Consider the following 72,089-nt stretch of genomic DNA (forward strand, 5'->3'; position numbering starts at 1 on the left):
AACCTTTTCTGTTTTTGGCTATGTATTTTCTTTTGATTTTCTTACTTTGAGTCTTACCTATTTCTTGTTTTCTTTTTCAAAACTTTTTCCTTTCTTTATTAATCTTTATCTTTTATTTGAATCTTTTGTTCTTGTTCTTGTTAAGGTTTCGAATTTCTTGTTTCTTTTTCCAAAATTTTTTCAAAAATAATGTCTTTTGTTTGAGTCTTGTGTCAATATTTAAGTTTGGTATCTTCTTAAACCTTTTCTTTTAAAATTTTCGAAAATTATGTCTTTAGTTTTCAAAATTTTTAAGTTTTGTGTCCTTTACATGTTCTTGTTTTCGTTGAATCCTTTGAGTTTTCTTCTTGGTGTTCTTCTTGATCTTCAAAGTGTTCTTGTTTTTGTTCTTGTTTTGGTCTTAAAAGTTTTAAGTTTGGTGTCCTTTGCATGTTCTTGTTTTCTTTGAATTATTTGAGTTTTGTTCTTGGTGTTCTTCTTGATCTTCAAAGTGTTCTTGTTTTTCTTCTTATATTGATCTTAAAATTTTTAAGTTTGGTGTCTCTTCGTATTTTTCTTTGCAATTTTTGAATTCTAGGTGTCTTAGATCTAAAAATTTTAAATTTGGTGTCTTTTTGTTATTTCTCTCTTTCTTCATTAAATTCAAAAATCAAAAAATAAAATATCTTTTCTTATCTTTAATTGCAAATTTCGAAAATTACAACCATTTTTTCAAATTTTAATTTCAAAATCATTATCTTATCTTAGTTTTAAATTTCAAAATTCAAATCTTTTCAAAATCAAAATCTTTTCAAAAATAATATCTTTTTCAAATTACTATCTTATCTTTTTATCTTTCTTTATCAAAAATCTTATCTTATCTTATTTCAAATTCAAATTTTAAAATTCAATTTCAAAATTCAAAATTTAAAATTTCAAAATTCAAATTTCAAAATCAAATTTCAAATCTTATCTTTTTCAAATCTTTTCAAATTCTTATCTTATCTCTTCTAATTTCAAATTTTAAAATCAAATATTTATCTTATCTTGTTTCAAATTTAAAATTCAAAATTTAAATTTCAAATTTCAAATTTTAAATTCAAATATTTTCTAATCTTCTATCTTATCTTGTTTTCAAATCTTTCTTAATTAGTTACTTGTTTTCTCTCTCTTCTTTTTCAAAACTTCTTAACTAATTCTTCTCTCTCCTATTTTTGAAAATTCTCTTCTATTTTTCTCTTCTATTTTCAAAAATTCATCAATTAATTTTCAAATCTTTTTAATTAATTAGCTTCCATTGTCGAATTTCATTAATAAATAAAATAAAACAAAAATATTTTAATTCTTGTTTCTCTTTTCACTTCTTAATTTTCGAATTCTCTACTCCTCATAGCCAAATTCTTCTTCTCTCCTCTCTATCTTCATTCTTCTTTCCTTTCTTCTTCATATCTCACAGGGAGTTCTCTATACTCTGACATAGAGACTCCTATTTTTCTTTATCTCTTATTTATGCATGCAGGAACACCAAGGTCACTATGAGTCTGAAGTGGAATGCACAGACCAGGAGACTTCTGGACCCCAACACAGATTTTACTCCTGATTTCTGTGGAGGAAGTATCAATGCACCCCTATTAGGACAGAAGTTCTAGACATGGAGGCTGTAACCACACCCCCTACTGAGATTTATAATGCTCCTAGTGATATGAGTGGTAACTACCCTCAAGGAGACACTCTCACCCATGACCAGTAGACACCTGAGCAGGTTAATATTCCTCTTACTGAGTTATTTAAGGAGGTGCATCCCTATAGGGCCCGCACAAAAAGCCTGATGCTCTCTGGAAAGGAGACTTTAAAAGAAGGTGGGACAGTAGTCTTCACCAAGGAGGCCGAACCTCAGGAGCATGCTACTGGGGGACTTAAGGCAATAAAGGACTAGGAGGATCCTAAGAATGCCAGTGAGCACCCCCTATAGAGGTTAAAGAATCTCAAGAGCTACCTTTCCTAGGCATACAGAAAGAACTGGCAAACGAGCAGTTGGCTCATTTTCCAGCAGCCCTTAAGGAGCTGCAAGTCAATATCTGGTGGACAAAATTGTGATCAACAATAATGGCTCTTTGGCATGTGCATAAAAATTAACTCAGCACTTTCTTTCCACAACTCTGTTCAACTTAACCAGCAAGTGTACTGGGTCATCCAAGTAATACCTTACGTGAGTAAGGGTCGATCCCACAGAGATTGTTGGTATGAAGCAAGCTATGGTCACCTTGTAAATCTCAGTTAGGCAGATTAAATGGTTATGGGTTTCGAAAATTAATAATAAATAGAAAATAAAAAGGGATAGAAATACTTATGTAAATCAATAGTGGGAATTTCAGATAGGCATGTGAAGATGCTAGAATCCTTTCGAATCTCTACTTTCTTATTGCTTTTATCCAATCCTTCTTACTCCTTTCCATGGCAAGCTGTATGTAGGGCATCACCATCATCAATGGCTACTTTTAATCCTCTTGGGAAAATGGTCCTATGCGCTGTCACTGCACGGCTAATCGTCTGGAGGCATCACCCTTGACAATGGCTACATCCCATCCTCTCAGTGAAAATGGTCCAAATGCTCTGTCACAGCACGGCTAATCAGCTGTTGGTTCTCGATCATGTTGGAATAGGATCCATTGATCCTTTTGCGTTTGTCATCACGCCCAGCAATCGCGAGTTTGAAGCCCGTCACAGTCATTCAATACCGGAATCCTACTCGGAATACCACAGACAAGGTTAGACTTTCCGGATTCCCGGGATCCTACTCGGAATACCACAGACAAGGTTAGACTTTCCGGATCCCCATGAATGCCGCCATCTATCTAGCTTATACTATGAAGATTCTGTTGGGGAATCTAAGAGATATGCGCCCGGCCTAAGGTAGAACAGAAGTAGTTGTCAGTCACGCGCGTTCATAGGTGAGAATGATGATGAGTGTCACGGATCATCACATTCATCAAAGTGTTGTGCAACGTATATCTTGGAATAAGAATAAAAGAGAATTGAATAGAAAGTAATAATAATTGTATTGAAACTTGAGGTACAGCAGAGCTCCACACCCTTAATCTATGGTGTGCAGAAACTCCACCATTGAAAATACATAAGTGAAAGGTTCAGGCATGGCCGAATGGCCAGCCCCCTGAATGATCAAAGGACCGAGTGATCAAAGACTAAACAGTCACAAGATTAAACTGTCAAAAGATGTCTAATACAATAGTAAATTATCCTATTTATACTAGACTAGCTACTAGGGTTTACATGAGTAAGTAATTGATGCATAAATCCACTTCCGGGGCCCACTTGGTGTATGCTTGGGCTGAGCTTGATCTATCCACGAGCTGAGGCTTCTCTTGGAGTTGAACTCCAAGTTATAACGTGTTTTGGGCGTTCAACTCCGGCTCATGACGTGTTTCTGGCGTTTAACTCCAGATAGCAGCATGTACTTGGCGTTCAACGCCAATTTACGTCATCAATTTCCGAATAAAGTATGGACTATTATATATTGCTGGAAAGCTCTGGATGTCTACTTTTCAACGCCATTGAGAGCGCGCCATTTGAAGTTCTGTAGCTCCAGAAAATCCATTTCGAGTGCAGGGAGGTCAGATTCCAACAGCATTAGCAGTCCTTTTGTCAGCCTTTTTCAGAGTTTTGCTCAAGTCCCTCAATTTCAGCCAGAAATTACCTGAAATTATAGAAAAACACACAAACTCATAGTAAAGTCCAGAAATGTGAATTTAACATAAAAACTAATGAAAACATCCCTAAAAGTAGCTTGAACTTACTAAAAACTACCTAAAAACAATGCCAAAAAGCGTATAAATTATCCGCTCATCAATATCTCTATTGCAAAGGTATTGAGAAAAAAGACCCCCTATACGGCCTGTCCAAAAGAAATTCTTTTTGAAAAGAAATACCTAAGGGAAGATGAAATAGAGGTACGTACTTACTGAGAAGTACAGTATCCTAATTTAGAATGAGCTGCCAAGGAAGATGCCAGATCCATGGAGCGTTCAGATCCTATGGACTACTGGAAAGATCACTTTTGACAAAGCCCTATATGATCTTGACTTAAGTTTAAATCTGATACCCTCATCTGTGATAAAGAAGCTGGGAATCCAAGAGGCATAAAAAATAAGGATTACCTTGCATGAGGACTGGAGGGTGTTCAAGGTTCTTGACCCTCCATTACCCCTTGACAAAGGAGGCACTTGCATAAAGGATTTAGCATTCAAGCCTCCTCTCTTGGATGGAACCAATTCAATCCCTCTTAAGACAAAACGTAAATTTGGTGTTGGATGTACACTATTTACCAAGGAGGAAGGCCCCAAAAGGAATATACCTAGGGGCTGAAAAAATAAAAATATCACTACTGAAGGCTTTTTACCATGAAAAATGGTAATGTTCACTTATCTCATCATGGTATTCATCATGGAAGAGGAAAGTGGCAAAAAGGGACACCAGCATATTGCTGCAAGCCCAACCCTACCTCATGCAGTGAACAAGATCCTATCTCTTGAGCATCTTATGCTAATCCATGAGAGCACAGGAAGGACACTCCCAGTAAGGAGTAAGGATTTATTCCTCTATGACTATCTTCCTTCTTGAAAGGAGCTGTCTGTCAAGCTAATGACATTAAAGAAGCGCTTGTTGGGAGGCAACCCAACCATGAGTAGAGTATTTCTGTTTTAATTTCTTTTATTTATTTTCATTTAAGTTTATTTTAGTTTATTTTTATAGTCTTCCCTTGCTTTTCAATGTTTGTGATCATGTGCAGTAGTTAGAACAGAAATAGAAACAGTCAGAGGTAGAAATAGAACATCCTAGAGCAGAAACCTTGCTGGCATTGAATGCCAGACAAGGAGCCAGAGTGGGCGTTCAACGCCCTCTGGGGAGCAACAAGCTGGCGTTGAACACCAGCCAAGGAGCTAGGTTGGGCGTTCAACGCCCAAAAAGGCAGAAGACCTGGTGTTGAACGCCAGGAAGGAGGATCCTCCTGGGCATTCAACACTACAAATAGGAAGCAAGCTGGCGTTGAACGCCAGCTATGGTGCACAAGCTGGGTGTTCAACGCCCATACGGAGGGTAGGGAATTTGAATTCCCTAACCTATCAGGACCAGTAGGACCTACATAATCTCCACCTACCCCACCTTCTTCTACCCTATTCTTCCCCATTGTTTATATTTGCTCGAGGATGAGCAAAACTCTTAAGTCTAGTGTTGCAAAAGCTTTGCTTTTTGACTTCTACCAATCCTAAGTATGGTACCAAAGACTAATGAAATGTCAAGGAAGAGGAAGGGAAAGGGACTTGCCCCCACATCCCTCACCTCATTTGTCACCTATGCAATTCAGCTGGAATTGTCAAAGAAGAGGACAAGCCCATCACTAAAAGAAGGATGGAGCATATTAGAGAGCCAGCACATGGACCACAGCAAAAGCATGTGGAGCCGCCTTAATAGAAATCCCTGAGATGCCTCAAGGGATGTATTTTTCTCCGCAAAAAAAAAATTGGGATCAACTAAATACCTCTCTCAGAGAGTGGAGCTCAAACGTGGAGCAACTGAGGTTGCAACATCAATAGCATTCCACCATCCTCCATGAAATAGAGTAGATCAAAGGGCTATGAGGGAAGAACAACAAAGATAAGGGCGTGACATTGAAAAGATCAAGCACTATATTGGATCCTCAAGGAGGAGTAGCAGCCACCATCACTAAGGTGGATTCGTTCTCTTAATCCCCTTCTCTTATGTTATTTTTCTGTTTTCTGTCATGTTTTATTGTCTGTTCTCTTGTTCTTGTTGCATGATCATTTCTATCTATGTCTTAAAATTATAAAATATTCCATATATCTCTCACCTTAAATAAAAGAAAATTTTATTTAAAAAGAATTGAGAGATACATAAATTTCGAATTTATAATAAGAATAGTCAATTATTTTAATGTGGTGGCATTGTTTATTATTTTCTGAATGTATGAATGAACAGTGCATATTTGAAGTTGGAATTTATGAATGTTGATTCTTGAAAGAATGATGAAAAAGGAGAAGTATTATTGGTAATCTAAAAAATCTCAAAAATTGATTCTTAAAGCAAGAAAAAACAGCAAAAAAATAAAAATAAAAAACATGTTGCAAAAGAAAAAAAGAGAAAAAAAATATATATATGCATGCGAAAAAAACCAAAAGAAATAAAAAGCAAAAAAAGCCAATAGCTCTTTAAACCAAAAGGCAAGAGCAAAAAGCCAATAACCCTTTAAACCAAAAGAAAAGGGTAAAAGGATCCAAGGCTTTGAGTATCAATGGTTAGGAGGGTCTACAAGAAACAAAATCTTGGCCTAAGCACTTCAATTAAAAAGCGTCCCTAACTATATGCTTGTGGTGTGAAGGTGTCAAGTGACAAACTTGAAACTGAGCAGTTAAAGTCGTGATCCAAAGCAAAAAGAGTGTGCCTAAGAACTCTGGATACCTCTATCCAAGGATTCTAGCAAAGCTGAATCACAATCCGAAAGGGTTCCCCCAGTTAAGTGTTTGTGGCATTTATGTATCCAGTGGTAATACTGGAAAACAAAGTGCTTAGGGTCACGGCCAAGACTCTAAAAAGATGTGTTCAAGAAAAAAAGAACTAAACTAGGAGAGACAATAATATTATCTGGATTCTAAGTTCCTAAAGATGCAAACACTTCTAAGTTTCAATAGATAGTGAGATGCCAAAACTATTCAGAAGCAAAAAGCTACTAAGTCCTGCTCATCTAATTGAAACTGAGCTTCATTGAAAACTCCGAGATTTATTGTATCTTACTCTTCTTTCTATCCTTCTTTGTTTTTGGTTGGTTGGGAACAAGCAACAGTTTAAGTTTGGTATTTTGATAAGCGGATATTTTATACGCTTTTTACCATTATTTTCATATAGCTTTTAGTATGTTTTAAGTTTCCATAGGTTTTAGTGCAAAATTCACATTTTTGGATTCTACTTTGAGTTTGTATGTTTTTATGCAATTTCAGGTATATCCTAGCTGAAATTGAGGAGCTGGAGCAAAAGTCTGATTCAGAGACAGAGAAAATACTGCAGATGCTGTCCGGATCTGACCTCCTTGCACTCGAAAGCACTTTTTTGGAGCTACAGAAATCCAAATGGATATTTCTCAACGGATATAGAAAGCTAACTTTCATAGCTTTCTAGAAATATATAATAATCTATACTTTGCTTTAGAATTGAAGGCCCAAAACTGGTGTCCAACGCCAGCCTCCTTCCCTATTCTGGCGTCCAGCGACCAAAGGAGAAGAGACCAATGTCCAAACGCCCATAAAGGACCCCTAGCCAGCGTTCAACACCTTAGAGGCCTCCTAGCATGTGAATCTCATCAAATCTCAGCCCAAACACTCACCAAGTGGGCCCCGAAGTGGACTTTAGCACTAAAAGACTGTTTTACCCTTTTTATGTAATCCTTAGTCACTAGTTTAGTATTAAAAGGAGAAGATCACACTTGTTTAGGATCTCTTCCAGCATATTTTGAAATTTACATTGTATTTTCTATCAATATGAGTTTCTAAACCTCCTAGGTTGAGGGGAGGAGCTCTGCTGAGTTTTATGGATCAATAAAAGTATTACTGTTTCTCTTCAATCCGTGTTTGATTCTCGATTCTAAGATGTATCTTCGTTCTTTATCATTATGAATGCGTTGAACTGGAAAAAGGTTATTTCATTCTACATGGATTCAGAGTGCGTCTTTCATCGGACAATGATGAACCACTAGCTTGATTATACATCTCTTAGACGGCCAATCCACGACTTCGTTGGGGACTTCTCGAAACATCAGTTCAGCCGAGGTATGGGGAGATTATGGTCTTTGTGGTAGAGGCTAGAACCCAAAGGCGTAGCATTCTCTGATCCAGAAGAACGACCTTGTTTGTGGCGTTTTGAGTAGGATCATTAAGGAGAATGGACTGCAGGAGCTTCACCCTCAATCAGAATGGATCCACACTAACCCTGGGGTTTAGATCTGGAGAAGCATTGGCAACCTCTCAACCAGCGTTGATCACATACAGCCTGCCATAGAAGTAATCATTCACAGTTGAAGAAGACAGTAAAACTAGAGTTATCCAAAAGTACAAAGCATCTCCAAGCCTTAACCATCTTCTTATCACAGTTTACACAACTTCTGAGTAACGTTTTATTTATTTCCTTTTATGTGCTTTAAACAACATATCTACCTCTTCTACCAGCCTGACTAAGATCTACAGGATAACCATAGCTTGCTTCAAACCACAATCCTCGTGGGATCGACCCTGACTCACTCAGGTATTACTTGGACGACCCAGTACACTTGCTGGTTCAGTTGTACGAAGTATGGGAATTCGTGCCACCACAATGGCTGGAATTTGATAATGGCTTTATCTTGGGTATAGTGCACTTAGCTTCTGCGCGAATTTCTAAGTTGATAGCATCTCGGGTACAGAGTACCCAATTTGCGTATTTAAAGGTTTTGAGGGCTCTGTACCAAAATGTGATACGAATATGTAAATGCAAAAATACTCTCTAGATTACATGTTTCCGTAAATATTATATTTAAATAATTTAAATAAAAATTTTAAAACTACTAGCCTCTACAAATTTCTCTTGTTTTTATATAATTAAAAAAATATTGTTCACACACAAAACCCTTCAAAAAAATTAAACCCATAGCAATATAAAACTCAGTTATACCAAAATGTCAATGCATATCACGCTATTGTCTACAATATAGAAAAAAATTCAGCCGGATTAATGCCTTCCTTAGCATATTTTTTTTAATTTAAGTTATGTATTTATAAAAATAAATAACATACAGCGTAATTACGTAAATGAACAATGTGTCACATCTCGGTTATTGAGGGGATTTAATGAACGGGGTACTCAAACCCCTGATCTTTATCACAAGAGCTAAATGGGTATTAAGTACTCGAGATACGTACAAAATTCGTAAAGGGTCTCAGTATTCGAGATATGCACCAAGTTTTAATTGGAGTTTCAGTCACCGAAATGTGTGTATAATGGATTGATACTATGTTTGTTTGATTTTTATTTTTCTATTTCATCCAATTTGATTCAATTAATTTTAAATTTTAAAATTATAAAAATATTTAATTTAAAATTTAGATGATTAAAATTTAAATTAATAATTTAATTTAATTCAATAAAAATAAATATACTGTATTAAACTAGTTATTTATGAGTACTGCAAAATTAATTTAAAAAAATGACATTATTAAATTAACTCATACACCTATAAAAATAAATTGACTACACTATAGGGGCATACTTAATCTAATGACGCCATTTTCTATGTTAATATGGTAAGATAGTATCTATACAATTGTTAGCAAGAGTAGTAACATGCTGCACGCAAAGGGAGCAACGCACACAAAGCATGATGAGGATTGTAACAAGAATGACCAACAAATGCAACTAATAGAATTGGTGCCTATTAAGCGGACGTTTCTGAATCTTTCTCTGAATTCTCTTCCTGTGATTCCTTTTATGTTGCTCATTCTTTCTTCTGCTCTGTGGCTTTCTGCAGGTTGAGCCAAGCTACCATTACAAATTTTCAATCCTCTCAACCCCAATATTGTACTCCCATATGTACTCTCATTGACTCCATTTGTGATTTTTCTATACTTGCATATTCATACCAGTGGTTTTGCTTAATTTGAGTAAGCAGACATATCATTTTGGTGCTTTCATTGAACTGCCATGGTAGACAACATGCGACTACAAACGATGCAATTGGCCATTACTAGGCTCATTGAGCAAGGGGAGAGTCATCATGAACAAATATCTACTATCAATAGCGCGCTAGCTAACATTCAGGTTCAATTGGCCCAATTTCTTGAACAAAAGCAGCGGCCCACCGACATGACCCCTGGGGGGTCGGGCTTTGCTCGATCACACCAAATGAAAGTTGATTTTTTTCTTTTTATGGGTGGTGATGACGTTATGCAATGGATTTGTCGTGCGGATCGTTTTTTCAAGATTTACGATATGCCTGAACATACCAGAAGATTGACTTGGTGGCGGTGAACTTAGAGGGTAAGGCACTAGCATGGTTCCAGCTCCTGGAGAAGACGAGCCAGGTGATAGATTGATTTTCACTTTCTAGTTTCTACAGTTATTCAGCTTCAATTCGGTCCCTCACAGTTCGATAATCCTTGGGAGGATTTACTGAAGCTCAAACAGGTTAACTTTCTTTCTAATTACTTTGATGCTTTCAATAATTTGGCCGTTCGAACTTATGGCATGGATGATGCCTTACTCCTAGACTGCTTTGTGGGTGGCTTGCAACTGGAGCTCCGCCGAGATGTGAAATCTCGCTCCCCACCTTCGCTGTTACAGGCAGTCACTTAGCAAAATTGTTTGATGCCTATTTCCTCCCGGTGCCACCTCACCATTGGCTACCACAACCACCTTTCATTCCGTTGGCTCAACGGCCATTGATACTGGTGCACGAAATTGCAATAACACTTTTGCAATCCCGCACAACTAACCAGCAAGTGCACTGGGTCGTCCAAGTAATACCTTGCGTGAGCAAGGGTCGATCCCACGGAGATTGTCGGCTTGAAGCAAGCTATGGTTATCTTGTAAATCTTAGTCAGGATATCAGAAATTATCAGGATTGATTGTAAAAAGCAAAAGAACATGTAATGGTTACTTGTATTGCAGTAATGGAGAATGGGTTGAGGTTTGGAGATGCTCCATCTTCCGAATCTCTGCTTTCCTACTGTCTTCTTCATCAAACACGCATGTCTCCTTCCATGGCAAGCTTGTGTAGGGTCTCACTGTTGTCAGCAGCTACCTCCCATCCGCGCAGTGAAAGCTAATGCACACACTCTGTCACAGTGCTGCCAATCACCGGTTTGGTTCCCTCCCCTACCGGAATAGAATCACTCTTTTGCGTCTGTCACTAACGCCAGTAGGTTACAGGTTTGAAGCACGTCACAGTCATTCAATCATTGAATCCTACTCAGAATACCACAGACAAGGTTTAGACCTTCCGGATTCTCTTGAATGCTGCCATCAGGTCCTGCCTATACCACGAAGATTCCGATTAAAGAACCCAAGAGATAACTACTCAATCTAAGATAGAACAGAGGTGGTTGTCAGGCACGTGTTCATGGTTGAGAATGATGATGATTGTCACGGATCATCACATTCATCCGGATTAAGAACAAGTGTTATCTTAGAATGGATGCAAGCATGATTGAATAAGAAACAGTAGTAATTGCATTAATCCATCAAGACACAGCAGAGCTCCTCACCCCCAACCATGGGGTTTAGAAACTCATGCTGTGGAAGAAAATGTGTACAATGTCATAAGGTCACATCCGGTACTGATTACAATGTAAAAAGGTCCTATAAGTAGTAAACTAGTATCCTAAGGTTTACAGAAATGAGTAAATGACAGAAAAATCCACTTCCTGGCCCACTTGGTGTGTGCTTGGGCTGAGCAATGAAGGAAATTCGTGTAGAGACCTTTTCTGGAGTTAAACGCCAGTTCTCATGCCAGTTTGGGCGTTTAACTCCAACTTTATTCCAGTTCCGGCGTTTAACGCTGGAATTTCTGAGGCCGGATTGCTACGCGGGTTTGGGCCATCAATCTTGGACAAAGTATGGACTATTATATATTGCTGGAAAGCCCAGGATGTCTACTTTCCAATGCCGTTGAGAGCGCGCCAATTGGGCTGTAGCTCCAGAAAATCCACTTCGAGTGCAGGGAGGTCAGAATCCAACAGCATCTGCAATCCTTTCAGTCTCTGGATCAGATTTTTGCTCAGGACCCTCAATTTCAGTCAGAAAATACCTGAAATTACAGAAAAACACACAAACTCATAGTAAAGTCCAGAAAAGTGAATTTTAATTAAAAACTAATAGAAATATACTAAAAACTAACTAAAAGATACTAAAAACATACTAAAAACAATGCCAAAAGCATACAAATTATCCGCTCATCACAACACCAAACTTAAATTGTGTGCTTGTCCCCAAGCAACTGAAAATCAAATAGGATAAAAAGAAGAGAATATACTATAGACTCCAAAATATCAAAGAAACACAGCTCCAATTAGATGAGCGGGACTAGTAGCTTTTTGCCTCCGAACAGTTTTGGCATCTCACTATCCTTTGAAGTTCAGAATGATTGGCATCTATAAGAACTCAGAACTCAGATATGTTATTGATTCTCCTAGTTAAGTACATTGATTCTTGAACATAGCCAGTGTATGAGTCTTGGCTGTGGCCCAAAGCACTCTGTCTTCCAGTATTACCACGGATACATACATGCCACAGACACATAATTGGGTGAACCTTCTTAGATTGTGACTCAGCTTCGCTAAAGTCCCCAATTAGAGGTATCCAGGGTTCTTAAGCACTCTTGTTGCTTGGATCACAACTTTATTCCTTCTCTTTTTTTTCGAATTTTTTTTCACTGCTTTTCTTGCTTCAAGAATCAATTTGATGATTTTTCAGATCCTCAATAACAGTTCTCTTTCTCCTCATTCTTTCAAGAGCCAACAATTTTAACATTCTTAAAACAACAAATTCAAAGACATATGCACTGTTCAAGCATTCATTCAGAAAACAAAAAGTATTGTCACCACATCAAACTAATTCAACTAGTTTCAGAGATAAATTTCGAAATCCTGTACTTCTTGTTCTTTTGTGATTAAAGCATTTTTCTTTTAAGAGAGGTGATGGATTCATAGGACATTCATAGCTTTAAGGCATAACTTAAATTTTATTAATGAACTAAGAACAAGACTCAAATATAGATATAAAATGAGACTAAAAATAATAAATAAAAAAAACGAAAAATAATAGGCTCCTAATGATAGAGGTTTTCACAGAGTTAGAACTTAACAACCTTGATTTTGAGAAGTGGATGCTCCCTCAGCTTGAGAGGAGAGCTTTTGGCGTTTCATCTCTTGGATTTCACGCCCCTGCTTCTCTTGCTCCTTCCATTGTCTTCTTGGTGATTGGATGTTCAATGGGTATGAATTCATCTTCTTCTATCTTCACCCCAGCCTCTTTACAGAGCAAGGAGATCAAGCTTGGGTAAGCCAATTTGGTTACAGTGGAATTCCTATTTGCAATTGTGTAGATCTCACGGCAATCAGATGATGAACCTCCACCTCTTTTCCAAGCATATGCAATGAATCATCACTGCTCTCTTGATGGTGACCTCAGAACGGTTGCTAGTGGGCAGTATGGAACGCCCAATAAAGTCTAGCCAACCTCTTGCAATTGGCTTGAGGTCTCCCCTCTTGAGTTGGTTTGGGACACCCTTAGAGTTGGTTATCCACTTAGTTCCAGGGAGGCATATGTCCTCTAGAACTTGATCCAACCCTTTATCTACTCTCACCATCCTCCTATTGAAGGAATCAGGATCATCTTGTAGTTGAGGTAGTTTGAATATTTCTTATTTTGTCCAGATGGAAGTATAACTTTCCCTCTAACCATGGTTCTATGGGTATGGTAAGCAGTTCCAGTCATTCTCTGCTTATCTGTTAGCCACATTTGAATAGAATTCCTGAACCATGTTCCTTCCAACCTTTGTCTCAGGATTGGTCAGAACTTCCCAACCTCTGTTTCGAATTTGCTCTTGGATCTCCGGATATTCATCTTCTTTCAGATCAAATTTAACTTCCGGGATCACTGACCTCAGACCCATTATTTTGTGATAATGGTCTTCATGTTCTTTGGTTAAGAACTTCTCTTCATTCCAAAGATTCTTTGGATTAGTCTCTTTCTTTCCTCTTGAGTTGGTTTGTTTTCCCTTGGGAGCCATGATATGATGAATCTTGGCTTAGTGATCACGGAAAAGCACACCAAACTTAGAGGTTTTGCTTGTCCTCAAGCAAAAAGAAAGAAGAATAAGAGAGAGAGGGGGAGAAATTCGAATGGTGTGAGGAAGGAGGGGTGAGAACGTTCATTTATAGAGTGGGGGAGTAGAATTTCGAAAACAAAAGAGAGATTTGAAAGGAAATTTGAAAAGATATGAAAATATTTGAGAAAGGGTGAGTTTTTGAAGAAGATTTGATTATTTTGAAATAGATTTGAAGAATGGTTTTGATTTTTGAAGATTTGAAAGTGAATGATGAATGATTGAAGTGTGATTTTGTAGAAAAGTATGGGTGAGAAAAGGAAAGTTTGAAAAATCTGATTTGAAAACAAAATTGTGGTCCCCCCACCAAGCTGGCGTTTAACGCCCAGGGCACCCATTCTGGCGTTTAACGCCCATCTGTTGCCCCACTTGGGCGTTTAACGCCCAGCCAGGTACCCTGGCTGGCGTTAAACGCCAGAAATTCTTCCTCACTGGGCGTTTTTCTAAAACGCCCAGGATGCTGCACACCTGGCGTTAAACGCCCAGAATGGTGCCCATTGCCTGGCGAATGGTGCCCATTCTGGCGTTTAACGCCCAAAATGGCACCATTCCTGGCGTTAAACGCCCAGAATGGTACCCATTCTGGCGTTTAACGCCCAAAATGCCCTTACTGGCGTTTTTCGCTAGTAAGCTCATTTTCTCTGCTTTTTGAGCTGAATCCTTCTGTAACTCTGTGAATTCCTTCATTTTTGAGACTTGCCTCTGTAAGAACTAATCATACAACTTCCTAATGACTGGGTTGCCTCCCAGCAAGCGCTTCTTTACTGTCTTTAGCTGGACTTTCACTGAGAATCACTCAAGTCTCAGTTTTGAGCATTCCTGCTCAAAATTTCCTTCAAGATAGTGTTTGATCCTCTGTCCATTAACAATGAACTTCTTGTCAGAATCAATATCCTGAAGCTCAACATATCCATATGGTGATACTCCTGTAATCACATACGGACCCCTCCACCGGGACTTGAGTTTTCCTGGAAACAGTTTGAGCCTGGAGTTGAAGAGCAGAACTTTCTGTCCTGGCTCAAAGACTCTGGTTGACAATCTCTTGTCATGCCACTTCTTTGCCTTTTCCTTATAAATTTTTGCATTTTCAAAGGCATTGAGTCTGAACTCCTCTAGCTCATTTAGCTGGAGCAGTCTTTTCTCACAGCTAACTGTGCATCCATGTTTAGGAATCTGGTTGCCCAGTAGGCTTTATGTTCCAGTTCCACAGGCAAATGACAGGCCTTCCATACACCAATTGGTATGGAGAGGTTCCTATAGGAGTCTTGAATGCTGTTCTGTATGCCCACAGAGCATCATCCAAGCTCTTTGCCCAATCCTTTCTTCGGGCCATTACAGTCCGTTCCAGGATTCTTTTTAGCTCTCTGTTAGAGACTTCAGCTTGCCCATTTGTCTGTGGATGATACGGAGTTGCCACTTTATGGCTGATTCCATATCTAACCATAGCAGAGTATAGCTGTTTATTGCAGAAATGAGTGCCCCCATCACTGATTAGCACTCTGGGGACGCCAAACCTGCTGAAAATGTTTTTCTGGAGGAATTTCAGCACAGTCTTGGTATCATTAGTGGGTGTAGCAATTGCTTCTACCCATTTAGATACATAATCCACTGCCACCAGAATGTAAGTGTTTGAGTATGATGGTGGGAATGGCCCCATGAAATCAATTCCCCATACATCAAACAATTCTATCTCTAGTATTCCTTGTTGAGGCATGGCATATCCGTGAGGCAGGTTACCAGCTCTTGGCAACTGTCACAGTTACGCACAAACTCTCGGGAGTCTTTATAGAGAGTAGGCCAGTAGAAGCCGCACTGGAGAACTTTAGTGGCTGTTCGCTCACTTCCAAAATGTCCTCCATACTGTGATCCATGGCAGTGCCATAGGATCCTTCGTGCTTCCTCTCTGGGTACACACCTGCGGATCACTCTGTCAGCACATCTCTTAAAGAGATATGGTTCATCCCAAAGGTAGTACTTGGCATCTGAAATTAGTTTCTTTCTCTGCACATAACTGTACTCTTTGGGTATGAACCTCACAGCTTTATAGTTTGCAATATCTGCAAACCATGGAGCTTCCTGAATGGCAAAGAGTTGCTCATCTGGGAAGGTCTCAGAGATCTCAGTAGAAGGGAGGGACGCCCAGCTACTGGTTCTATTCTGGACAGATGATCAGCTACTTGATTCTCTGTCCCTTTTCTGTCTCTTATTTCTATATCAAACTCTTGCAGAAGCAACACCCATCTGATAAGCCTGGGTTTGGAATCCTGCTTTGTGAGTAAGTATTTAAGAGCAGCATGGTCAGTGTACACAATCACCTTTGATCCCACTAAGTAGGATCTAAACTTGTCAATGGCATAGACCACTGCAAGTAATTCTTTTTCTGTGGTTGTGTAATTCTTCTGTGCATCATTTAGAACACGGCTAGCATAATAAATGACATGCAGAAGTTTGTTATGCCTCTGTCCCAACACTGCACCAATGGCATGATCACTGGCATCACACATCAATTCAAATGGTAATGCCCAATCTGGTGCAGAGATGACTGGTGCTGTGACCAGTTTAGCTTTCAGGGTCTCAAATGCCTGCAAACACTGTGTGTCAAACACAAATGGTGTGTCAGCAGCTAACAGGTTACTCAGAGGTTTAGCAATTTTCGAAAAATCCTTGATAAACCTTCTGTAGAATCCTGCATGCCCAGAAAGCTTCTGATTGCCTTAACATTGGCAGGTGTGTGGTAATTTTTCAATTACCTCTACCTTTGCCTTATCCACCTCTATTCCCCTGCTTGAAATTTTGTGCCCAAGGACATTCCTTCAGTCACCATAAAGTGACATTTCTCCCAGTTTAAAACCAGGTTAGTCTCTTGGCATCTTTTCAGGACAAGTGATAGGTGGTTAAGACAGGAGCTGAATGAGTCTCCATATACTGAAAAGTCATCCATGAAGACTTCCAGAAATTTCTCTACCATATCTGAGAAGATAGAGAGCATGCACCTCTGAAAGGTTGCAGGTGCATTGCACAGACCAAAAGGCATTCTCCTGTAGGCAAACACGCCAGAAGGGCAGGTGAATGCTGTTTTTTCTTGGTCCTGGGGATCTACTGCAATTTGGTTATAGCCTGAATAGCCATCCAAAAAGCAGTAGTAATCATGGCCAGCTAGTCTTTCTAGCATTTGGTCTATGAATGGTAAAGGAAAATGATCCTTTCTGGTGGCTGTATTGAGTCTTCTGTAGTCAATACACATGCGCCACCCTGTGACTGTTCTTGTAGGGACCAGTTCATTTTTTTCATTATGAACCACTGTCATGCCTCCCTTTTTGGGAACAACTTGGACAGGGCTCACCCAGGGGCTATCAGAAATAGGATAAATAATCCCAGCCTCCAGTAATTTAGTGACCTCTTTCTGCACCACCTCCTTCATGGCAGGATTTAGCCTCCTCTGTGGTTGGACCACTGGTTTGGTATTATCCTTCAACAGGATCTTGTGCATGCATCTAGCTGGGCTAATACCCTTGAGATCACTTATGGACCACCCAAGAGCTATCTTGTGTGTCCTTAGCACTTTAATCAGTGCTTCCTCTTCCTGTGGATTTAAAGCAGAGCTTATAATCACTGGAAAAGTGTCACCCTCTCCCAGAAATGCATATTTCAGGGATGATGGTAGTGGTTTGAGTTCAGGCTTAGGAGGCTTATCCTCCTCCTGAGGAATTTTCGAAAATTCCTTTGCCTCCTCTGGCTCTTCCTGATCAGTTTGAGCATCTTTGAAGATGTCCTCAAGCTCTGATTCTAGGCTTTCAGCCATATTGATCTCTTCTACCAGAGAGTCAATAATGTCAGCGTCCATGCAGTCCTCTGGTGTGTCTGGATGCTGCATAGCTTTTACAGCATTCAACTTGAACTCATCCTCATTGACTCTCAAGGTTACTTCCCCCATTTGTACATCAATGAGAGTTCGTCCAATTGCTAGGAAAGGTCTTCCTAGAATGAGAGTTGCATTTTTATGCTCCTCCATTTCCAGCACCACAAAGTCAGTTGGAAAGGCAAACGGCCCAACCTTGACAATCATGTCCTCTATTATGCCTGATGGGTGTTTAATGGAGCCATCAGCAAGTTGGAGGCATATCCTGGTTGGTTTGACTTCTCCAATCAACCCAAGCTTTCTGATAGTGGATGCAGGTATTAAATTAATACTTGCTCCAAGATCACATAAGGCTACCTTGGTGTAAGTGCCTTCCAATGTGCATGGTATCAGAAAGCTTCCAGGATCTTGAAGCTTTTCTGGTAAGCTTTTTAGAATGACTGCACTGCATTCTTCAGTGAGAAACACTTTTTCAGTTTCTCTCCAATCCTTCTTATGACTTAAGATCTCTTTCATGAACTTAGCATAAGAAGGTATTTGCTCAAGTGCCTCTGCAAAAGGAATCTTTATTTCAAGAGTCCTTAAATAGTCTGCAAAGCGGGCAAATTGTTTATCCTGTTCCGCTTTGCGGAGTTTCTGAGGATAAGGCATCTTGGCTTGATATTCTTCAACCTTAGATGCTGCAGGTTTATTCCTTACAGAAGTGGTTGAAGAAGCCTTGTTAGAGGGATTACTGTCAGCACTCTCAGGTGTCTGATCCTCCCTTGGCGTTTGAACGCCAGGAATGGGTGAAGTTTGGGCGTTAAACGCCAACTTCCCTTCCTTTTCTGGCGTTTGAACGCCAGAACTGGGCAAGGAATGGGCGTTTAACGCCAGCTTTCCTTCCCTTTCTGGCGTTTGAACGCCAGAACTGGGCAAGGAATGCGCGTTTAACGCCAACTTTCCTTCCCTTTCTGGCGTTTGAACGCCAATATTCCTCTCTGGGCTCTTACTGTCCTCAGAGGGATTTTGAACAGTGGTTTGGTTGTCCTCTGTCATTTGTTCCTTATTTGGCTTTTTGCTCTTTTGAACAGTGTTATTCAAGGTCTTTCCACTCCTCAATTGAACTGCTTGACACTCTTCTATTATCTGTTTAGATATTTGCTGTTTTGCTTGACTCAACTGTAGTTCTATGCTTTTATTAGCAACTTTAGTTTCATTGAGCATCTCTTTAAATTCTGCTAACTGTTCTGTCATCAGGAGTAGTTGTTGATTAAGCTCCATTACCTGTTCTTGAGGATTAGAGTCAGTGACTACTGTCATGACTTCCTCTTCTGGAGAGAACTCATTGCTAGAGTATAGATATTGGTTCCTAGCAACAGTGTCTATAAGCTCTTGAGCTTCTTCAATTGTCTTCCTCATGTGTATAGATCCACCAGCTGAGTGGTCTAAAGATATCTGAGCTTTTTCTGTAAGCCCATAGTAGAAAATGTCTAACTGTACCCACTCTGAAAACATTTCAGAGGGACATTTTCTTAGCATACCTCTATACCTCTCCCAGGCATTATAAAGGGATTCATGATCCTCTTGTTTAAAGCCTTGGATGTCCAGCCTTAGCTGTGTCATCCTCTTTGGAGGGTAAAAATGATTCAGGAATTTGTCTGATAACTGTTTCCATGTCTTTATGCTTGCTGTAAGTTGGTTATTTAACCACCTTTTAGCTTGATCTTTTACAGCAAATGGAAACAGTAATAGTCTGTAGACATCCTGATCTACATCTTTATCATGTACTGTGTCAGCAATTTGTAAGAACTGTGCCAGAAACTCAGTAGGTTCTTCCTGTGGAAGACCGGAATACTGGCAATTTTGCTGCACTATGATAATGAGTTGAGGGTTTAGCTCAAAGCTGCTTGCTTTGATGGGAGGTATACAGATGCTACTCCCATATGCAGCTGTAATGGGGTTAGCATAAGACCCCAGAGTCCTCTTGGACTGATTAATTCCACTTAAGTCCATAATGGACAAAAGGGAAATGAGAATAATTGCAAAGAGATAAATTTTGTTATTTTTATTATTATTATTTTTTTTTTTTGAAATAACCGAAAAAATAAAATAAAAAGAAATTTAAATAAATAAAAAAAATTCGAAAATCAAAAGGGAAAATGAGATCAAAGCAAATTGAGAACTGAATCAATTAGTAAAAAAAAGATTTTGAAAACAGCAATTAAGAAGATATGATTGAAAAAATTTTTATGAAAGAGATTTGATTTTTAAAAAGAGGAAAGAGAAAAACACAAAAGACACCAAACTTAAAATTTTTAGAAAATCAAACACTAAATTTTTCGAAAATTTTAAGAGAAAAACACAAAGAGGACACCAAACTTAGAATTTTTATGAATCAAAAAGGGACTAAGAACATGCAAAAACGAAAATTTAAAAGAAAAACAAAAGCATGCAATTGACACCAAACTTAGAATATGAAACTAGACTCAACTAAAAGACTCTAAACCAACAAAAATAAAACAGTCCTAATCTAAGCAACAAAATAAACCGTCAGTTGTCCAAACTCGAACAATCCCCGGCAACGGCGCCAAAAACTTGGTGCACGAAATTGCAATAACACTTTTGCAATCCCGCACAACTAACCAGCAAGTGCACTGGGTCGTCCAAGTAATACCTTGCGTGAGCAAGGGTCGATCCCACGGAGATTGTCGGCTTGAAGCAAGCTATGGTTATCTTGTAAATCTTAGTCAGGATATCAGAAATTATCAGGATTGATTGTAAAAAGCAAAAGAACATGTAATGGTTACTTGTATTGCAGTAATGGAGAATGGGTTGAGGTTTGGAGATGCTCCATCTTCCGAATCTCTGCTTTCCTACTGTCTTCTTCATCAAACACGCATGTCTCCTTCCATGGCAAGCTCGTGTAGGGTCTCACTGTTGTCAGCAGCTACCTCCCATCCGCGCAGTGAAAGCTAATGCACACACTCTGTCACAGTGCTGCCAATCACCGGTTTGGTTCCCTCCCCTACCGGAATAGAATCACTCTTTTGCGTCTGTCACTAACGCCCAGTAGGTTATAGGTTTGAAGCACGTCACAGTCATTCAATCATTGAATCCTACTCAGAATACCACAGACAAGGTTTAGACCTTCCGGATTCTCTTGAATGCTGCCATCAGGTCCTGCCTATACCACGAAGATTCCGATTAAAGAACCCAAGAGATAACTACTCAATCTAAGATAGAACAGAGGTGGTTGTCAGGCACGTGTTCATGGTTGAGAATGATGATGATTGTCACGGATCATCACATTCATCCGGATTAAGAACAAGTGTTATCTTAGAATGGATGCAAGCATGATTGAATAAGAAACAGTAGTAATTGCATTAATCCATCAAGACACAGCAGAGCTCCTCATCCCCAACCATGGGGTTTAGAAACTCATGCTGTGGAAGAAAATGTGTACAATGTCATAAGGTCACATCCGGTACTGATTACAATGTAAAAAGGTCCTATAAGTAGTAAACTAGTATCCTAAGGTTTACAGAAATGAGTAAATGACAGAAAAATCCACTTCCTGGCCCACTTGGTGTGTGCTTGGGCTGAGCAATGAAGGAAATTCGTGTAGAGACCTTTTCTGGAGTTAAACGCCAGTTCTCATGCCAGTTTGGGCGTTTAACTCCAACTTTTATTCCAGTTCCGGCGTTTAACGCTGGAATTTCTGAGGCCGGATTGCTACGCGGGTTTGGGCCATCAAATCTTGGACAAAGTATGGACTATTATATATTGCTGGAAAGCCCAGGATGTCTACTTTCCAATGCCGTTGAGAGCGCGCCAATTGGGCTTCTGTAGCTCCAGAAAATCCACTTCGAGTGCAGGGAGGTCAGAATCCAACAGCATCTGCAGTCCTTTTCAGTCTCTGGATCAGATTTTTGCTCAGGACCCTCAATTTCAGTCAGAAAATACCTGAAATTACAGAAAAACACACAAACTCATAGTAAAGTCCAGAAAAGTGAATTTTAATTAAAAACTAATAGAAATATACTAAAAACTAACTAAAAGATACTAAAAACATACTAAAAACAATGCCAAAAAGCATACAAATTATCCGCTCATCAGATACCTACGCAGTCCCCTAAACCATTGGCGACCCTTCCACCGCCAACCTTTGCATCCACCCTATTATTACCCACCCTTGCTAAGCATCCTCATCTTCGAAAACTTTCGCTTACATAAACCCAATTTTGTCGAGTGAATGGGTTGTGTTTTACTTGTGATGAGAAATTTTTATTTTCTCACCGTTGTGCCTCCAAACAATATTTTATAATTCAAACATTGGAGGACATTCCAGTTGAGCCAGATAATGGTGGTGAGCCTATTTCAGTGCCTGATAAGGACCAAGAATCAGGGATAGAAGCCCTTGAGACACCACATTTGTCATATAATGTATTGTCAAGGGTTTCCTCAAGGCATTCCATTCATTTCTCGGGATTTATTAAGAATAACCCTATTCGTATTTTGATGGACAGAGGGAGTTCAGATAATTTTATCCATCTGCATTTGGCGGCAATACTGAAACTTGTGATTCACCAAGCCCCTCCGTTTGCGGTAGAGGTGGAAAATAGTAAGTTGCTGCATTGTGAAGGAGAAATTAAAGAGGTTTCGATTGTTGTCCAAGATCACTGCCTGTGCATTTTGGTCTATCTTTTACCTATTACCTTGGAGGAGTTGGTGCTTGGCGATAGTTGGTTAGACTCCTTGGATACTCACTTGGTCAATTATAGGAAGAAGTTTATCACATTCTTCGCTGGTGATCACTTGGTTATCTTAAAAGGGGAACGAAAGCAAATTCTGCATCCAACTTCATTACATCAGTTTAAACGGCTTCAAGCAGTAGATGGTATAGCTGCTTTGTTTACATTACAGGTTAAGAAACTTCCAGTGGAGGAAGATTCTTCCCCATTCCCCTTTCCTCCTGAGTTAGCACCTAATCTCGCAGAATTACTGCATGGTTTTCCTGAGGTTTTTTGCCCTTCCAAAGGGCTTCCACCGAAGCGAGCACATGATCATCATATTCCTCTAAATTTTGGTATTATTCCTGTGAAGGTTTGACCCTGTAGGTATGCTCATAGCCAGAAGACAGAAATAGAGAAGCTAATGACGAAAATGTTAAATAAAGGAATCATTCGCCCGAGTGCTAGTCCTTTCTCATCACCGGTGATTTTGGTAAAAAAGAACGACGGATTTTGGTGCTTTTCCACTGACTATAGGGCATTGAATTCGGAAACGATCAAAGACTCTTTCCTTATGCCAACAGGGGACGAATTATTGGATAAATTGTTTGGCGCTCAATTTTTTTCTAAACTAGATCTCAGAACAGGGTATCATCAAATTTGGGTCGCCCCTGAGGATTGCTAAAAGACTGAATTTAGGACTCACCACGGTCTTTATGAACGGCTAGTAATGCCATTTGGGCTGACAAATACACCGGCCACATTTCAATCCCTTATGAACTCGGTGTTTGCTGATATGTGACGCATATTCATGCTGGTTTTTTTCGACGATATCTTGGTTTATAATCCTGATTTGCCTTCACATCTAGCACACTTATGCAGGGTCCTAAGGTTCTAAGAGATAATTGTTTGGTTGCAAAGTTGTCTAAGTGCTCTTTCGGCCAGTGTAATATCGATTATCTTGGTCATATAGTCTCTGGCGAAGGGGTCCGAGTGGATGATGCTAAGGTCTCAGCTATTAAGGATTGGCCTATTCCTACATCAGTGCGCCAACTACGGGGTTTTCTAGGCCTTGCAAGCTATTATCGTAAATTTATCAAGAATTTTTCTATGATGGCATCTCCCCTCACTGACTTGTTGTGGAAGAAAAGCTTTTGCTAGTCTAATTCAGTAGAGGAGGCTTTTAATACGTTAAAGAATGCTCTGATGAATGCTCCTATTTTAGCTTTACCAGATTTCTCTAAACCATTTGTCCTAGAAACAGACGCGTCAGGTTTCGGTTTTGGAGCTATTTTGAGTCAGGATAACTATCCGATTGTATACTTCTCGAAGAAACTTTCATTAACTATGTAGAAACAATCCACATATGCTAGAGAAATGTAGGTGATACTCAGAGCAGTTTCAAAATTTTGACATTATTTACTTGGTCATCGTTTTGTCATTTGAATGGATCATTGAAGCCTGAGAGAAATGTAGGACCAAGTGATCTAAACCCCGGAGCAGCAAGCTTGGCTTCCGAAGTTGCTTGGGTATGACTTTACCATTGAATACAAAAAGCACAAAGACAATCAAGGGGCAGATGGGTTGTCTTGTGCCTTTTGACATTGTCCACCATGGAATCCTCTTTTGTATTACAGCTTAAGGCTTCTCTCTGATCATTTACACCAGCTTCTAAGTTCTCGGCGGCTGAGTTGGAGTTTGACAGATTGCAGAAATAAGATGGACTGTGGTATTGGGATGGCAGGCTGGTGGTGCCAAGGGATCCATCCCTCATCCCAACTATTTTAATTGAATTCCATGATTCTAAGGTGGCGGTCATGTGAGATTTCAGAAGACTCTAGCGAGGGTCTCAGCTCAATTTTTTTGGAGGCATATGCATGCGGCTGTTAAAGAGTATATGGCTAGGTGCCAAGTGTGTCAACAGGCCAAGTACCTAACACAGGCTCTAATGGGGTTACTGGTTCCGCTGCCAATTCCCTCTGCATTTTGGCAAGATATCGCTATGGATTTTGTCACGGGGCTTCCTAAAGTACAAGGATATTCGGTGATAATGTTGGTGGTGGACCGTTTATCTAAATTTGCTCATTTCGTACTTCTGCTGACAAATTACATTGCAGAAAAAGTGGTTAATATTTTTGTTGATCGGATTGTGAGTTTACATGGTCCTCCAAGCTCAATTGTATCTGACCATGATAAAGTCTTTACTGGTAGATTTTGGGAGCATTTTTGTGTTAGACAAGAAATCACACTAACTCGTAGTACAGTCTTCCAGCCAGAGACTGATGGCCAATTTGAGGTGTTAAATCGTTGCTTGGAATGTATCTCCGGTGCTTTACCCAACATAACCCCATAAGACTGGCTTTCTCTGCTTCCTTGGGCTGCATTTAGTTATAATACGTCTTGGCACTCCTCAATCGACATGTCCCCTTATAAGGCTCTTTTTGGTCATGATCCCCTTGCTATTCTCCGATACACTCCCAATTCTAATGACCCTCAAACCCTGCAGGATCAGCTGCAGTAAAGAGATAATGTTCTGGCAGAGCTCAAATTGAACCTGGAGCGGGCCCGAAATAGAATGAAAGCTAAAGCGGATCTGAAACAAAGGGACCTCGAGTTTTAAATTGGAGAATTCATATTTGTTAAATTACAACCCTATCAATAGCAGTCCCTTGCTCTACGGGCAAATTAAAAATTGTCTATGAAGTATTTTGGACCTTCAAGGTGCTAGCATGTTGGGGAAGGTGGCTTATAAGTTAGATCTCCCGGCCCATGGCCAGATTCATCCAATATTTCACATCTTCCTTCTCAAGAAGTGTGTGGGACATCCTGTTGCTGCTACTTTTCCTTCTCCTTGGCTTGCAGATGGCAATCTTGTGATACTAGAGCCTCAGCAAGTGTTAGGTCATCGCATGATCAAAAAAAGACAACAGATGGCCGGAGGAGATTTTAATTCAATGGCACTCATTGACAGCAGAAGAAGCCACTTGGGAACTATATGAACAGATGAAGCAGCAATTTACTTTCTTTGACCTTGAGGGCAAGGTCCTTTTTAAAGGTGGGGTGATGACAGTAAGGGTAGTAACATGCTGCACGCAAATGGAGAAACACACGCAGAACACAATGAGGATCGTAATAAGAATGACCAACAAATACAACTAACAGAATTGGTGCCTATTAAGCGGGCATGACATTGGCAAGAGGGACGAGTGTGAATTGTGATTCCTTTTCTGTTTCTCATTCTTTCTTCTACTTTGTGACTTTGGGCAAGTTGAGCCAGGCTACTATTACACATTCCTATTTCTCTCAGCCCTAATATTGTACTCCTAACTCCCATATGTACTCCCATGAATTTTATTTATGATTTTTCTATACTTACATATTCATATCAGTGGTTTTGTTCAATTTGAGTAAGCAGTCGTATCAATAATATAAAATTAATCTAATAATATCACACAATAATATTTAGGAGACAATAATTTTATTAAATATAGTACTTTTTTAATTATTAAATATTCATTCAATGTTTATAATTATATTTAAAAATATTTTGATAATTAATTTTTCAGTACTCATAAATAATTAGTATAATAATACGAGTATATTTAATTAATAATTTAATTTAATTCAATAAAAGCAAATATTCCTATTTGTTATTTATCAAAAAAATTTATTTTTCTATAAAAAAATTAATTTTTAATTTATTTATTATTTATTATTAAAATAAAAATTTAAAATTTTTATTTATAAATATATAAATACCTTCAAAACTTAAATACCCACAAATTTCCTTTTTCTTCTCTGCTTTTTAATTTTGCCCGGCTCAAATTTTGCTCTAAAAATGTTCAATTTCAATGGATATAATTTCTCAACTACAAGAATAAGTTAAACAAATAATGCCATTTTTTAAAAATTAATTTTATAATATTCATAAATAATTAATTAGTACAAATTTAAAATGATTTAAATTAAATTGAATGAAATAAAAAAATAAAAATCAAACAAACATAACATCAATTCAATTACACACATCTCGGTGATTGAAATCCAATTAGTACTTTGTGCCTATTTTCGCTACTGAGATCCTTTATGAATGTTGCACGTATTTCGATACTCATACCCATTTAACTCTTATGACATAGATCGGGGTTTTAATATTTAAAATTTGTTCATTTTTTGAAATCCTTCGATAATCGAAATGTGATACATTGTGTATTTATATAATTACGCTGTATTTTATGTATTTTTGTAAATTTTGTATTTATTTAATTTAAATTAAAAAAATTGAGTTAATACTCAAAGTGATTCCTAAATATGCAGTTGAACTTCAATGTTGTTTCTAAACTTAAAATTGTTCTAAATTTATCCCTCAACTTAACAACGGTGGTCTTTGAGATACTTTTCAGTGACGAAACGATGATGTAATTGGACAAAAATCACGTTGAAAGTCACGCTGAACTGGTAAAACGTCGCAGTTTTATTTTTTATGCCCAAATAAAACATATACGAACATCTTTTAAGATATTTTAAGGAGTTTTATTAGGATATTTTAAAGAGTTTTATTTGGACGCCAAAAATAAAACAACGATATTTTATCAGTCCACTATGACTTCTAACGTGGCCTCCATCCAACTATTATCATTTCGTCACCAAAAATTATTTCAGAATAAATCATTGTTAAATTAAAAGACAAATTTAAAATAATTTTAAATTCAGAGACTGCAAACTTAGGACCAATTTAAATATTTACTCAAAAAAAAAAATCCCTTCCTTAGCCGAGTCAAAAAATCATAATATATCGGAATTTGGAACGCAAACTTTTCGTGTTGACTTGGCATTGACGAGTGAGGATCCTTGGGTCAGTCTCTCTGATACTTTACTCTCTTGTCTCTTCTCTTTCTTTGTGCCTGATCATGATCATGCTCTTCAATCGTATCCTCATGCTCATTTTCACTATAACTTCTGCATTGCTTTACTCTTCTTCCAACATTGATTGGTTTTGTTGTTACTCTTTGGTCGTTGGACTTTGATGCATTGTAGAATATAACTGTAAGGAAGAGTCTTTTTATTTTTTCGGTCCATAACTCGTGGTGTTCCAATTTCTTTAAGCAGGAAATGCTCAATTTTTTGCCTCAAATTCACGCAAGTTCATCACTATTTGGTTAGAGGTTCGGTTTTCTGTTATTTTGTTCCATATTTATGACCAAGTTATCCTTTTTTTTTACTAAGGAAAGCTCGAAGTCGTTACGAGTTAACCAAAATGATTTTGCAGCATTTTTGGGGTTCCTTAGTTTGAATTCCTTGACAGTTAGTTTTTATTATTTTATTTTATTTTTAATCTTATGTTGGGCAGAAAAAACTTTTAACACTTTTTTTTTTAAATCAAATTCCTTGGTGCAAATTGCTGTTTATTCATATCGTAAACGAAAACAAAGGCTCTAGATTCTAGTAATGTGCTTATTTTGAGAAATCAGGTCGCACAATGGATGCAAATGCTTCTGATTTTGGGAAAAAATAATTGATTTTAGTATTTTACAACTTACTTTTTTAATACAGTTGAGAATAGCTGAGGACAAATTTTATTTAGAAGGTTTTCTGCTTAACTTTTTGAACAAACGCTAAATATTTTTATACCATTTTGATTGTTTCATAAAATCTATACAAAAATGTGGAAAGTAATTTTTTCAGTAAACAAGATGATTTTTTGTCTAAAAACCAAAAGCATGCATCCTAATTTCATAGATATCTCGAAGCCATTTAAGCCATGTTCATGTCTGTTTCTTCAATAATTTTAATCAAGACTATTATTTATTATGTTATTTGCATTTATTCATGAGCCAGTGAGTTTTTTACAACTTTTTCTATATAAAAAAGGTTGTTCTTGAGCTTCAGCTGTATTTTCTTTTTATTTTATTTATTCACCCTTCAATTTTGATATTTATTCATTTGCACTTATTGACTGCCCATTGGATCTTAAGAGAGTCATGATTTTGTATTCTGCACTTGAATATTTTCTGAAATTTTAGGATCTGGCTTACTTGTTACATTCAAAGGTAGACATTATTTTTATTTTCTTCTTCTCTTTTCAGTTGCATTTGTTTCAGTTGCACATGTTACATATTTTGACAACAGTATACTATATTTTGGTAAATATCCTCTATCCCGCTTACATAACCACTTGGTGGAATATCCATCTCGAGTGCTGAGCAATTTAAAGAGCTTATGTTTTTCTTGTGTTGGCTGAACATAATCCATGTTTGAAACTTTTGACATTTTGTTAACATGATCTTAACTCCATTAACAATTCAACCCATTTAGAATAAGTTTGGATAGTATCACTAGTTCCAGAAATCATTGACATTTTCTGCAGGTGTACTCATTGAAATTGTTGAAACTTTTTGATAGATTGTGCTGTGCAAACTAGATACTTATCCATATTCTTAACAGCTGATAATGAATTAGTTAGGAAAGTCGTTTTATATTATTATATTCATTGATGTAACTTCTGATTTGTTAAAAAAGTATTGCCTTGTTAATAAATGTTACATTACAATACTTATATTTTAAATTTTAACTTTACAGTCTTAAGAGATGTATGTATTTTCAGAAGATGTCAATGATATCTATTGTTACTGTGACACCTGAGAAAGGTTATGTAATATGAATATACTTGGAATGTTTTGGTTTGGCTATGCAGAAAGTTTCTGAACCTTTAATGTTCCCTCTTTTTTTTAACTATATTTACATTGTGGACTGCAATGAGAGCTGAATCTGTGAAATGCATTTTGAATCTCATCCATTAGGTTAAACCTAAGCTTGCAGCCTGAACTGATGTTCGGTTATTCAGATAAATTTCATCATTAAAAGTGTGGAAGTTCTTGCAAACATGGCTGTCTTATAACTAATTTGTGTATATGGTCAGTTAGTTTATGTTAAGAAGGGTTTGTTTTACATGTAAAACACCCATTTGTCAAAAGCAGCGAAAGTTTTCCCTTGAAAACAAATTGGCTTGGAAGGTGCATTCTAGTGTCTGGATCAATTGTCATCTATCCATGTTTACCAGAACAATGTGAATAAACATTCAATGCATTTGATACCGTAATATTTTGGACGACAAATTTAAATTAACTGTTTAAATAGAAGATCTAGCATCATCTTAGTGTTGCCTTTCGTTACTGCTTTTTAATTGTTTTACTTGTTTATTTTGTTCTCCTCCTATTCAGGAAAGGCAAAAGAGTGGTTATGAAGGATGGGTAAAACAATTGAGTTGTATGGATTCCCATATTATGTTACTGTGGACGTTGTAAAGACATATGTAGAACAAATTACCGGTGAAGGAACTGTATTAGCTGTTAAGATAAGGCAAGGCAAAGGTAAGGTTCCAAGGGCATTTGCGATTATTCAATTTACCTCTGCAAGCAATGCTTCACACATACTGTCTAAAGCTACAAAAAAGTTGTGGTTTGGCAACTCCTATCTGAAGGCTCGGGAAATGATAAAAGATATTGTGCCAAAGCCAAGATCTTCTCAGCATTGTTTGAATAATGTGAAACTTTATTTCGGCTGTCAGCTCTCCAAGGAAAGATTCTCTGTGTTATGGAGAAATATGGATGTCCGTTTATGTTTCGGGTATGGAATGAGAAAGTTTCATTTCTTTCTTTCCCATAACAATTTAGAATATAAACTTGAGCTTTATTATGAGAATATTTGGAAGATTGAGCGGCATCAACCCAGAGGTGAAACTGCTAATTATCTCCTGATTCAGGTTCTTAAATCTAAACCTTATCATTATTGGTTTTAATCTATTCTTCAGATTTAAGTAACACTTTTATTATAGTGGAAAATGAATTCCAACAGAAAAGTTTAACTTCCAACAGGAGTTACCTGCTGTAGTCACTCTCCTACCCATGGACCATAATAAATACATTGCTTGAGTTTGAATTGGGGTATTTCCTTTTGTTGAACCTTGGTTCTAGACTTGAGCAAGTTTCCTTAGCACTGGATTTTCTTTAACTGAAGGAAAATAGTTCTATCAAAGTGACAAGAGACCTGACAACAATGCTGTGATGTTTCTGTAGAAGTTAATAGGTTGGATACCTTGTTCACTGAAAATTCAAATGAAGTGAACCTGAACTGATAAATCAAACTATATTTAAAAAAAAAAAGGTATAAACCAGCTTTCTTGCAAGAAAGCAACTAAATATAATGATACAGGGAGTAGCCTTTAGTAATCCTTTTGACAATGCTCATTAACTATTTTCCTTATCATTTCATCTATTACTAGGTGTAAACCCTCGACCATCCACAACAATGTGCATATGGTTTAAATTTGATCTCAAGCTTGTTATTACTTATTGGAACTTTTTTCTTTTTTAATGTATTTCAGAATTTACCATGTCGATATGACTTGGAAAGCCAAAATAATTGTCTTGATTTTCAGTCTTTTATCGTTTCGTGGGATGTTTTTACCTTGTAATTGCTGTTGCTATGGATGCTCTATACATGACTTATGACGAACATCTTTAATTTTTCTTCAAATGCCAGTTACTTGGTGCTCCCCGTATTTTTGAGAAAGAAGAATCTACTTCAGGAGATATATATGATCATCCGTTATTCAACTTTTATAAAGATGTTCCTGATGACCAATGGATTCGAGCAACAGATTTCACACCTTGCAGCAGTATTGGGCAGTCATCTGCCTTAGTTATAGAGCTTCCATATGACCAACAGTTTCCAGATTTCAGGGAAAACTTTGGTTATTATGAGGAAAGTGAGAGGCAATTCACTTTAGTGGCAGGGGTTCCTTTTTCTAGCAATCTGGACCTTGTTCCCATTGTTACTCCTCCACAAGGCATTCAAATACCATATGAAATCTTGTTCAAAGTTAATTCACTGGTCCAGCATGGGAGTCTCGCTGGTCCATCACTTGATGATGGCTTTTACCGTTTAGTTGATCCATACAGAATGAAGCTTGAATTTATAGAACATGCTTTAGAAAAAATGTTCTATTCAAAGGAGTTCTGTTATGAACCCATAAAGTGGCTGAGTGATCAGTACAGAAGGTACATTTCTGGCAATGCATTAGGGAACCCTCCTCGATCGCCTGCGATATCCTTGGATACTGGTTTGGTCTATGTAAAGAGGGTTCAGATTACACCTTGCAAAGTGTATTTTTGTGGGCCAGAGATTAATGTCTCAAATCGTGTTCTCCGCCATTTCCATCAGGATCTTGACAACTTCCTACGTGTTTCATTTGTTGATGAAGAGCTAGAAAAACTGTATTCTACTGATTTGTCGCCACGTACTTCTGTGAACAGGAAGACTGAAATATACACAAGAATTCTTTCCATCCTTAGAGATGGCATAACTATTGGTGACAAGAAGTTTGAATTTCTAGCTTTCTCATCAAGTCAGTTGCGGGAAAATTCTCTTTGGATGTTTGCTCCTACAGCAACTGGATGTACTGCTGCATATATCAGGGAATGGATGGGAGATTTTCGTAATATTAGAAATGTGGCCAAATATGCTGCTAGGCTGGGGCAATCTTTTGGTTCATCTACTGAAACACTAACTGTTAAGAAGCATGAAATTGAAGTTATTCCTGATGTAGAGTTTAATGGCTATGTCTTTTCTGATGGAATTGGGAAGATATCTCTTGAATTTGCCAAGAAGGTTGCTAAAAAATGTGGTTACAGTTCCACTCCATCTGCCTTTCAGATCCGATATGGCGGTTACAAAGGAGTTGTGGCTGTTGACCCAACATCGACAACAAAGCTATCACTGAGGAAGAGTATGCGGAAGTATGATTCAGATAACTCAAAGTTGGATGTTTTGGCATGTAGTAAATTTCAGCCTTGTTATCTAAATCGTCAGTTGATTTCTCTCTTATCCACTCTTGGCGTCAAGGATGAAGCTTTCGAGAAAAAACAGAAAGAGGCTGTTGATCAACTGAACACTATACTAACAGATTCATTAAAGGCGCATGAGGCTCTGGACATGATGTACACTGGGGAAATCAGTAATGTTCTGAAGGAGATGCTCAGCTGTGGCTACAAGCCGAATGTAGAACCGTTTCTATCAATGATGCTGCAAACATTCAGGGCATCAAAGCTTTTGGAATTGCGACTCAAGACGAGGATTCTGATTCCAAAAGGACGAGCAATGATGGGTTGTCTGGATGAAACTGGAAGCCTAGAATACGGTCAGGTGTTTGTTCATTTCTCTGACAATAGGCATGGGAGTCTTTCTGGTAGTTCTTCATATGATCCTGCAAAATCTTACATAGTCAATGGTAAGGTAGTAGTGGCAAAAAATCCCTGTTTGCACCCGGGAGATGTGCGTGTTTTAAAGGCTGTGAATGTGCCAGCCTTGCATCACATGTTAGATTGTGTTGTTTTCCCACGAAAGGGACGCAGGTACTTATATTTCTTAATATCTCAATTATTATTTATGGTAAACACTATCTCAGAAGATACTGTCTCATGTATATGTTAAGCGCAGTCCACATCTTAGTCACTAAAATTTACATAAAACAAGTTTGGGGAAATAATTAATACCTACTTGGCCTTTACCATTATGTATAGGCAGCTGCACTATGAACTGCTAGTTTTACGTGTTGAAAATTGTCCTTGCTTCTGTTACTTTTAAGATGTATAGCTGTAACTTTTTTTTTTTTACTTTTTTATGGTTGTTTTTTAGTTTTTCTTTCAAAAAAACATCAACTATGAACTCCATTCAGTCAAATAGACGTTGCAGTTTTACAGTCAATGGTGGTTTCTTCCACTGCTTTCTAATTATTTTTGATACTCCATTTTTCTCTCCATTAATACTTTAGTTTTCACTTATATACAATATTTAGGTTATATAATATAAATTTCTTAAAAGATTATTTCTAATGATGACATCATTTAAAATAAAAAATAGAGAGAAAGAATGAAGGAGAAAAAGACCTGCGTGCAATGCAATTTCGGGGTTAAAAGAAAAAAAAAAGTAAATCAGAGTGAGAATGAAAGAGAGAAAAACCTGGAATGCAGTTGCAGCTAATAATATTCTTTTAGGCATCAATATTGTTCTTTATTTCTCTTAGATATGTTCGTCAAATGCTTATGAGTTTTGAATCATACATTATACATGATCTGAATGGTACATCAAAGTTGATCTTCTTTAAATATGCTTGAGAAGTTAATTCCATTCATAAATGATTTTTTAAACTTTTGCATGTGGCCATCCTCTCAAACTGTCTCTGGGCCTCAATAACTGATTTTTGTTATAAGGCCTCATCCAAATGAGTGTTCTGGAAGTGATTTGGATGGTGATATCTACTTTGTTTCTTGGGACCCTGAATTGATTCCGCCAAGAGTAATTGAACCAATGGACTACACTGCTGGTCCAAGTACGGAACTGGATCATAATGTCATGATTGAGGTATCATTTTTAGATATTGTTATCTTTGATATATTTGTTATTATTTTTGTTTTTTGATCTTATGTTGCTATTATGTATAATCTTTAATCATGTTTCAACATTTCTGCTGTTGTTATGGATTATGTTGTCACATCCAACCAAGGTTTCACTTCAATACTGATTATGTTATAACAACTTGAGCCAAGCTATACTTTCTGTCAGAGTATCTCCCTTAAAATAATTTCCCATTTTTCTTTATCTTTTCAAAGTGTAAACACAACTTCACTTAGTCACTTAAATACAATCCACGTCAATTCTATTATCTAAATCCAATACTCATTCTAAATTAAAATATATGTCGTTTATTTATTTATTTTTTTCTAGTTTCATTTCATAAGTCAGAAGTGTTAAACAATCTCATAAATATTAGTTATGTTCAAAAATACCAAAATCTAGCCTCAGAACACCCAAAATGTCTCTCCTGTTTTAGTCATTCTCTTCTATCGCAAATCACATCTGAAACAGTGAAACATTTCTCTTTTTCATCCACGAAGCTTGAACTCTATAACTTAGATATCTCTATTTTCTTTTGCATTTGTTATGAATTTATGATAGACCAAAATACTCAAACGATTTAACTTTTCATATGGTCTTTGAGTTCATCTTAGTCTCTTCTGTACCAATTCACTTTTTATTTCAATTTTCTTTTAATTATTTGGTGCAGGAGATTGAGGAGTATTTTGTAAACTACATAGTTAATGACAGTCTAGGAATAATTGCCAATGCACACACTGTATTTGCTGATCGAGAGCCCTTAAAAGCAATGGCTGAACCATGCCTCAAGCTAGCAAAGTTATTTTCAATAGCGGTCGACTTTCCAAAAACTGGTGTTCCAGCTGTTCTTCCTCGTGAACTTTATGTCACAGATTATCCAGATTTCATGGAGAAGCCTGATAAAAATCCCTATGAGTCGCAGAATATTATAGGAAAGCTTTTCAGGGAAGTGCGAGGAATTGCAACCAGTGCCAGCTCGATCACATCCTTTACCCGGGAAGTGGCTATACGGTCATATGACCCCGACATGGAAGTTGATGGTTTTGAGGATTATGCTGATGATGCTTTCTTTCACAAAACCAACTATGACTACAAATTGGGAAATCTGATGGATTACTACGGGATCAAAACAGAAGCGGAAATCTTGAGCGGGAATATCATGAAAATGTCAAAATCTTTCAGCAAAAGGAGGGATTCAGATGCAATTAATGCAGCTGTGAGGTCTCTAAGGAAAGAGGCTCGAACGTGGTTCAACGATGGCAACGGTGATGATGCCTATGCAAAGGCTTCTGCATGGTATTATGTTACTTATCATCCTGATTACTATGGTCTGTATAATGAAGGCATGAATAGGGACCATTTTCTAAGCTTCCCATGGTGTGTTTACCCTCAACTTGTTCAAATCAAGAAGGAGAAAGCCTGGATTAGAAGATCTTATAATCTATCATTGGAGGATAGTTTCCCGCAGTTGAGTTTAAATTGACAACTCTGCCCTTCTCTTTGTTGACTATGTGTGTATATTTAACAATTTATGTTGTGAGTAATTTAAGGCTCTGGTTCTGTTTGTTATTTCACTTGCATGCATGTAAATATGATGAAGATGTATATGGATGGGTAAAAACTCTGGCTATGTGTTAATGATATCCTTTGTGTTATTTCCCTTATATGTAAAGTAGTATTAATGCCTGCGAAAAACGAATGTCAATTCCCACATGATGAGTTTTATTAAAAAATAAGTAAAATAAATTTATTCTTGTCTACATTTCCAAACACAATGATCATTATATGAAATTAGACAAATTGAAAGAGAATAATGAGAGTTTCAGCTCTCAACTTTACTTGTATAAAGTAAATTTCTCTATGAATTTTAACATTATTCACTAATATTTAAATATTTCAAACTTCTCTTGACTATAATTCGTTCACTTTTTAAAATTTGCAGTAGAGAAAAGTGTGGAAGTCCGATATAACTGACTGCCTGCATGTGCTGCACTTTTTTTTGTCTCGGCTTGACACTCCTTCACGTTCATCTCGTTCTTGTTATATAACTTTATATTTTAGTGGATAGCAATTGCAGGTAGTCCATCAGTAACCAAATTGAACTAAAATAGCTATGTTAACATATCTCTCCAATGAATCTTTTCTTTTCTCTCTGAATTATATATAAGTCAAATAATTCTCTTAAAATTTTATTATAAATCAAAAAGGTCTCTAAAATTATAGAATATATGTCAATTTAGTCTTCTCAAAAGAAGCAACTAGAAGGTGGAGAATAAAGGTGGAAGACGAATCTCTCCATTAAAAATAACGTCGTTTGGCATTTTAGTCACATGTCTAGGGACTAATTTATCTCAATGCAATACGTGTTGTTTTATCTGATATGTTACACCTATAATCTCCACGTAAGAAAGACAATGTCGTGTTAACTTATTTAACCTGGCTTAGAGGTTTATATAGCATATATCTAACAATCTTAAAAATTGAAAACCTAAATTTTTTTGGAGATAAATCTGTCGGACCATGAAATTTTTGAAAACTTATTTAAGATATTACTCTTTTTAGTAATTTTTTTTATGATATGTTTAAAATATGACTTTAGGACATATATGAGTAAGATCCTGATAAATAAATTTTTATGTCAGGTTATTTTATTAAAAAAATATAAAAAATTTTTTAAAAAATGATAAAATTATAATATTAATTTTTTATTAGTAAATTTTGTTTGTCTTTAATATAAAAATTTAACACTAAAACTTATTTATTTAAAAAATAAATAATTAAAAATTAATTTAATAATTAAAATTTATTAATAATTAAAATATCTTATGAAAAGTTTGGACTTTGGATACTACTAAATTTATTAATAACTAATATTAATACTCCACAGTTGAAAGTATGCAAAAGACAAGAAGGCTCTGGAACATTTAGGAAAACTCTTGCACTCGCTCTTACGTTCCTATACTATCGAATCATAATGGAACATTCTCCATATCTCTACCACCAATTTAGAGCACATCCTTTCACACTATATATAGACACCAGAATTACACCTAACTCATCAGTCATCATCACTGCCAAGTCCAACCAAATTCTGAATTCCGAGCACAACGAAAATGAGGCCACAAAAACTCAAGTTGCTGCTAGCATCATTGGTGTTGCTTATTGTTGCGCAATGTTGTTCCAACACAAAAGCTTCTCTCCTTCCTTTGATAGATCCTCCCACCTCTCTCTTATCTGACCTCTGGCCGGACCCGTTCCGAGTGCTGGAGCAAGTCCCATTCGGGGTAGGCGGCAGGGACGAGCAAGCAGCGATGGCACTGTCGCCTGCGAGAGTGGACTGGAAGGAGACTCCGGAGGGACACGTGATCATGCTGGACGTGCCGGGGCTGAAGAGAGACGAGATCAAGATCGAGGTTGACGAAGGAAGGGTGCTGCGAGTGAGCGGAGAGCGCAAGAGGGAGGAAGAAAGGAAGGGAGATCACTGGCATAGGGTTGAGAGGTCATATGGAAAGTTCTGGAGGCAGTTTCGGATGCCGGAGAATGTTGACTTGGATTCTGTTAAGGCGAAGCTTGACAACGGTGTGCTTACTTTGATTCTTGATAAGTTGTCACCTGATAAGATCAAGGGTCCTAGGGTGGTTACCATTGCTCCTGGGGAGTCTGAGGGTGCGGGTCCCGCCAAACACGACAACAGTGGCGCCAAGCGGCAAGAGCTTTGAATTTAGAGTCTCTTCGCGAGTTGAAGGGCATCATCATCACTATCGTCTTGCGTTTAATTTGTGAATAAGAGTATGTACAATGTAATGTTGCTTGCATTGTGTCTCCATGGATGAAGTTTGAGGTCCTATATATATGTTGCATATATCCACACCACTGTTTTGTTAATCTGGTGATGAATGGAAAAAGAGGTTTTTTAAATAACTAATTTTTCTTTGGTAAATTCGATGGTGTCTATCATTTTGTACTTAATTTACTAAAAAAAATAAATAAATAATATTTAATAAATTTTATATGATTTATTTTTTATTTTAAATATTTTATTTTTTATTTTAAAAGAGATATTAGGCAATTTAAATACTATAACAAAAATATCATAGAATTTATTTTTTTCTTTTCATGAATAATTAACTAATAAATTATTGAAAGATTTTGTTAGGTAGACAATAATTTTTGTGAACAATGAATTATAAAATTAATCTAAAATAAAATAAAAATATATTATATTTTAAATTATTTATTTAAATTTTAATATTAAGATAATTATTTGTACACTTAATAAATTAAATATTTGATATATTTATTATTTATATTATTTAATATTTTTATTGTTTATCTATATTTTTTTATTAGTGAATTGACAAATCTTAAAGGTTAAAAAGAAAAATTCAAAGGAGGATATTTTTTTTCTCTTCAACTTATTTATTTTGGTTGAAATAATACTAAGGAAATTAATTTTTTTCAGTTAATATTAATTTATTATATAAATTATTTTATTTATTTTAAATTTTAATTTATAAATTTTTTATTTTAAATTTTAAATAATAAACAACAAAAAATCTGAAATAATAAATTTTAATTTTAAAATTAATTAATATTAATTCATTATAAGTTAGTTTTTATATTTTTTTATTATATAACGAGAATATCAACAAGCAAATCAACTTAGGCATAGTTTAGTCACCAAAAAAAAAAACTTAGGCATAGTTTGGTCAGAGTTAGGCCATGAGATTGGTTTAAAATGAGAAATTTAAATTTTTTAAATTTTAAATTTTTACTTTAAAAAATAAAATATAATTATTTATTTTTAAATATTTTTTTTATATTTTTTTATTTTATTTATAAAATAAATAATGAGAGATTATACTTTATTTTTTAAATTAAATAAAATTAGAAAGTTCACCAAAATCCATCCTCAATCGGCTGATCAGATTCTCTTCCGAAGATGTCTCCACAAAGCTCAAAGCATTTTTAGCTTAGGTCACCGACATTTTTAAAAGAATAATGTTATATATTTAAATTTTTTTTAACTAAATTTATTCAAGTTAGTCTAATATAACAAAAATTAATTACGATTAATATTATTTTAGGTTTTATTATTTAATTTGAATAGATTCTGTTTATAAAAAAGCTTAAATACATAACACTATTCTTCTTAAAATTGCAACCAAAAGAAGTCCAATTCAAACTGAGATCTTCAGTGAAATTTTAAAATATGCATGCTTCTCTCTCCGAAGATCTGTTGTCTCCATTTTAGATATAAAACATAGATAGCTAGTGATAAATTAAATTTACCTTGTAGCACAAATTTATCAATGTCTCTATCTATGGATGCTTTTGATTTGTTTCTAGTTTTGAGATGCAGATGTTTTGTACGTCCGGAGATTCAAGACCTTTTTTTACTGACTTTTCATATATCAAAAGCAAATCCTCTAGTCTTGTATTATTATCTGATTCTAGTGGCTTAAATTACTTGGTTTCTTTCTTTTCTTTTTTTTTTTTGTTCTTTAAAAAGAGGGGGGGGGGGGGGGGGGTATAACAGTGATTGATTATTAGCACTTGAAACTGGAAAAAGAATTATTTAACTTTACAGCATCTTTAAAATGTTTTACGTTTATATGTGATAATAAACTTCGATAGTCATTCACCCTAGGCATCTAACGTATAAATCCCCTGACAAAAATAGTTTTCTTTTAGATACAACCAACGTGACTTCACTTAACAGTAGACCTCTACTTTTCTACAAAAAGTTCTATATACGAATGAATTAGATTACTCAAATTTCTAGTAACAAGAATCCAATATAAATGGCAAAAGAATTAGAAGTGTCTGCTATTCAATAACTAAAATTAGAAACTTTCAACTGGAGTATGCCATATATGCACATAAAATCAAATGATTAAAAATCTATAATCAAAGACTAGATTCTTTACTGTCAGTCTGTCACCATTAGCTGCTTCTATACTTCTTTATCTGCATTATTTGGAAATTGGAAATCTATTGACATCTTCCCCAAAGATTTTGTTAGCATGTCAGTCATAGTATTAGAGCCTGCAGATGGCATGGTTGCTTGGACTCCACTTGTCCTTTCTTCTGGCTTCTCACAATTGTCTTGATCACAACTTTCAGATTCCCTCAAAAATGTTTCCCCCGTCTCATTTGCTTTCTGGCTATCATTAGTATCCGGATTAAGGGCAGCTAGTTTTGTACTAAGCGCATTTACAGCAATGTCCATAAAATGGTTACGAAGCTCCGCCTGGTAGATGCCTTTTGCAATGCCGCTCTCTTTAGCTTGGGTTATCCCGCTATATTTGAAATCCGGCTCCTTTGAGTTTCGCTCATCACAGCTGGTCAAGCTCATATCCTCCAAGGCACTTCTTATCTTGGAAGGATTAAAGTAACTTCTTTTAGCAACAGGGTGCTCCTCTTGGGAGGCATTTTCCCTCTCTGTTACTTGCTCCTCATTGCGCTTTCGCTTTACTTTCTGATACATCTGTTGAACATCTTTTTCTTGAGTTGCAGAGGAACCCTGACAAGTTTTTCTCAGTAATGTACTGCCATGAAAGTCGCTTACATCATGTGCCTGTGGATTGACAGTGTGCAACCCCCTGGAGCGCCTCCTTGCTGATAAAACCTTCCGTCTATCTAGTTCAACTGCCATAAATTCTTTGTTGCAAACAAAACACAAAAGTCTACAGTTAACTTTAACTCTAGAGTACAGGAATACAAGCTTGCACCTACGGCACATAGTCCAAAATGTACTTGATCTTGATGCAGGCGAATTCTCCTTCTGAATCTTTGCAATTGAAGTGGCAGCCTCGGTAACATTGTGATCACAATTAGCCCCCTCTTCTGATGGTATATATTCACACTCAGTTGCAAGTTTACATGTTTCCACCTTCACCTCCTCATCGAATGCTGGGGCATTAATCTTCTCATCGATCATTGCCCTCTTAGCCTTATCTGACAGCACACTCCATGCTTGCGAAACAAGTTCAAAGGCCCCATCTGCGCCAACAAACTTGTTCCTCTCAGAGTGAATCAGGGAAGCTAAACTCACATACGATTCCCTCATCGTGGCAACATCGTCTTGCGTGCCTACACCAAGCATAGTGTACCAATCAATTTCACCATTTATTTTAATCTTAGCAGCGAGGTATATACCAAATATTTTTATCATCTGCTCAATACCCTCAAGACCAGGAAACAAATTTCGAGCCATACGAGCGAACCTCATTGCAGTATAAACATCACCTGCAGCAAACATTTTCTCAGAAATCTCTTTGGCTCTGATGGCCTTATGCTTATTTGACTCATCCATGTGCCTGCGGAAATATTAAGATATAATCCACACTTCTCTTCTGCACTCAAAAACTACATAGCAGGATCCTCCATTGATAGGGTTATGAAAACAATTTATAAATTTTCATATGAATGCATTCATTCTCTACTGTGATCAATAAAGTGCATTATAATCACTAACCATCAAATGATCGGAAACCCCTTTCTTTCCCAATTGCAACGCTTCAAAAGTTTCCTACCTCTTCTTTCGTTTTTCTATAATTCTAAGTTTCTAAGTTCTAACTGCTACCTAACAGCATACTGAGAGTCAAATTGAAAAGAAAAATAGAAACTTCGAAGATAATTTGATAATACCTCAAATCTCGATGATGCTGTTGGCGAACTGGTGGAAGAAGGAGAAGAGAAGAAAGATCAAATAATCGGAGAAGAAAGAACTTATTTTTAGGCAAATCCTGCTTTTGCTGACTTGATTCTTTGCTTGTGGAAAAAACCGCAGATTCGGGGAAGTTCGTTCATTTTGCAATTTTCAAAATTAATTCAAATATGGGAAATTGGGAATATATCTTTTTATTATGTGTTTTTTCTTAATTGTGTTGTCTGGTATAATTTTTTATTATATAATTTTTAAATTTAATTTAAAAAATATGTGACAGAAGATATTAAATAATGAGATTATACTTAATAAAATAATTAAGAAAATTAAAAAATCCATTTCAGGAGAAGATACAATTTGTTACCAAAATTCCTCCTAACGTGTTTGGATCACTTTTCTTTTTTGGCATTTAGCCAAACTTTTACGAAGGAGTAAGTCAATTTTTTTTTAAATTGTAACATTTTTTAAATATTTAATTTTGAGAATTTAATTTTTAAAATTAAAATTTAGCATATAAAATTCAAAATTTAAAATTAAGTTTAAAATTTAAAATAAAAAAATTAATTGATATTGACATTGAAAAAGTTAGCTTCCTACTAAATTCAAATATTATTATTCAAATTTCTTCGACAATTCTATATTTTATTTTTTTCATTTCATTTAAATTTTAAGCAAAATTTTTAATCATGTCATATGTATACAAAAAAATTAGTTATTAAATTAATTATCTATATAAAATATATATTAAAATAAATTAAATAATATATATATATATATATATTTATATATAATACATAGTAGTTAATTTGATTGTTGATTTTTTGTGTGTATGTATAACATTACTTTGCTATTTTTCGATGTGAGGATTATAATTTTTTTGTTTTTTAAACTAGAATTATTAAGATGATTCTTTGTATTAAAATAATTCTCTTATTTTAGTCTTTAAATTATATGTAAAAAATAATGTTTATAATTTTATATTTAAAAAGTATCTAGTCACCAAACAAAAAATTAAAAAAGTACACCAAATCTCTTCTAAGCCTAATAGCCAATAGATTTAGCACATTTTTATTTTTAATATTGGATTAATAAGCGTGTTTTTTTAAATTGTGATCTATTATGGTATTTTTCTAAAGAGAAAGTATAGATAAATAATGAAAATATTAAACAATATGAATAATGGATATATCGGATGTTCAATTTACTAGACGTGTAGATGGTTATTCTAATATTAATATCTAGGTGAGTAATTTGTAGTGTAATGTGTTTTACTTGAATTAGGAGTGTTTGCGGGGGAGTTTGGATCGGTTTCAGTAAAAAACTCATCTAATCCGAACACTATGTTTTACTTGCGGTGCGGTTTGGATTGGATGATTTTTTTTAAAAAAATCCGATCCAATTTCAAGCGGTTTGGATTGGATTGGATTTGCGGTTTTATAAATTAAAAAAATTAAATATATATAACAAATCTCAACATAAAATTTCAAATAACCAACAATGACATAGCAAGTCTTAACAATATCTTAAAAAACCAATAATAACATAACAATAGAAATAAAATTATAGGTTAGTTAAAATAAATAAATAAATCACATTTTGAGTATAAAACATCTATTAAATAATAATAATACATGAAAAATATAAAAATATATAACAAATTAAATATGTTATAAGTATAATTTTAAATATAATAATAAAATAATAATATTATAACACATTGTACGGTTTGGATTTGATTGGATCGGTTGTGAAAAGTAGATCTGAAATCTGATCCGATTTAGCGGTTTGTAAAAAAAAGATCCAATCAAATCCGAATTAGTGCGGTTTTAATCGGTTTTCAGTTTGGATTGGATTAGACGAACGGTTTAATTTAGATCGGTTTGGATTTGAACACCCCTAACTTGAATTGGACTAATTTTAGGATCCGTTGTTCTATGTTGTTAAAAAAAGTCATTGGTTACCTAGCATGATCCTTTTCTAAAATGTGGGATGATTTAATTTAGAGAGTACAAATCGGACCGTCCGATTTTTAACAAGTACAGAAATCGGACTGTCCAATTTGTGTTTAAAAAATTAAAAAGATTAAAAAAATTTAGAGTACACAAATCGGACCGTCCGATTTGTATACTCTAATTTTTTTTTTAATTTTTTAAACACAAATCGAAAGATTCGATTTATGTACCCAAAATTTTTAAAATTTTTTAAACACAAATCGAATCGTCCGATTTATGTACCTCCCATCATTTTAAAAAACACAAAAAATTAAAATATTAAAATATCTCACTCATTCTATTTCTATATATAAATTTTTTAGCCTAGATATAGTACGTAAGCTTAGTTAACAAGAAAATTTTCATAAACAAATTAAAAATATCTTTCCAAAAACAATTAAACAACATTTAAATCTCAAATTTTTTTTGGAGAAAAATGAATTAAGTCCATCTCGATTACGACCAAATTGGTTGGATTCCAACAACCGATTATGCTTTTTTGTATTTTTTTTTCTTTTTACATTTGTAATATATGTATTATTTTTAGTAGTGAAATTTTTATAGTTGCTAGAAATAAAATTTCAAAGTATAATTTGACTTAAATATTTTTAAAATTAGTAATTTATTATTTAATATTATTTAAAATATTATTACGTAGTTCTAAAATTGAACTGGACCGACTGATCAACCGGAATAATTAAGAACCGATCACTTAGTCGGTTTGGATAAAGTCAGAAACCACTTGACAAAAAATCGGTGAAAAAATCGGTTGAACCGTTTAATTTTATAACGAGTTTTTGGTTTGAAAGTAAAACCCCTAAACGGCGTTATTTTGCCTCTAAAAAAAAGAAAGGCTCTAAACCTAAACGTAATGGAAGCTGAACCCTAATCACCCAGCCAGAAGAGGAATCAGCACGCACAGCAACTATCTCTCCTCTCTTTGCAGCCCGCCGACATCGCCACCAATCGAGCAGCCCATCGTCATTGCCACTGCATCCTGCCATCGAGCAGCGACGGCAAAGGCACCGCAACCACCACCGCGTCCTCTTTCGTCGCTGAGCTCGCCTCTCGTCGCAGCCTACCGCCATCGACACCAATCGATCAGCCCATCGCCATCGCCACCGCATCCCTCCATCGAGCAGCGACGGCAAAGGCACCGCAACCACCACTGCGTCCTCTTTCGTCGCCAAGCTTGCCTCCTCTTTCGTCGCCGAGCTCGCCTCCTCTTTCGTCGCCGTTACTCGCCACCGGTAAGTAACCTCGCTGCCTTCTAATTTTATGTGCATGATTTTCTGATTTATTTGTTTGCTGGATTCAAGATTTTGATTTATTTGTTATCTATTCATGATTTATTTGTTTGCTGGATTCATGATTTTGATTTTTGATTTTCTGAGGTTATTTGTTCATGATTTATTTGTTTGCTACTTCATAATTTTGGTTGCTGAATTATTTATTTGTTCATGGTTTTCTGAGGTGATAGAGCGAATTGGAAGAGGAGCATTTGGTTTTGCTTTTCTGGTTCTTCACAAGTTTGAGAAGAAGAGGTGAGAACACACAAAAGTCACTGTTTATCTTTTTGTTTTTCTTCAAACAATGCAGTATGAACACTTAGAGAAGGATGAAGATCGTTTTCTCGGTGAAAAATTGGACAACCTATGAACAAAAATGCAATCTTTTCTTCGAGTTCGGTTGTTTTATTCTTGTAGCTATGATGCGAACTGCCAAACCATACAACATGAAGAGGAGGAGATTGATTTTTATTTATATAATGGACAACCCAACAAATAAAGTTTCATTTTTTTAACTCCATGTTTCTGTTTTTAATTGTTAGAATTATGTGAGAAACTGTACCAATACAGTAGCAGTTAGGCTGTGAAGTCCAATTTGTTATTATTTTTTTTTCATGGTTTCTTCAATGGCTGGTAGATATATGCTGAAAAAGATTTGCTTGGCAAAGCAAACTGAGAAGTTCAAACATACAACACACCAAGAGGTTGGTCTAACAAATCTTTTTCACCTGATGCATGCATGTAATTTTTTTTGTTATAATTTTATTTTAATATGAATTCTAAACTTAATTTGCCTAATTGATTGCACATACAATTCTTTTTCTCCAAATATACCTTTATTTTGAATAGTATCATTCAATCTATTTATACTTTACAGCCAAAATTTAAGTGTTGCTAGATGATATGTACACAAGCCATGCCAATTTAAATATTCTTTTGGATTTCTTAGTATCACTATATTTCTCTTCCTTAATGATCTATGAAGTTGTTTAGTTATAAACTTTGATGTTTGAAGTTGTTTGTGAACCTCTAATATTAAGTTATGGATAATTTATTATGTGAAATTTTAAATTTTATTAGGTTAGAAATTATTGAATTTATATATTTAAAATTATTTTTAGGTTTTTTAATAATTTTATTTAATATTTAATTAAATCGGTTGAACCCCGGTTGAATCCTGGTCGAACCAATAAACTATTGAATCAGTGACTTCACCGGTTTATTGACCGGTCCGGTTCTTGCAACCTTGCTGAAGACTAATCCGATTTAGTTTGTAAGCAAATAGAAGTGAGGTTTGGATGAGCATTGTTGCTGATAAACATCCAAAATTGAAAGAACCATTATGTCAAGATACTAATAAACTAAGTTCGTGGTTATGTACTGAACTACTGATTTTATACGAGAAAAACAAATTTTTACTATTGACGGTCATCTCTCACATGAAAATAATGATCGGTTGGTATTCCAGTTTATTGTTATAAATAATCATATTGTAACTGTACCAGAAGAAGTTGAGAATATTATTTAATTTAAAATAAATATTTTTTTCGGTCCTTAACTATTTCGCTGATGGACTTTGTATTCCTTAATAAATATAAAAGTCCAAATCAATTTCTATCTACTTTTATATATGTACAATTTAGTCTCTACAACCAATTTCTAGCCGGTCACGTGCTGATGTGTTAGTAAGTTGTCCACGTAAATTTCTGTCCTTCATAATTGAGACAAATCACCTCCTGGACCTTCGACAAAATATTGTGTTCCATAAATAAGTGTTATCATTTGGGTGTTCAAAGTTGTTTAGGATTTTTTCTTTATTCTTCATTATTTTCATTATATGTAGAGTGAAAATAAGTGTTTTTCTCTCGAAAAAGACTATGGCTACAGAAGTCAGCGACTCTTCTTCACGAACCGTGGAGGAAAGCAGTGAAGGTGAAAATAATTTGTGCTGGAGTCCAACTCTGAGTTCCACTGAGAGTATATGGAGAAAGGTAAATCAAGGCAAGAAAAAATTTGTGATACCCAGATGTCATTGTGGCACATATGCTATATTGGTTGAATTTAGCACCGCAGGAAACCCAAACAGGCTTTTTTTTGTTGCTCTTATTTTAAGGTAAACATTCTTTAAATTTGTTTTGTTTCAAAATTCGTTGCCGTTACCATAGAGTGTTATTTGTTACAGACCATAGCTCCACATTACAAATACTTTGTTTGGCTTGATGAATATGTTGGTTCATATACACATAAAGCTGATGTCAATCAGAATGGAGTGGTTGAAAGTTTGAAAAAGATGGAGGAAAGATTAGAGATACTGAAAGTCATGATGGCAAAGTAGAGAACTGAAAAAAATTTGGAGGCAACACTAAATGCAGATATTTTAATGAGATATTTTAACTTGATTTGGATGGATTTCATCACATAAACCTACACTTAAACACCAAAATAGCATACTTTTGTGATTTCTCCCTAATTTGATCCTAAATGTGAAAATATGCGTCTTTGTGCTTAAATTAGTGATTTTAATTCCACTTTTATGTCATTCGATGCCGTGATATGTTTTGTGAGTGATTTTCAGGTCATTTAGGCAAGATTGGCTAGGCAAAAGTGGAAGAAAGCATGTACAAGGAAGAACACATGAAGAAAATAAAGGAGAAGCACTCACTGACGTGTGCGTGCGCACAAGCATCTGTGTGTACGCACAAGATCCTGCACGTGGTTTCATTAATGAAACATGTGATCCGCGATTTTGGGGGCCTTTGGCCCAGTTTTGGAATGCTTTATGCTGAATGGGAAGTGTTATATGAAAGGGAAATGAAGCCATATGAAGGCATTAGGACTTAGACTTTATTTTTATATTTTTCTCCATAGTAGTAGGAATAAGAGTAGTATAGATTAGGGAGAGATCTCTTAAGGTTTTTAATTAGGATTCATTGTAGCATTTTATAGCAAGTTTTGATTTTGGATTTTGCTCATCTTTTGTAAGTATTCTCAATTTTCTCTTTAATTTCACTACTTTTGCTTTTATGTTCTTATGGTTCAAGTTACTTTGTTTATATATGCAATTTTGGTATCTTGAAGTTTTGATTGATGAATTTAATGTTTTATGCCTTATCTATGCTTGATTGCTTGTTTATAGTTGCTCTTGTGAATATTTTGATTATAGATTTTATTTTTCTTTGCAATTTCCTATATTTTGGTTTTATGCCCACAAGTTGTTTGTGAAAAGGCCAATTATGAGTTTTGAGTAGATTTTCACACTTTGTCTTGGGATTTGAGTTCCTAGGACACTAGAGTCATGATGCCCAACATTTAGTGGTAATTCTTGGGTAGTTAGTTGACTCTTGTGTCTATTGAAGCTAGCTTTTTACCAATTAATTTGGTAAGTTAGCCAGGACTTATGGATCAAGGTCAATTATACTTGTTTGACTTGATCCTCGATGATAGGGGTTAACTAAGCGAGATCGACTCATCATAATTACCATAGTTGTGGTTATGGCAATGATAGGATTCCTTGAATCTTCATTGCCAAGTCAAGACTTTTTATGCATTTTTAGCATTTTCACCAGTTTTGACCTTACTTTCATTTTTACTTGCATTAATATCAATTTTGATCACTTCTTAGTTCTTTCATTTCTTGGTTCTTTTAATCTCTCATTTCTTGATTCCAAAACCCTTTTTTGCCCCCTCACAACCAAGAGAGTAACACTTCAATTGCAGTCCTAGGGAGAACGACCCGAGGTTTCATTTATATGTCTTGAATTTGAAAATATCAAACTTTGATTTGAGCACTACTAGTTCGTTGAGAACTATACCTACAACGAAGTTATTTCTCTTTTACCGAGAAGGAATTCTTAGCGAACGGTTTTGCTTTACATCAAGTTTTTGGCGCCGTTACCGGGATTGTTGTAATTGAGTGCCATCTTTTGGTTGTTGTGAATATGTTAATAGTGTAAATAGCCCTTTTTGGTTGTTTGTTTGTTTTTGTTAATAGGTTTTGTTTATATTCCCTTTTATGACTTTTTCACACCATCACCCCATTGCTCCCCAATGGAACCCAAACACTTACCTTTCTAGTCACCAATCCTACACACCATCACCTCACTACATACAAAACCATAACCCTCACCTTCATGAGTTTGATTGCCAACCTTCATTACCTCAATTTTCATCTTCATATATGGATCAAACCACACAAAAAGCACTTTTTATGCTCATTCAAGAACAACAAGAGTTCCAGAAGAAGCAAGAGCAAGTCATGTCTACCTTAGCGGAAACCTTGGATCGGTTAGCTTCATTGCGTTCATGCCACAACTAAGAATTTCTAGTGGATGAATGTGAAGAATCACGCCCAATTACAAAGTATGGAGAGAACGAAGAATTGCAAAATCAAGAAGAAGATGAGAAGTTAAAAACATGAAGCACAAAAGGAGATGAATGAAGAGTTGGTGGGAATTGATCAAGAGGATTCCATCATTCAAAATTTTTTGTCCAACTTGATTAATCCCTTCAATAATCTTCATGAGCCTCCCATGTTTGAATTTAAAGGAGATGTTGATGTGGACTTCACACAACCTCCAATTTTTGACATGAGTGATGATGAGGAAGATTCAAAGGAGGTTGAGGAAGATTTTAGCTACCAAGAAGTGAAGGTATTTGTGCAAGAGCGAATTGAGTGGGTGAAGATTGCTCTAACAAGCTTCTTAGGCCCATATCAATATGCCGTCTTGGAAACGGATTGTCAACTTCAAACCCTTCTTGGAGTAGTGGATGGTGGAAAGAAGAATGTTAATTGGCAACGATGTAGAAAGTTCATCAAGGAAGCCAATTCAACATTTGGAGCTCAAGTATGCTGCAAAAGTCAATTTAGTGGATACCGGAGAGTGTACCAGTGTTCTAATGGTGATGCAAGACAATGTTCGTCTAAGTGCAAAATTGAAGATCAACAAGAAGATGAACGGGAGACTAGAGTATGGGATCCGCGCATTAATTTCAACATTCAACACTTAAGGATCCTCAAGGCTAGTTTGGAATTGCCACCCAATTTTGTTCTTAATTTTACCTTGTCTTGGCAATTCAAGGAAGAGTGGAAGCACAAGCCACCCTAACAAGAGTCTCCTCAAAAGTCTAACTTAAGGATTTTAAACCAAAGTGCTAAGTGGGAGGCACCCTACCATGGTAATATCCTTCTAACTTTCTCTCTTTTAGCTTTTATTTCTTGAATAATTGGTTATGTTGCTTGGTTGGTTAATTGCATTTTTTATTTTTGTTAGGTAATTTTAGTAAAATAATGTGTTTTTGGAGTTTTGACATGTTTTGGGACTTAAAAACCTATTTTGAAGGTCATGATTGATGCCTTAGAAGCATAATTTTTGTTGTAGGAACAGAGTCCTGTGCGTACGTACAGCATCGTGCGCGCGCACACTTCCCCAGTTTTTCATTACCTATGCACATGCACAGCCCTTTGCGTGCGCACACTCCTAAACACTCCTTCTATTTAGAGCGCTCGCACTAGCTGTACGTGTGCACCTTACCCTCCTATCTCTCTATGCATCCGCACAACCCATGTGCGCGCACACACTTCACCTTCTTCAGTTTAAAAGAGAGAGAGAGAGAGAGAGAGAGAGAGAGACTCTCTGTGTGTGCGCATATGCCTGTGTGAACGCACAACCATTGACAACCTTTCTAGTTGCAGCATACGCACACAATATGCATGGGAACAACTCCCTCTTTTCCCTTCGTGTTCGCTCGCACACCTCTTGTGCGTCCGCACAAACCATAATGCCTATTCTGTTTGCAGCACCCGCACGTCTATGTGCACACGCATACCCTTCATTTCCCTAGTGTGCGTCCGCAAACTACCTTGTGCGTACGCACATGACCCTTTTCGAACGTTAATTCGAAAAGAGGACTATCGCGCTTCAAATGCCCACACCAACCTTCTTCTTCTTCGTTCTTTGAACCCCAACCATCCCCAACCCTACACCACCACCCAACGCTGCGACCCCGCCACCCTTCGTCCGTCCGACACTACCGCCGGTGACCACCGTCGCCCACCCTCTATCTTCCTTCTTCTCTTTCTTCCCCATTTCTTCCCTCCTCTGTGCGACGTGACCCCTGTTCTGCGCACATGCTCTAGTCTGCGCCCAACTAGTCCAGCAAGCACCACTAGCGGCGGTGAACTTCTGTGCCGCTGTGACCACCACTACTCTCCCTCCCCGTTCTTATTCCCTCATCAGCGCAGGTTCCATTCCCTTTCCCCTCCCTGTTTCTGCTTTACTTTCTTTATTTTTCATTGCTTTTCGATTCTATTTTAGTTATTAGGAGGCCTTAGATTAGATGATTTCTGTGCTGTGGATTGAACATTGTTGTTAGCTGATTGTTTTGAATTTTCTGGGTTGAATGCTGCTTTATATTGAACTGAGAATGCTGCCTGAAATTCCTGCACACAACCTGCTTGATATAATGCCTGAATGGAGTTTTTTATTTAATTTCTGTGTCTGATCAGCATAGGCATTGAATTTTTTGTCTATTATGCATTGAATTTTATACTTGTGCAATTTTATGCAATTTTGGATTATGACTGAGCTTGAATATTGATTATGCACTCAATGTAATTTTTGCTTGAAAACCAAATTTGGATTGAAATTTGCAGCTATGATCATTCTGTTTAGTGTTACCTTAGCTGTGCATATTAAACTTTGGCTTGGTAATTTGTTTGGTTATGCACCTATTGCTGATTTTTGCTTAAACACTAACTTGAACTGAAATTCAGCTTTGATTACTTATTTGGTGCATTATAAGTGCAGACTGATTTGTTGAGTGAATTGAGGATATAGCTTATTCATATGGTTTTGAACATAAATGATCACATATAAAGCCAATTGTTCCTTTAGAATTTTTGAGCAATCCAAATTGAACTTTATCAACTTATTGCTTTGTGAACAAGGGCTGTATATGTTTGATTATTTTCCACGTTTCAACATGAATAAGTGAGCTTCTCATTGACAAATTGATTATTCTCTTGGTGCTGAATTTTTTTACACTGTGAATGCACAATTAGGCAATAATCAACTTCTCTTGATTCAATTCACTTCCATTGATTATACCTAAGTTGTTTTTGCTTTGATTCCCATTTATGCCTTTGTTATTCACTTAGGTTGCTTGATTGTGGAAAACTACATTTTCCTTTGAGCGTTTTACTTCTTTTTGAATATGTTTTTCTTAATTAAGTGTTTGTTTACCTAATTGGCTCAAATTTGCATTGTTTGACTATTCCCTCTTTGCTTTTGTGATTTTTATTAGTTTCTCCTAAGTTGTATTCCGTTTTTGTCTTTTTTAAGATGCCTCGCAAAGGAAAAGAGAAAGCTAATTCTTCAGCTCCTCTTCCCGCACGTCGAAGCACTCAGCTGGACATGTTTATCAATGATGAAGCCCAAGAGCAATATAGAAAATTGGAAAAGAAAGCCTTCCACTACGAGAGGACGCTTAACGTACCAGGGAAATATGCAGAAATAATTTATAACCGACTCAATTTCTACCAGTGAAAGTTCATAGAATTCGACCTTGTGGAAACCAATGAACACATGGTCAAGGAATTCTACAGAAATCTACTGAAGAAAGAGGTCACAACTATTTTTTTGAGAGGTGTCTGATAAACCACTATTTTATGGTTCACAATGTGTTTAATTGTGTGGTTTTATCATGGTCTTTACCCACTTATTCATATAATTAGCATGCATTTATATTTCCTTCCTAAAAGTATTACATGATTGAAAACATGCTTCTTTGGTCTTAATTTAGCTAATCTTAATCCTCTCTTATTACCATTCGATGTCTAGATCTGTGTGTTAAGTGTTTCAGGCTTTATAGGGCATGAATGAGTGAGAGATTGGGAAGGAAGCTTGCAAAAATGGAAGGAACACAAGAAATTGAGGAGATGACCAGCGAGAAGTGACGCGTACGCGTCAGCGACGCGACCGCACGGAAGAAAGGAATTCGCGGTGACGCGGTCACATGGCTCATGCGACCGCGCGGATTGGAAAAGCACAAGTGACGCGAAAGCGTGGACGACGCAAACGCGTGGCAGGGAAAAACGCGAATGACGCGTCCGCATGGATGACGCGATCGCGTGACGTGCGCGATCTGCAGAATCACAAAAGCCGCTGGCAGAGATTCTGGGCCGCATTTCAACCCATTTTTCGGCCCAGAAACACAGATTAAAGTCAGGGAACTTGCAGAGACTCATCATGCTTTTATAATTCATAGTTTTAATTTTAGATGTAGTTTTTAGAGAGAGAGGTTCTCTCCTCTCTCTTAGGATTTAGGATTAGGATTCCTCTTAAAGGATTTAGGATTTATTATTATTTCAATTTACAATTCTTCTGAGCTCCAGGTTTAAAATTCCTTTATTTTGACTTCTCTTATTTTTAATTATATATGTTGCCAATTTGGCTTAATGACATCTATGTTATGATTTTCTTAATTAATATTATTTGAGATATTTCAGACTTATGATTGTTTTTCTCTAATTTATGTTATTGATGTTTGGGCTCTATCCAAATTATTTTCATTCAAGTAGATTTTATTTCCTTTTGGCTTTGGTTGATTAATTGGTGACTCTTGAGTTATCAAACTCATTGTTGATTGAAAATTGGAATTCTTCAAGAATTAATTCGAGATCCAATAACTCTAACTTTTCCCAAGGAAAGACTGGGACTTGAGGATTCGAATTAATTCATTCACTTGACTTACCTTCATAGTTAGAGGTTAACAAAGTGGGAGAAAAATCCAATTCTTATCACAATTGATAAGGATAACTAGGATAGGACTTCCAGTTCTCATACCTTACCAAGAGTTTATTTTACAGTCATTTATTTAGTTTACTTGTCATTTATCATATCTGCTCCTCATTCTCAAAACCCCCGATTTACAAAACTCATAACCAATAATAAGAACATACCTCCCTGCAATTCCTTGAGAAGACGACCCGAGGTTTAAATACTTTGGTTATCAATTTATTTAGGGGTTTGTTACTTGTGACAACCAAAACGTTTGTAAGAAAGGTTGATTGCTTGGTTTAGTAACTATACTTACAATGAAAGTTTACTATAACTTCTAAACCATCAATCTTCAGTTCTTCAAAATGGCACCGTTGCCGGGGAATTGCAAACGTGTGCCTTATTATTGGTTATTGTAAATATTTTTTTAAAAAAAATTTCTTTTACTTGTTTATTTGTTTTCTCTCTTCCCTCTTATTTCTGATATCTATTATGAATTCTCACCCCTCTCGCTTTAAGTTTGGTTCTAATTTTGTTGCAAGGAATGGAAGCTATAACAGGACTATGCATCAAGGTCTAAGCAATCAAAGATGGATGGAGCCACAAGGATCCGATCAACCCTTTAGGCAACAACATCATCCTAGATATCATGGAAAAAGACCATTTTACAATGCATGCCCAACTGATACATTTGGTGGACCGCCTTGTAGCTACCAACAAGCCCCACCCTGTGCTCAGAGACCATCCTTTCAACACAACCTCAATCCACCTCACTCACAAGCTCTTTTTCACCATTCGCCACCATATGATCCTTATCCATCCCAACGCCAATCCAATTACTCCCAAGAACCACCACTCCCCCATACACCATGCCCATATCCATCAAAGCCAGAATCACAGGTTCGCCTCGAAGAATCAATAAACCAATTTAATGTAACCCTTCATCAACTGGAGCAAGCAATAAATCAATTATCTTCCAGACGTTCGGACACTCAACAGACTCCCATGGCTTCATGTGGAGAATTTAATGAAGAATGTGTTGTGGAGAAGACACGAGAAGCTCCAGTGGACAGCATAGAGCATAACTTCGTACTGGAACAAGTAGAGGACGCTGTCATTGTAGAAGAAGAGTTGGTTGAAAATTTAGGAGATGCCGAACCGCCACCTGAATCCAGAGTTGTGGAAAATTCCGTCAAGGATGTTACAATTGATGCTAAAGAGGATGTTGCGCAGCCCTCAATGCAGATATCTTATGAAGAACTAGACAGAATTACCCAATACACATGTTTCTTTGATGATGATGATCACCAGTCAAGTCCTCCTAGTGATGAACTTGCATCCGTAAGTGAATTCTTTGAAACAGAAGAATCTTCCCCAAGTGAATACGAAGATGATGCAGAGGTCGATTTTTCTCAACCTCCTAATTATGACTCGAGTGATGAGGAGGATATGGAAGACTTTGACAGGACATGGCTGGAATGGAAAAGGTTTGCAAGGAAGTGGAGGAATTCACTGAAGACCACAAGGGAGTAGATCTTGCAGAACCACTGGAAACGCTTGTCCCAAGGCCATTACCACCCAATACAGACTTCAAGTGGGTAAAATCCTTAGCTTTCATCTTCAATTTTCCACTTGAATATGGTTTGCTTGAGACAGATGGCCATCTTAGAGCTCTTTGCGGCTTTAAGAGGAAAAGGGAAATGATTCGCACTGAGCGCTGGTATGCAAGATTCAATGAGGTTCTGCACTTCAATTTGAGGTGCAAGGATTGGTGTCAAGCTCAATTGAAAGGATCTCAGAAGCTGTTTGGTTACTACAGTGAGAATTCAGACTACTCACCACCCGGCTGGAAAGATATAGATCAAGACAAAGACGGGTGTGGAAGAAAAGTTTGGGATCCTGGAGTCTGTTCTGACATTCAACACCCCGAGAGCCTTGAAGCCTGTTTGAACTCACCTAAGGGCCTTACATGCCTTGTTTGGGACCCCGGAGGCTGTTGGAATTCCAAACATTGGTGGAGATTTCTGGACAAATTCAAGCACAAGCCACCATAGCAGGAAGCTCATCAAATGTCCAACTTAAGGACTTTAACTAAAAGTGCTGGGTGGGAGACAACCCACCATGGTATGATCGCTGCTTTTTCAGTTTCTATTCTAGTTTGTTTTGTTTGTTTTTGAATTTTTATTGAACCTAAAATCATGCATAGCATTCATATTATGCATTGCATTCTGCATACTGCATTATAAAAAAATAATAAAAAAAATCACACTCGACGCGGCAGAGTCGTTGACGCGTCCGCGTCACTAGTGCGATGGGTAGAAAAGAATTGAACAGAGAGTCACGCGAGAGCGTGCCTGGAGGCGCGCCTTTAGCATAATTTGACCCCACGCGACCGCGTCGCTCACGCGACCGCGTCATGAGGAACTTTGGCCTCCCACGCGACCACGTCACCCACGCGGCCGCGTGCCATGAAAATCGAAGTCAAAAAAGTGCATGGCCAAACGTTGTGCTGGAATTGGGCTGGACTTGTGCTAGAAGCCCAAGCCCTCCCACGCGAACGCGTGCCCCCACGCGGCCGCGTCGTCTTTCAAAAATGGCCATCCACGCGATCGCGTAACCCACGCGACCGCGTCACCTAGATTTTTGGCAAAATGCAATACAAACAGAGAGTTGCGCGAACGCAAGGCTGCACTCGCGCCAATCGCACATATCAGGCCACGCGTCCGCGTGCCCCACGCGTCCGCGTGCCCCACGCGTTCGCATTGCCTGAACTTATTGCGCCCCACGCGACCGCGTCGCCCACGCGACCGCGTCGTCAGCATCGCACAACCTATCCAGACCAATGCCAATTCTCTTATCCTTTCTTCTCTAACCCTAATTTTTCTATCTTTTCTTATTCTATCTTCGTCCTTTCTTTCTTACTTCTTTCTTCCGTCTTTCCCTTCTCATTCTTCTTCTCTTTCATTTAATTTATTTGCATCCTTTCATTCATTGCATTATTTTCATTGGTGTTAGAAATTTATTTGGGTAATTATTTACCATATTTTGCTTGTGAATTATTCAAGGAATTGTTTGACAATTATATATTACTTTTTAAAGGATTGCTTGCATGTTCAATTTCATACGTTCAATAACTTATTTACTATGCTTGCTATGTGTTTGTGAAAAAGCCCGTATGGCATCATGCACTTTTCTACATTATTCTATTCTACTATTCAATGCTTGCTTTTCACAAATTTCCTTTACTATTTTAGTAATTAAATATAATTGTCAATACAAACGTTATTGTTAGTTTCTCACGACTAACAATACATTAAAGCTTTTGATGCTTGATCTATGCTACTCATGTCCTTGCCGGCATGCTAATAAACATCTTACATCTAATACTCCCCATGCCTTGCTATATTTCCATTGATGAATTGATCACATGGAATCGCGACCATGTCTTTCATTCACTATTTTTTACTTGGCATGATTATCACTCGTACCGCCCTCCTCTTTGCTCCATCCCTTTGACTTCATGTCCCTTTCTCTTCTCCCTTTTTCAGGCTGGCCACCAGAATGGGTATAGAGAAAGCTTCTACAACGAGCAACAGCCGAGGCACCACAACACCCACCCACATGTACATCTCAGCATGCACCGAGGACGGTGCAATCTTTAAGTGTGGGGAGGTCGATACCGATCTCCATGGGTTAGTTATTTCCTATTTCAACACCAATATTTTATTTTATTTGATAGTTCATTGTTGCATTTGCATATTTGTTTGATTTTTGTGTATATTTTACCACTTGGTTAAAGTAATATTTTCTTTTTCAAGAAATTTTTATAGTATTTCACTAATTTGAATAAAACTTTTTGAAAAACTTGTTTGAAGAAATATTATTTTGGAACATAGTTTAGAGCTCGAACACACAAAACCAGTGAGATTTTGAGCCTATTTGATTGGTTGCATTTTATCAACCAATATTTTATTTTTGGTGTGTGTTTCTCTCTCTAAAATTGTGATCTTTGTCTTGCTTAATTCTATATTTCCATTATTTGATGTATGCATGCACTGATATGATTGAGGCCTTTGTTTCACTAAGCTCACATACCCATATGGCCTTACCCTTTCATTATCCTTTGCAAACCAATTTGAGCCTAATATACCCATTTGTTCTTTACTCTAGCTCATTACTGACTCTAAGCAGAAAACAATACTGTCCTTAATTTGAATCCTTGGTTAGCTTAGACTAGTAAAAGTGCTTATGATTTAAGTGTGGAGAAGTTGGGTTTGAAAATATTTGGTTTGAATAATTGGGTGTTGTATATTTTAGTGAAAATGTGCAAAATAATGGTTGAGCACATGTTATTGCATTCAATACTTTAATCATATGCATTGAGAAAAAAAAAGTGAAAAAGAAAAAAAAAAGAAAAGAGCAATTAATAAAAGGTGACAAAAATGCCCCAGACTAAATAGTGAAATCAATGCATATGAGCTGCACTCAAAACTTGGAATGCATAAATATGTAGTAAACACAGTTAATGGGAAGTTGGATTTTATATTTTAATTAAATGAATTGTCTTGAGTTAGGTGGAAAGTTTATGTTAATTAAGGATTCAGATTCTAGTCCACTTGGCCAAATACAATCCTACCTTGACCCTAACCCCATTACAACTCTTAAAAGACCTCTTGATTTGTGTATTGGTGCATTAAATTTTTGTTGATTGTTAGATGAAGAGCAAGCTATAGAAAGCAAGATTAGTAGAGAATTGAGAGAATTGACCCTAGACACTTGAGAGTTAGAATGATATACACTACTAATAAGGGTTCAGTGCTTAATTCTATGTTCCCTGCTTTTATGAGCTATCTTCTTCTTGCAAGTTATTTATATTATATTTTGTGATTTGAATTAGTGAAATCCAGTTCATATTTATTCTTGAAAGATTTATTTACTTTTTCACCAAGTAGGTAGAATCATTTTAGCATGTACTTCCATTCACATTCATAGGTTGCATTACATGAGTCTTGCCTTTCCCTACTCATTTATTTGGTCTCCTTGAGTTTAGCATGAGGACATGCTAATGTTTAAGTGTGAGGAGGTTGATAAACCACTATTTTATGGTTCACAATGTGTTTAATTGTGTGGTTTTATCATGGTCTTTACCCACTTATTCATATAATTAGCATGCATTTATATTTCCTTCCTAAAAGTATTACATGATTGAAAACATGCTTCTTTGGTCTTAATTTAGCTAATCTTAATCCTCTCTTATTACCATTCGATGCCTTGATTTGTGTGTTAAGTGTTTCAGGCTTTATAGGGCATGAATGAGTGAGAGATTGGGAAGGAAGCTTGCAAAAATGGAAGGAACACAAGAAATTAAGGAGATGACCAGCGAGAAGTGACGCGTACGTGTCAGCGACGCGACCGCATGGAAGAAAGGAATTCACAGTGACGCGGTCGCATGGCTCACGCGACCGCACGGATTGGAAAAGCATAAGTGACGCGGAAGCGTGGACGACGCGAACGCGTGGCAAGGAAAAACGCGAATGACGCGTCCGCATGGATGACGCGATCGCGTGACGTGCACGATCTGTAGAATTACAAAAGCCGCTGGCAGAGATTCTGGGCCGCATTTTAACCTAGTTTTCGGCCCAGAAACACAGATTAAAGTCAGGAAACTTGCAGAGACTCATCATGCTTTCATAATTCATAATTTTAGTTTTAGATGTAGTTTTTAGAGAGAGAGGTTCTCTCCTCTCTCTTAGGATTTAGGATTAGGATTCCTCTTAAAGGATTTAGGATTTATTATTATTTCAACTTACAATTCTTCTGAGCTCCAGGTTTAATATTCCTTTATTTTGACTTCTCTTATTTTTAATTATATATGTTGCCAATTTGGTTTAATGACATCTATGTTATGATTTTCTTAATTAATATTATTTGAGATATTTCAGACTTATGATTGTTTTCTCTAATTTATGTTATTGATGTTTGGGCTCTATCCAAATTATTTTCATTCAAGTAGATTTTATTTCATTTTGGCTTTGGTTGATTAATTGGTGACTGTTGAGTTATCAAACTCATTGTTGATTGAAAATTGGAATTCTTCAAGAATTGATTCGAGATCCAATAACTCTAACTTTTCCCAAGGAAAGACTGGGACTTGAGGATTCGAATTAATTCATTCACTTGACTTACCTTCATAGTTAGAGGTTAACAAAGTGGGAGAAAAATCCAATTCTCATCACAATTGATAAGGATAACTAGGATAGGACTTCCAGTTCTCATACGTTACCAAGAGTTTATTTTACAGTCATTTATTTAGTTTACTTGTCATTTATCATATCTGCTCCTCATTCTCAAAACCCCCGATTTACAAAACTCATAACCAATAATAAGAATATACCTCCCTGCAATTCCTTGAGAAGACGACCCGAGGTTTAAATACTTCGGTTATCAATTTATTTAGGGGTTTGTTACTTGTGACAACCAAAACGTTTGTAAGAAAGGTTGATTGCTTGGTTTAGTAACTATACTTACAACGAAAATTTACTATAACTTCTAAACCATCAATCTTCAGTTCTTCAGTGTCACACTAGACACCTCTGATTATGCTTTAGAGGCCCTCTTACAGATTTCGCATATTCTTCCGGCCCGTGATGCTTACCCAAAGATAGTGAAGGACTTGATTGCAGGCAACCTTTCCTTAGATACAATTTTGAAGAAGATTGGGCTACCAGAGTCCCGCTGGGAATACAGTAGAGGTGAGAATGCGGTTCCGAAAAGCATCGTGTGCTCCGATCTGACTCTTAAGGCGAGGATCTGGCAGCAAATCATTGCCGACTACATCCTACCGAGCACGCATGCCACTCACATTCGAGTCCGTGTGGTAGTTCTTCTTTGGGCAATTCTGGAGGGGAAGAGGATCTATGTTCTTCCCCTTATCAGAGACTCGATGTGGAAGGTAAACCAATAGCAGAAGTACAATATCCCCTTCCCATCGATGATCAATCGCATGGCTACTTTATTGGGGGTAGAGAGGCGTTCGATAGACTGGATGTCTGTCTATATTAGCAACCAGCCATTCCTGCCATACGGAGAGTATGATGGGCCGCCACATAAGAAGAGGAAGACTATAGAGCCACCATCATCCTCAGAGCCTACAGCACCCCCAGCACCTCCAGCACCTTCCGTACCTGCAGCTAGACCTCGGACAGCTTATGAGCTGGGCCAGGACATCCTTCAGGCCATCCACCGTTACGAGCGCCGTAATGCACGCTGCTTTCAGTGGATTGTAGCGAAGTTTGAGGGCAGAGACCCTGGACCACCTCCTCCAGATACACTTGAGCTAGAGGCTGAGACCGGGGAGGCAGCAGTGGATGAGCCAACAGCTGAGAGAGCTGAGGAGGGAGCACAGACACCAACAGCAGAGCCAGCTGACTAAGCCATCCAGGAGCTGACAGTTGAGACCATTCCACAACCTTCCTGTGCCATCATTGTTTATCAGCGACATCAGCACCCACCACCGCCAGACGGTGGAGCTTCTCAAAGTTGATCACCCCCAGTTTGATTTTTTGGGGGCGGATCTACGATATTTTGGGTGTAAACATTCTTTATTTAAGTGTGGGGGAGGATTTACGATATTTTGGGTGTAAACATTCTCTCCCGAACACTCTTTATTTAGTTTATTTTTGACTTTATTATGATCTTGTAGATATTTTTAGTACTTTATCTTATGCTATGTATTAGTATTTTGATCATTTATGTATATAGTAGTTATTTTTAGTTATCTTCAGTATTGCATTTTCATTTTAGTATATATATACATATATTGCACTTTATTTTGCTTGGTATATAGTATATATTTTGGTTGTGATTGGATGATGTGAATAGCATATGTGATGAGCGGATAATTTATACGCTTTTTGACATTGTTTTTAGGTAGTTTTTAGTATGATTTAGTTAGTTTTTGGTATATTTTTATTAGTTTTTAAGCGAAATTCACATTTCTGGACTTTACTATGATTTTGTGTATTTTTCTGTGATTTCAGGTATTTTCTGGCTGAAATTGAGGGACCTGAGCAAAAATCTGATTCAGAGGCTGACAAAGGACTGCAGATGTTGTTGGATTCTAACCTCCCTGCACTCGAAGTGGATTTTCTGGAGCTACAGAACTCCAAATGGCGTTCTCTCAATTGCGTTCGAAATTAGACATTCAGGGCTTTCTAGCAATATATAATAGTCCATACTTTGCGTGAGTTTTGACGACTTAAATGGTGTCAAAATGCTAGCTCTCTGCCTTTTTCTAGCGTCAAAACGCCAGAACTGGCATAAAAGTTGGAGTTAAACGCCCAAACTGGCACCAAAGCTGGTGTTTAACTCTAAGGAAGACCTCTATACGTGTAAAGCTCAATGCTCAGCCCAAGCACACACCAAGTGGACCCGGAAGTGGATTTCTGCATCATTTACCTATTTCTGTAAACCTTAGTAGCTAGTTTCATTATGAATAGGACCTTTTACTATTGTATTTTCATCTTCGGATCATAGAGATTATCATGGACGATATATTTTCATATTTGGGGAGGCTGGCCATTCGGCCATGCCTGGACCTCCAGACCACTTATGTATTTTCAACGGTAGAGTTTCTACATACCATAGATTAAGGTGTGGAGCTCTGCTGTACCTCGAGTTTAATGCAAGTACTACTAGTTTCTATTTAATTCAAGCTTATTCTTGTTCTAAGATATTCACTCGCACTTCAACCTGATGAATGTGATGATCCGTGACACTCATCACCATTCTCACCTATGAACGCGTGCCTGACAACCACTTTCGTTCTACCTAAGATTGAGCATGTATCTCTTGGATTCCTGGCTCCTGCGTGTTGATTGCCTCTCCTGACAACAGAGCCTTCAACTCCTTGAGATCAGAGTCTTCGTGGTATAAGCTAGAATCCATTGGCGGCCATTCTTGAGATCTGGAAAGTCTAAATCTTGTCTGTGGTATTCCGAGTAGGATCTGGGAAGGGATGACTGTGAGGAGCTTCAAACTCGTGACTGTAGGGCATAGTGACAGACGCAAAAGGATAGTAAATCCTATTCCTACATGATCGAGAACCGACAGATGATTAGCCCTACGTAACCCGTAGTTTGACCATTTTCACTGAGAGGACGGGAGGTAGCCATTGACACCGATGAAACCCAACATACAGCTTGCCATGGAAAGGAGTATAAAGGATTGGATGAAGGCAGTAGAAAAGCAAAGATTCAACAGGAACAAAGCATCTCTATGCACTTATCTGAAATTCTCTCCAATGAATTACATAAGTATCTCTATCTTTACTTTATGTTTTATTCATCTTTTTAATTATTAAAACCCCATAACCCATTTGAATTCGCCTGACTGAGATTTACAAGGTGACCATAGCTTGCTTCAGGCCGACAATCTCCGTGGGATCGACCCTTACTCACGTAAGGTTTATTACTTGGACGACCCAGTGCACTTGCTGGTTAGTTGTGTGAAGTTGTGAAAAAGAGTTGAGATTACAATTGTGCGTACAAGTTGTTGGCGCCATTGTGTATCACAATTTCGTGCACCAATATGTCTAGTTCAATTTTGATCCTAATTGTTCATGTTAGTTTTTGGTTGTTGAAAATTAGGAAAGAACTAGGAATTTTTGAACTTTGCATCCATCACAACATCATACATACATATAGGGAATAATTTTGGTGAAAAATAACAAGAATTTCCAAGAATTTTGTTTCAAGGGAATTCTATTGAACTGATTTGGAAAATTATTTTTAAACCTGCTTGAATGATTTTTATGGAACATAGAAGAGGAAAGAACAAAATACCTTGTGAGATTTGAGCTTATAATGAGTGGTTATACATTTTAACCACTATTTTTGTTCATTGTGTGCTATATCTCTTCTATGATTGTGATCTTGGTTTTGCTTGAATCTTTATTTTCAATGATTGATGTTTTGATTGCATTGAGCATGATTGAGGCCATCTTTGTATAGCTCACTACCCATATAGCCTTACCCTTGCATCTACCCTTGTTAACCCCTTTTGAGCTTTTTAATCCCATTTTCTTCTAATTGTTACCACATCACCAACCTTAAGTGAAAAACCATGATTTACCTTGAATTGTATCCTTGATTAGCTTAGGTTGAGGAGTGTGTTACATTTAAGTGTGAGGGAATTTTGGGAAACATTGGTAGTGAATGAAAATATTTTTTGGGTATTTCATTACAAATTTTGGAAAATGGGAACACTCATGTATGAACTACTAAACCATATGCATTTATCTTGATTAAAAAAAAAGTCATCAAAAGGGGACAAAAGTTACCCCAAAGAGAAAAGGAATAAATAAGGAATGCATATGTGATGTGAATGAAAAAATGGTGGACGAAATTGTGATTACTTTGTTATTGTATTTTGCAAAATTCATTGCTTTTCATTCCCTGGCAATGGCGCCAAAAACAGGATGCCAATACCATGGTTTCTATATAATGTTTCACAACTTCGCACAGCTAACCAGCAAGTGCACTGGGTCATCCAAGTAATACCTTACGTGAGTAAGGGTCGATCCCACGGAGATTATTGGTATGAAGCAAGCTATGGTCACCTTGTAAATCTCAGTTAGGCAGATTAAACCAATTGATTATGGATTTTCTAAAATAAATAATAAACAGAAAATAAAAAGGGATAGAAATACATATGTAAATCAATAGTGAAAATTTCAGATAGGCGTATGGAGATGCTGTGCTCCTCTTGAATCTCTACTTTCTTATTACATTCATCCAATTCTTCTTACTCCTTTCCATGGGAAGCTGTATGTAGGGCATCACCATCATTAATGGCTACTTTTAATCCTCTCGAGAAAATGGTCCGATGCGCTGTCACTGCACGGCTAATCGTCTGGAGGCATCACCCTTGGTTGATAGCTACATCCCATCCTCTCAGTGAAAATGGTCCAAATGCTCTGTCACAGCATGGCTAATCATCTGTCGGTTCTCAATCAGGTTGGAATAGAATCCATTGATTCTTTTGCGTTTGTCATCACGCCCAACCTTCAGGAGTTTGAAGCTCGTCACAGTCATTCAATACCGGAATCCTACTCGGAATACCACAGACAAGGTTAGACCTTCCGGATCCCCATGAATGCCGCCATCTATCTAGCTTATACCACGAAGATTCTGTTGATGAATCTAAGAGATATGCGTCCGGCCTAGAGTAGAACGGAAGTGGTTGTCAGTCACACGCGTTCATAGGTGAGAATGATGATGAGTGTCACGGATCATCACATTCATCAAAGTTAAGTGTAACGTATATCTTGGAATAAGAATAAAAGAGAATTGAATAGAAAGTAATAATAATTGTATTGAAACTTGAGGTACAGCAGAGCTCCACACCCTTAATCTATGGTGTGCAGAAACTCCACCGTTAAAAATACATAAGTGAAAGGTTCAGGCATGGCCGAATGGCCAGCCCCCTGAATGATCAAAAGACCGAATAATCAAAGGCTAAACAGTTAAGAGATTAAACTGTCAAAAGATGTCTAATACAATAGTTAAATGTCCTATATATACTAGACTAGCTACTAGGGTTTACATGAGTAAGTAATTGATGCATAAATCCACTTCCGGGGCCCACTTGGTGTATGCTTGGGCTGAGCTTGATCAATCCACGAGCTGAGGCTTTTATTGGAGTTGAACTCCAAGTTATGACGTGTTTTGGGCGTTCAACTCCGGATCATGACGTTTTTCTGGCGTTTAACTCCAGGCAGCAGCATGTACTTGGCGTTCAACGCCAAGTTACGTCATCAATTTCCGAATGAAATATGGAATATTATATATTGCTGGAAAGCTCTGGATGTATACTTTCCAACGCCGTTGAGAGCGCGCCAATTGAAGTTCTGTAGCTCCAGAAAATCCATTTCGAGTACAGGGAGGTTAGATTCCAACAGCATCAGCAGTCCTTTTGTCAGCCTTTTTCAGAGTTTTGCTCAAGTCCCTCAATTTCAGCCAAAAATTACCTGAAATTACAGAAAAACACACAAACTCATAGTAAAGTCTAGAAATGTGAATTTAACATAAAAACTAATGAAAACATCCCTAAAAGTAGCTTGAACTTACTAAAAACTACCTAAAAACAATGCCAAAAAGCGTATAAATTATCCGCTCATCACAGCACCAAACTTAAATTGTTGCTTGTTCCCAAGCAACTGAAAATCAAATAGGATAAAAGAAGAGAATATACTATAAATTCCAGAATATCAATGAATATTAATTATAATTAGATGAGCGGGACTTGTAGCTTTTTGCTTCTGAACAGTTTTGGCATCTCACTTTTTCCTTTGAAGTTCTGAATGATTGGCTTCTTTAGAAACTTAGAATTTTGGATTGTGTTATTAACTTTCCTAGTTAAGCATGTTGATTCTTGAACACAGCTACTTATGAGTCTTGGCCGTAGCCCTAAGCACTTTGTTTTCCAGTATTACCACCGGATACATAAATGCCACAGACACATAACTGGGTGAACCTTTTCAGATTGTGACTCAGCTTTGCTAGAGTCCCCAGTTAGTGGTGTCCAGAGCTCTTAAGCACACTCTCTTTGCTTTGGATCACGACTTTAACCACTTAGTCTCAAGCTTTTCACTTGGACCTTCATGACACAAGCATATGGTTAGGGACAACTTGATTTAGCCGCTTGGTGCACGAAATTGTGATCAATACTTTTTAATACACGAAATAATCCCTAGTAATGGCTCCAAAGACTTGGTGCTCAATACCATGGCATAAACACAACTTCGCACAACTAACCAGCAAGTGCACTGGGTCGTCCAAGTAATAAACCTTACGCGAGTAAGGGTCGATCCCACGGAGATTGGTGGTATGAAGCAAGCTATGGTCACCTTGCAAATCTCAGTCAGGCAGACTCAAATGGGTATAGATGATAAACGAAAATAATATAGAAGATAAAGATAGAGATACTTATGTATATCATTGGTGTAAGAGCTTCAGACAAGCGTATGAAGATACCTTCCCTTCCGTCTCTCTGCTTTCCTACTGCCTTCATCCAATCCTTCTTACTCCTTTCCATGGCAAGCTCGTGTAGGGTTTCACCGTTGTCAGTGGCTACCTCCCATCCTCGCAGTGAAAGCTAATGCTCATACACTCTGTCACAGTGCGGCCAATCACCGGTTCGGTTCCCTCCCCTACCGGAATAGAATCCCTCTTTTGCGTCTGTCACTAACGCCCAGTAGGTTACAGGTTTGAAGCACGTCACAGTCATTCAATCATTGAATCCTACTCAGAATACCACAGACAAGGTTTAGACCTTCCGGATTCTCTTGAATGCCGCCATCAGGTCCTGCCTATACCACGAAGACTCCGATTAAAGAATCCAAGAGATATTCACTAGAGCCTTGGATGCTTGTAGAATAAGAATGGTTGTCAGTCACCTTATTCATAGGTGAGAATGATGATGAGTGTCAATCATCACCTTCATCAGATTGAAGAACAAGTGATATCTTAGAACAAGAACAAGCGGAATTGAATGGAAGAACAATAGTAATTGCATTAATACTCGAGGTACAGCAGAGCTCCACACCTTAATCTATGGTGTGTAGAAACTCCACCGTTGAAAATACATAAGAACAAGGAATTCAAGGAACGGGTCCACCTCAGTGATGGCGGCTCTTCCTTCCTCTTGAAGGTCCTACGGAGTGCTTGAGCTCCTCAATGTCTCTTCCTTGTCTTTGTTGCTCCTCTCTCATGATTCTTTGATCTTCTCTTATTTCATGGAGGAGAATGGAGTGTTCTTGATGCTCCACCCTTAGTTGTCCCATGTTGGAACTCAATTCTCCTAGGGAGGTGTTTAGTTGCTCCCAATAGTTTTGTGGAGGAAAGTGCATCCCTTGAGGCATCTCAGGGATCTCATGATGAGAGGGGTCTCTTGTGTGCTCCATACTTTTCTTGGTAATGGGCTTATCCTCATCAATGGTGATGTCTCCTTCTATGTCAACTCCAACTGAATAACAGAGGTGACAAATGAAGTGAGGAAAGGCTAACCTTGCCAAGGTAGAGGACTTATCCGCCACCTTGTAGAGTTCTTGGGCTATAACCTCATGAACTTCCACTTCTTCTCCAATCATGATGCTATGGATCATGATGGCCCGGTCTAAAGTAACTTCGGACCGGTTGCTAGTGGGAATGATTGAGCGTTGGATAAACTCCAACCATCCTCTAGCCACGGGTTTGAGGTCATGCCTTCTTAATTGAACCGGCTTGCCTCTTGAATCTCTCTTCCATTGTGCGCCCTCTTCACATATGATTGTGAGGACTTGGTCCAACCTTTGATCAAAGTTGACCCTTCTTGTGTAAGGATGTTCATCTCCTTGCATCATGGGCAAGTTGAACGCCACCCTCACACTTTCCAGACTAAAATCCAAGTATTTCCCCCGAACCATAGTAAGATAATTCTTTGGATCCGGGTTCCTACTTTGGTCATGGCTCTTGGTGATCCATGCATTGGCATAGAACTCTTGAACCATCAAGATTCCAACTTGTTGAATGGGGTTGGTAAGTACTTCCCAACCTCTTCTTTGGATCTCATGGCGGATCTCCGGATATTCACCCTTTTTGAGTGAAAAGGGGACCTCGGGGATCACCTTCTTCAAGGCCACAACTTCATAGAAGTGGTCTTGATGCACCCTTGAGATGAACCTATCCATCTCCCATGACTCGGAGGTGGAAGCTTTTGCCTTCCATTTCCTCTTTCTAGAGGTTTCTCCGGCCTTGGATGCCATAATGGTTATGGAAAAACGAAAAAGCAACGCTTTTACCACACCAAACTTAAAATGTTTGCTCGTCCTCGAGCAAAAGAAGAAAGAAGAGAGTAGAAGAAGAAGAAATGAGGAAGAGGGAGATGGTGGTGTATTCGGCCAAAGAGGGGGAGAAGTGGTGTTTTGGTTGTGTGAAAATGAAGGAGTGAAGAAGGGTATTTATAGGAGAGAGGGGAGATGGGGTTCGGCCATATTGGGTGGGTTTGGGAGGGAAAGTGGTTTGAATTTGAAGGGTGAGGTTGGTGGGGTTTTATGAAGGATGGATGTGAGTGGTGAAGAGAAAGATGGGATTTGATAGGTGAAGGGGTTTTTGGGGAAGAGGTATTGAGGTGATTGGTGAATGGGGGAAGAAGAGAGAGAGTGGTGGTGGGGTTGGTGGGGATCCTGTGGGGTCCACAGATCCTGTGGTGTCAAGGAAAAGTCATCCCTGCACCATATGGCATCAAAAATCACGTTTTGACCCATTTCTGGCGTTAAACGCCGGGCTGATGCCCATTCCTGGCGTTTAACGCCAGGTTTTAGCCCTTTTCTGGCATTTAACGCCAGTCTGGTGCCCCTTTCTGGCGTTAAACGCCCATAATGGTGCCAGACTGGGCGTTAAACGCCCAACTGCTAGGCTTACTGGCGTTTGAACGCCAGCAGCATCTTCCTCCAGGGTGTGCTATTTTTCTTCCTGTTTTTCATTCTGTTTTTGCTTTTTCAATGGATTTTGTGACTTTTTATGATCATCAACCTACAAAAAACATAAAATAACAAAAGAAACTATATAAAATATAATCATTGGGTTGCCTCCCAACAAGCGCTTCTTTAATGTCAGTAGCTTGACAGAGGACTCTCATGGAGCCTCACAGATACTCAGAGAAATGTTGGAACCTCCCAACACCAAACTTAGAGTTTGAATGTGGGAGTTCAACACCAAACTTAGAGTTTGGTTGTGGCCTCCCAACACCAAACTTAGAGTTTGAATGTGGGGGCTCTTCTTGACTCTGATTTGAGAGAAGCTCTTCATGCTTCATCTCCATGGTGACAGAGGGATATCCTTGAGCCTTGAACACAAAGGATTCTCCATTCACTTGAATGATCAGTTCACCTCTATCAACATCAATCACAGCCTTTGCTGTGGCTAGGAAGGGTCTGCCAAGGATGATGGTTTCATCCATGCACTTCCCAGTCTCTAGGACTATGAAATCAGTAGGGATGTAATGGTCTTCAACTTTTACCAAAACATTCTCTACAAGTCCATGAGCTTGTTTTCTTGAGTTGTCTGCCATCTCTAGTGAGATTCTTGCAGCTTGTACCTCAAAGATCCTTAGCTTCTCCATTACTGAGAGAGGCATGAGGTTTACACTTGACCCTAAGTCACACAGAGCCTTCTTGAAGGTCATGCTGCCTATGGTACAAGGTATGGAAAACTTCCCAGGATCTTGTCTCTTTTGAGGTAATTTCTGCCTAGACAAGTCATCTAGCTCTTTGGTGAGCAAAGGAGGTTCATTCTCCCAAGTCTCATTTCCAAATAACTTGTCATTTAGCTTCATGATTGCTCCAAGGTATTTAGCAACTTGCTCTTCAGTGACATACTCATCCTCTTCAGAGGAAGAATACTCATCAGAGCTCATGAAAGGCAGAAGTAAGTCCAATGGAATCTCTATGGTCTCATTTTTGAGCCTCAGATTCCCATGGTTCCTCATTGGGGAACTCATTGGAGGCTAGTGCACGCCCATTGAGGTCTTCCTCAGTGGCGTTCACTTCCTCCCCTTCCTCTCCAAATTCGGCCATATTGATGGCTTTGCACTCTCCTTTTGGATTTTCTTCTGTGTTGCTTGGGAGAGTACTTGGAGGGAGTTCAGTAACTTTCTTGCTCAGCTGTCCCACTTGTCCTTCCAAATTTCTAATGGAGGACCTTGTTTCATTCATGAAACTTTGAGTGGTTTTAATTAGATCAGAGACCATGGTTGCTAAGTCAGAGGGGTTCTGCTTAGGATTCTCTGTCTGTTGCTGAGAAGATGATGGAAAAGGTTTGCCATTGCTAAACCTGTTTCTTCCACCATTATTATTATTGAAACCTTGTTGAGGTCTCTCTTGGTTCTTCCATGAGAGATTTGGGTGATTTCTCCATGAAGAATTATAGGTGTTACCATAGGGTTCTCCTAGGTAATTCACCTCTTCCATTGAAGGGTTCTCAGGATCATAAGCTTCTTCCTCAGATGAAGCCTCCTTAGTACTGCTTGGTGCATTTTGCATTCCAGACAGACTTTGAGAAATCAAATTGACTTGTTGAGTCAATATTTTATTCTGAGCCAAAATGGCGTTCAGAGTGTCAATCTCAAGAACTCCTTTCTTCTGACTAGTCCCATTGTTTACAGGATTCCTTTCAGAAGTGTACATGAATTGGTTATTTGCAACCATTTCAACGAGCTCTTGAGCCTCTGTAGGCGTCTTCTTCAGATGAAGAGATCCTCCAGCAGAGCTATCCAAAGACATCTTGGACAGTTCAGAGAGACCATCATAGAAAATACCTATGATGCTCCATCCAGAAAGCATGTCAGAAGGACATTTTCTGATTAATTGTTTGTATCTTTCCCAAGCTTCATAGAGGGATTCTCCATCCTTCTGTCTGAAAGTTTGGACTTCCACTCTAAGTTTACTCCATCTTTGTGGTGGAAAGAACTTTGCCAAGAAGGCATTGACTAGCTTTTCCCAAGAGTCCAGGCTTTCTTTAGGTTGAGAGTCCAACCATATTCTAGCTCTGTCTCTTACAGCAAAAGGGAATAGCATCAGTCTATAGACCTCAGGGTCAACCCCATTAGTCTTGACTGTGTCACAGATTTGCAAGAATTCAGCTAAGAACTGATGAGGATCTTCCATTGGAAGTCCATGGAACTTGCAATTCTGTTGCATTAGAGAAACTAATTGAGGCTTAAGCTCAAAGTTGTTTGCTCCAATGGCAGGGATAGAGATGCTTCTCCCATAAAAATCAGGAGTAGGTGCAGTAAAGTCACCCAGCACCTTCCTTGCATTGTTTGCATTATTGTTGTTTTCGGCTGCCATGTCTTCTTCTTCCTTGAAGAATTCGGTCAGGTCCTCTAAAGAGGGTTGTGCTTTGGCTTCTCTTAGCTTTCTCTTCAAGGTCCTTTCGGGTTCAGGGTCAGCTTCAACAAGAATGCCTTTGTCTCTGCTCCTGCTCATATGAAAGAGAAGAGAACACGAAAATGTGGAATCCTCTATGTCACAGTATAGAGATTCCTTGAGGTGTCAGAGGAAAAGAGAAATAGAAAGAAGAAGGAGAAGAAGAATTCGAACTTTACTTAGATAAGGTTCGAATTGTGCATTGAGAAGGAGTAGTACTCCATAAATAGAAGGATGTGAGAAGAAGGGAAGTAATTTTTTTTCGAAAATTAATTAAAAAGATTTTGAAAACATTTTGAAAAACACTTAATTGATTTTCGAAAATAAAAGTGAGAAAGAAATCAAGTGATTTTTGAAAAAGATTTTGAAATTAGAAATTAAAAAGATTTGATTGAAAACTTATTTTGAAAAAGATGTGATTGAGAAGATATGATTTGAAAACAGTTTTA

General features: G+C 37.3%; 3 protein-coding genes and 1 non-coding gene across 15 annotated transcripts; 3 read left to right on the forward strand and 1 right to left on the reverse strand.

Moving 5' to 3' along the window:
• Nucleotides 1–27,305: 27,305 nt before the first annotated feature.
• On the forward strand, nucleotides 27,306–35,587 carry LOC130948636 (RNA-dependent RNA polymerase 1-like). 5 transcript variants are annotated; one of them, XM_057877456.1, is made up of 6 exons: nucleotides 27,306–27,347; nucleotides 27,602–27,657; nucleotides 29,713–30,254; nucleotides 31,034–32,904; nucleotides 33,763–33,913; nucleotides 34,617–35,587. In XM_057877456.1, the coding sequence occupies exons 3-6, from the start codon at nucleotides 29,739–29,741 to the stop codon at nucleotides 35,427–35,429; spliced, it is 3,351 nt and encodes a 1,116-aa protein (XP_057733439.1). In that variant the 5' UTR covers nucleotides 27,306–27,347; nucleotides 27,602–27,657; nucleotides 29,713–29,738; the 3' UTR covers nucleotides 35,430–35,587. The 5 variants fall into 5 exon arrangements, with proteins under 5 accessions (XP_057733439.1, XP_057733441.1, XP_057733442.1 ...); XM_057877458.1 differs by lacking the exon at nucleotides 27,602–27,657 and having other exon boundaries at nucleotides 27,328–27,347; XM_057877459.1 differs by lacking the exons at nucleotides 27,306–27,347; nucleotides 27,602–27,657 and adding an exon at nucleotides 27,404–27,538.
• A 1,350-nt stretch (nucleotides 35,588–36,937) lies between these two features.
• Nucleotides 36,938–37,886, forward strand: LOC130951265 (22.0 kDa class IV heat shock protein-like). The gene has a single exon (XM_057879913.1). The coding sequence runs from the start codon at nucleotides 37,060–37,062 to the stop codon at nucleotides 37,663–37,665; it is 606 nt and encodes a 201-aa protein (XP_057735896.1). The 5' UTR covers nucleotides 36,938–37,059; the 3' UTR covers nucleotides 37,666–37,886.
• Nucleotides 37,887–39,564: 1,678 nt separating this feature from the next.
• LOC130947808 (uncharacterized) lies at nucleotides 39,565–41,767 on the reverse strand. 8 transcript variants are annotated; one of them, XM_057876520.1, is made up of 3 exons: nucleotides 41,600–41,760; nucleotides 41,135–41,268; nucleotides 39,572–41,041 (listed from the first exon to the last, which is right to left on the reverse strand). In XM_057876520.1, the coding sequence occupies exons 2-3, from the start codon at nucleotides 41,262–41,264 to the stop codon at nucleotides 39,903–39,905; spliced, it is 1,269 nt and encodes a 422-aa protein (XP_057732503.1). In that variant the 5' UTR covers nucleotides 41,265–41,268; nucleotides 41,600–41,760; the 3' UTR covers nucleotides 39,572–39,902. The 8 variants fall into 8 exon arrangements, with proteins under 8 accessions (XP_057732508.1, XP_057732501.1, XP_057732503.1 ...); XM_057876522.1 differs by having other exon boundaries at nucleotides 39,573–41,041; nucleotides 41,135–41,197; XM_057876521.1 differs by having other exon boundaries at nucleotides 39,573–41,041; nucleotides 41,198–41,268.
• A 29,282-nt stretch (nucleotides 41,768–71,049) lies between these two features.
• Nucleotides 71,050–71,157, forward strand: LOC130953268 (small nucleolar RNA R71). Its single transcript, XR_009075440.1, has one exon. It is a non-coding gene; the product is annotated as a small nucleolar RNA R71 (small nucleolar RNA).
• The last annotated feature ends 932 nt before the right edge of the window (nucleotides 71,158–72,089 follow it).

Source organism: Arachis stenosperma, chromosome 9, assembly GCF_014773155.1.
Source record: "Arachis stenosperma cultivar V10309 chromosome 9, arast.V10309.gnm1.PFL2, whole genome shotgun sequence".
In the NCBI taxonomy this organism is placed as follows: Eukaryota; Viridiplantae; Streptophyta; class Magnoliopsida; order Fabales; family Fabaceae; genus Arachis; species Arachis stenosperma.

What these genes read in the sequence shown, in the direction of transcription:
- LOC130951265 (XM_057879913.1), top strand. Translation starts at nt 37,060, where the DNA reads ATGAGGCCACAAAAACTCAAGTTGCTGCTAGCATCATTGGTGTTGCTT.
- LOC130947808 (XM_057876525.1), bottom strand. Translation starts at nt 41,264, where the DNA reads ATGGATGAGTCAAATAAGCATAAGGCCATCAGAGCCAAAGAGATTTCT.
- LOC130948636 (XM_057877456.1), top strand. Translation starts at nt 29,739, where the DNA reads ATGGGTAAAACAATTGAGTTGTATGGATTCCCATATTATGTTACTGTG. An exon ending in TTCCCACGAAAGGGACGCAG is followed by an intron (nt 32,905 to 33,762) that starts GTACTTATATTT and finishes TTTTGTTATAAG; the next exon opens with GCCTCATCCAAATGAGTGTT. An exon ending in ATCATAATGTCATGATTGAG is followed by an intron (nt 33,914 to 34,616) that starts GTATCATTTTTA and finishes TATTTGGTGCAG; the next exon opens with GAGATTGAGGAGTATTTTGT.